The 72,089-nt window shown below is 41.9% G+C and overlaps 1 protein-coding gene across 2 annotated transcripts; it reads left to right on the forward strand.

Annotated features, from left to right (window-relative positions):
- Nucleotides 1-10,800: 10,800 nt before the first annotated feature.
- rspo1 (R-spondin 1) lies at nt 10,801-42,493 on the forward strand. Of its 2 annotated transcripts, none has more exons than XM_052494150.1 (6): nt 10,801-11,284; nt 25,106-25,826; nt 28,152-28,343; nt 33,955-34,098; nt 35,257-35,463; nt 40,685-42,493. In XM_052494150.1, the coding sequence occupies exons 2-6, from the start codon at nt 25,727-25,729 to the stop codon at nt 40,960-40,962; spliced, it is 921 nt and encodes a 306-aa protein (XP_052350110.1). In that variant the 5' UTR covers nt 10,801-11,284; nt 25,106-25,726; the 3' UTR covers nt 40,963-42,493. The 2 variants fall into 2 exon arrangements, with proteins under 2 accessions (XP_052350110.1, XP_052350111.1); XM_052494151.1 differs by having other exon boundaries at nt 25,109-25,826.
- Nucleotides 42,494-72,089: the final 29,596 nt, after the last annotated feature.

Consider the following 72,089-nt stretch of genomic DNA (forward strand, 5'->3'; position numbering starts at 1 on the left):
GAGACATTCTGGAAGATAGCATTTAAGTTAAGACTTTATCCAAAAACACTTTTTTCCGCCACCCAAATAAAAACATCACAATTTCTTCCCAATTATATTGACTTGCATCTAGATTGTTAACTGCTGTATACAATTTCAGCCAACATAAACTTGGGATGTTCTGACTTATTGAGCAGCATCTCATACGAACAGAATATGTAAAACCAACCCCCTCTGTTTTCCGTTTTTTGGGCAAAAAGATCAACTTAACTGCAGCCAGTAGAACATTTATCCATCTAGAGTATCTGTGTTTTATATGACATTCGACAATTATTCCCAGCCAGTCCCATCTATTAGTTTTGAAGTGCTCATGATCAAGCAAGGCTTTGTACATGCCCAAAAGGTTAAAGTACTTATGTTAGCACAGTAGTCTGAGAAAGGCTGTTCTTATATTCTGCATGCTAGGAACTAGGCATGTTTTTGCTATTACGTGGTGAACAACAGGGATTGTGCTTTATTTCATACATTTTTTACAATTTATTTCTTTCCTCTCTTTGGCAACTTAAGTTGATATTATATTCCTTTGTGTGTGATGGATTTGAAGCACATTGATATATTTTATTTTGACATTCATGTCCCGCTGTTCCGAACAGTCCGATTTTGGAGTCATAAACCTATCATTAGGCATCATTAATCCCCAGGCCCCTCGTTAAACTGGCTCTGCTGCACTCTACCCTGGAGGTATTACGACGACCTTAACTACCGTTGGCTGATAGACTTTGACAGAAATTATGACCTTAATAAAGTCTATTTGGTAACATTTGCATGCATAAAAAAATCTCATATCTGACACCAAAAAGACTGTCTGACTCGGTTTTAGGGCTCCCTCAGGACGTCTCTTGGCAGTCGGAGCGAGATGTGGCACTCCAACTTCGAGAGGGATTGCAGTGGATGTGCGTATGACTAAATGGCCATTACGGTCGTTAACAGCGACTTATAAAGTGCTTAGGGATCTCCGGTCAAAGTGGCCCCATCACACATGGTTTGTGCTGCTTGTTATTTTCTCTCTCTTTCTGGTATAATGTGAAAATAACAGTGTTAACTAGAAAGTGGTAATGTTCCTTCTGATGCTCCAACTGAGATCTTAAGTACATGGCTTATAGAGACTGTGTGGTCACCAAATGTAAGGCTCAAGAAAAACACTGTGGTCACATCAAGAATATACAGACAGCCGGGTTGGTGGGTTCAAATGACGGCATTAACTTATTCTAATCTTTGACATGTTACAATCTGACATAGAAGGTGCCAAATTCAATTCAAATGAAAAGTTGGCTTTGAATATGTCGAATAAACGATTAGAAGCCGATTTTTTTTGTTTGTTACTAGGGCCCTGCTATACAGTGTCAATATGTATGCTTTTGTTCATAATAGAATCACCTATTACAATATAGGGTCCAAAAAGACATAGGCCATTTAGGACCAAATGTAAGTAAATTGAAGAATCTTTCCATTTTTCTCCCAAGGCTCCTAATAAGAATTTGCCCCCAACTTGTGCTTTGGAATGTGTACAGAGTTCTCGTTTTCCAAATTTAGACGTTTAACAGAACAACTGTAAAGAAAGTACAACAATAAAGCTGGGCTATGATGCTGTAAAACAGAACATGAGGGTGCCCCATGCTGTCTATATACACTAACTGAGTAGTTACAGGCAACTTAAGTTGAGTACCAAGTGAAAACTATAGCAAAAACAAAATCACACTTAAATCATAAAAAGGGTTATAAAACCCAACAAATTGCCCAGCATGTTGTGAAGACATGCTACTGTAATTATTATATCTAGTCCATCAATCAAACAGACTTGCATCATCTTCAACTAGTGTCTGCATCCAAAACATATAAATCACAAACAAATGTGTGGCAGACAGTACATACAATCAATCTACTACATGGCCGATCATTGGTCGCCACCACAGTGCAGACTGTCCCTACCACATGATAATCCCCCTGGTAACTAAAGCTCAGCTCGTTACGGTTTATATAGTGAGGGAAGGAAGACAAGCCAAATAGAGGTCTGAGGATAAACATGCATAGATGCTCCCTCAAACTCAAACCACATGCCACAAATCACAAATAAGCAAAGCTCACTCTGAATATTAGATTATGCTCACTGTTTTTGATATTTCAAACTGATTACCCCAAATGTATTTGCTCCTGTACTTTCTATATCATTGACATGTTGCAAAACTACCATCTGCCTGTCCATCTACTTTTGTGTTTACCCTCTTGAAATGATGCACAGGACACATTAATAAAGAGATGGCTAGTGGGGAAGATGACTGTATTAAAGTTGTCCTTGGGGAGAATGTTGCTTTTACTGTTTAAAGCTGAAATATGTCACTTTTCTGGCGACCTGACCAAATTCACATAGAAATGTGAATTATAGATCTGTCGTTTTCCTTGGATGCAAGTCTAAGAAGCGATAGATCTGTTCAATGTGCACTGTTTCTAGGCTTCCTGTTCTTAAGTTCCCTTTCATTTCATTTCACATTAGCTTCAAACACCTGAAAATATAATATTTTTGATGATGGAAAAGATATTTCACAGTGGTTTAGATTCTTTACACTATACATTGGTTGTTTTGTCACATTGACTGAAATTAAGTGAACTATTAGCGACCAGGAAATGGCGAAGCGATTTGTGCATAATGCACCTTTAATGTTTTGTGCAAGGCCTCTTTTATTGGTTAAAAAGCTATTATTCTGTTTGGCATCAGTTCAGCTTTTGAACTCCAGTCTTCTCTCAGACAACATGAAGGGTCACTACTATCTTGCAGAAACTGTGAATGCCATTAATATGTAAACTCATGCTGTAGGACAACCATATGTTCCTCAACATAATAATGGCCACTGTTGCTACACTCTTTTTTCAGAATGCATTGGATTAAACACCTGGGGGGTGGATTTCAGCAATCACAGATGATTAATTTACTCATAACTGACTGAAAAGAACAGCCTGGTCCATTGAGGAAAACTAGAGGAGAAAAGGACACTTTCTTCAGGCTTGCTTCTGCAAGAGTCATTACTGTGTGCAGTTCTTATACAAAACGGTATTAAAAGAAAAATCATATTTTTGAACTGAGACCGTTTTTCAAGCACTGTTGTATGAGTTGGAATTGCCTTATAAGAAGTTAAATAACCTCTGTTTGCCTTCTTCAAAGACTGCTCCCCTTGTTGGGATCTCTCCATGCTTATTTTTTTAATACATTTTTAAAAATGTCACCTTTATTTATCCAGGTAGGCTAGTTGAGAACAAGTTGTCAATTACAACTGCGACCTGACCAAGATAAAGCAAAGCAGTTTGACACATACACCAACACAGAGTTACACATGAAATAAACAAACATACAGTCAATGATACAGTAGAAAAAGTGTATATACAGTGTGTGCAAATGAGGTAAGACAAGGGAGGTAAGGCAATAAATAGGCCATGGTAGCGAAGTAATTACAATATAGCAATTAAACACTGGAGTGATAGATGTGCAGAAGATGAATGTGCAAGTAGAGATACTGAGGTGCAAAGGAGCAAGATAAATAAATAAATACAGTATGGGGATGAGGTAGTTGGATGGGATATTTACAGATAGGCTATGTACAGGTGCAGTGATCTGTGAGCTGCTCTGACAGCTGGTGCTTAAAGTTAGTGAGGGAGATATGAGTCTCCAGTTTTAGGGATCTTTGCAGTTCGTTCCAGTCATTGGCAGCAGAGAACTGGAAGGAAAGGCGGCCAAAGGAGGAATTGGCTTTGGGGGTGACAAGTTAAATATACCTGCTGGAGCACGTGCTACGGGTGGGTGCTGCTATAGTGACCATTGAACTGAGATAAGGTGGGGCTTTACCTAGGAAAGACTAGTAGATGACCTGGAGCCAGTGGGTTTGGCCACAGTACAAATTATTACTGAATTGTATATTTTGCATGTAAACTTGTTTGTCTACTACAGATTTGGAGAACTACATAATGAAAATGTATGCCTGTAAAAATGAAATATACTCCAATGTACTACTATGATGATGACTATTATGATTTTACTTAACAGTACATTTTTTAAACATTTGATATTAACAAGATCAGAGTTGTACTGTATGTAACAAATCAAATCAAAGTGTATTGGTTGCATACACAGATTAGCAAATGTTAAAACAGGTGCAGCTAAATGCTTTTCTTTCTTGCTCCTACAGTGCAGTAATACAATATCAATAGAATACAATACCGATACGCAAATAATCGAGAACGTCCGAAACAAGCGAGAAATGCATCCCATATATACAGTAAACATGTTTTACTAAAATTGCATTGGCCAATACAGTACAGTAATACCGTAATATATACAATTTATGGAGCAGAGACATTTATCCAAAGTGACAACAGTCCACACATTTTGGTATGTGACCCCAGTGGGAATCAAACCCGCAACTCTGGTGTTGCTAGTGACATGTTCTTATGAACTGAGCCACATACAGGACCACTGATACATAAGAACAATTCAATACTGTAAATTACAATACACGATTCTACATCCGATTGCTTGCTCTCTGGGGTTTTAAGCTCGGTTTCTGTATAAACACTTGGTGACAACTACTGATGTAAAAAGGGCTTTATAAATACATTTGATTGATTGTATTGATTGATTAAAAATCAGGTGGAAAATGTATGATTACCATCCCCATGAGCAGACCACCCTCCTACAGGCCATCGATGAGGCATGAAATGATTTCAATCCAGACCTATGTTAGGCTTGGATTCACCATGCCAAAAGGTTTTTCCCCAGGTGCATGAACAATGAGGATATTTACCGCAATTTCGATGAGAACCTAATGCCAAATGCTCAATACATTCCCTATGAGCGTACCACCCTCCTCCAGGGTCCATTTTAATGGGTAGTGTAAGTCTATTGCCAAATGTGTAAACAGTGTAATGTACTGTAATTTACAGTACTGTAGCATACAACATTCAAAGGGCAATTTTACAATTTTTGCTATTGGATTAACTGGTTGTTAAAATAACTAGATTGAGAAGATATGATTATGTTGTGTTTTGGCGATTAACCAATGTACTCATTATATTTCACAGTATATTTTGGATCAATGGTCACTTACATTTTGGATCAATGGTTGTGTGGTGAAAGATGTGTACAAACAAAATTAATACACAATGAAAGGTTTTGAATGTAAGACTGGCTGTGTTACAAGTGTTACAAGTTTGGAGTTTTTACTAAGAGTTTTAAAAAAATTCACCACATACTTGTGAATATAGTACCAACGCAATTTATAAACTGTAAGTTGTCTCACATATTGTGGTTTGAGCTAGAGGAGACAGGGAACCTCTAGCCCAAAATTCACAGTTTACAAGGATCACTGCTCTGAAGAATCTCCAGGAATTGCTGTTTATGGCCCCCTGTTGGATTATGGGGAAATGGAAACTGTGTTGAGATTGATGTTAATTTAATTAACATACACTGAGTGTACAAAACATTAAGAATACCTTCTCTTTCCATGACATAGACTGACCAGGTGAATCCAGGCGAAAGCTATGATCCATTATTGATCTTACCTGTCAATATAATTTACTTCAATCACTGTATCAGGTATTGCCAAACTGGGGTACGCACAATATAAATGTGATTCACATTTAAAATATATATATATAAAATAATTTTTCAAACAGTACATTTATATTTTCCAACTGGGCTATTACATTTGGGTGAGTTTTTTTCCCGCCACAGTAGCCTCGTTTCACTGCCCAAAATAAAATATAACCATCTAGTGTTCAGTGAAATAACAACATAATGTCAAATACAGGTAGCCTAGTCAAATAATTAACATCCAATCACAGAAACCATTACTCTCTCGCCTTCACCTTCACTCTTGCGCAGAAATTTAGAAACGAACCATGACAATTTGAAAAATAATCCATGGGAGTTTTTTGAGCAAGAATAAAGATAACTTTCGAGTAGAAGACATGTATAAAAGCAACCGATACCATTAATAAGAAGGGGAAAGAAGCGTCTTATATGGTGAGCTACCGAGTGGCTAGGACAGGCAAGACCCATACTATTGTGGAGGACTTCATTCTTCCTTCTGCTGGGACAATGCTGGGGAAAAGGACAAACAAACTATACAGACAATGCATTCATCAAACAACATTGTTTCACGACACATCAGTGACATGCAGGAGATGTTTTGAAACAATTACAGCTTCGCATACAAGCCAGTGAATTCTATGAGTTACAGCTGGATGAGTCAACAGACGTGGCGGGCCTGGCACAGCTCCTGGTATATGTCTGTTACTTTTATGGGGGGTCAAATAAGGAAGACATCCTCTTTTGCAAACCACTGGAAACCAGGACAACATGAGAGGATATTTTAAAGTACTGGACAGCTTTGTGACATCAAATGGACATTGGTGATCAAGATGTGTTGGTGTCTGTACTGATGGTGCAAAAGCCATGACAGGGAGACATAGTGGAGTGGTAACGCACGTGCAAGCAGTTGCTCCCGACGCCACTTGGATACACTGCAGCATCCACCAAGAGGCTCTTGCTGCCAAGGGAATGGCTGACAGCTTGAAATACGTTTTGACCACGACAGTGAAAATCGTTAACTTTGTTAAAGCAAGGCCCCTAACTCTCGTGTATTTTCTGCATTATACAATGATATGGGCAGCGACCATGTAACATTTTTTACAACATACAGATGTGCACTGGTTATTAAGGGGCAAAGTATTGACCCGTTTTTTTTTTTTTTTAATTGAGAGACGAGCTTAAAGTTTTCTTTACTGACCATCATTTTCACTTGTCTGTCCGCTTGCATGATGACGAGTTTCTCACACGACTGGCCTATCTGGGTGATGTTTTTTCTCGCCTGAATGATCTGAATCTAGGATTACAGGGACTCTTCGCAACTATATTCAATGTGTGGGGCAAAATTTAGGCTATGATTAAGAATTTGGAGATCTTCTCTGTCTGCATTAACAAGGACAACACAAAGGTCTTTCCATCATTGTATGATTTGTTTGTGTGCAAATGAACTCAAGCTTACGGACAATGTCAAATGGGATATAGCGAAGCACCTGAGTGAGCTGGGTGCGCAATTACACAGGTACTTTCACAAAACAGACGACACAAACAACTAGATTCGTTATCCCTTTCATGCCCTGCCTCCAGTCCACTTACTGATATCTGAACAAGAGAGCCTCATCGAAATTGCAAGAAGTGGTTCTGTGAAAATGTAATTTAATCAGAAAACACTGCTAGAATTCTGGATAGGGCTGCACTCAGAGTTTCTTGCCTTGGAAAATCATGCTGTTAAGACACTGATGCCCTTTGCAACTACTTACCTATGTGAGAGTGGAGAGTTATTCACAATTTTTGATGAACAAATAAGGTTTTATATGTAAGATGGCTAAATAAAGAGCAAAAGTCTTGATTATTATTATATTGTTATTTGTGCCCTGGTCCTATAAAAGCTCTTTGTCACTTTCCACGAGCCGGGTTGTGACAAAAACTCACACTCATTCTTATGTTTAATAAATGTATTGTATTGTGTGTGTGTGTGTGGCAGGCTTACAATGATGGCAAAAAACAACATTTGAGAGTGCGCTGACCCTGGTGCTAGTGGGGGTACGCAGGGTCTATAAAACGTTTGGGAACCACTGTTGTAGATGAAGGGGAGGAGACATGGATTGTGTATGTGCAATTCAGAGGGTGAATAGGCAAGACAAAATATTTAAGTGCCTTTGAATGTGGTATAGTAGTACAGTAAGTGCCAGACTCATTGGTTTGTGTCAAGAACTGCTACAACGCTGCTGGGTTTTTCACACTCAACAGTTACCCATGTTTATCAAGAATGGTCCACCACCCAAAGGACATCCAGCCAACTTGACACAACTGTGGGAAGCATTGTAGTCAACATGGGGGTAGGAGGGGGCAACTCAATATTTGGAAGGTGTTCTTAATGTTTTCTACACAGTGTATACTGTCAGTGCCGAAGCTTACTAAGCTTATCATTTCTTCTACGCTTGTCATTTTTCTCTATCTTCTCTCACTCTCATCCTCTTAATCTATTGGGACAAATACTCTGATTGATTTGACATTCTGCAACACTTAAGCAGGAGAAACAAGTGTGCTTATTCATCACTGGGAAAGAGAGAGAGTGAGAGAGATTGATGGAACTATGAGTTTCCTATTACTAAACAACACTTTAAACATGATCATTCCATGTCATGCAAGATTGGTTTATATGAGGCCAGTTCTGGTGTAAATAATACATAATCTCTTTTAGGTTGATTGGTGGGCCAAAACTCATTAGAAAACTTTCCTGCTCCTTATTAGTGAATAGCACGCACTCTCAACCTTGCCCCTCTGTTAAATGGAGAGGTGGTAGGAAGGAAATATGTGGGGAGCGTTAAGAGATACATGACCGAAGTACACCATATTAGTTTAAAAAGGCCCATGGTTTTAGAGGTACATATAATATTTGCAACTTTTCTGTAGAAATTGTGTTTATTTTGTTCTCTGACTGGATAGATTATTGTTCACGGCAATAAGTGCAACATTTTGGGAACTCAATGGCTTATTCAACAACTTGCCATGACTCCAGGACCACTTTCCCTACTAGTCTACACAGCATAGCCTCCATTTAATAATGCCCCTTCTGTCACATTTCTACAATCTTATGCAAAACAGGTGGTTTTAAACAAGTTATTGAACATGAGAAAAGGTAGTACTATTATACCATATTATAGAGGGCAGATAATTTGAATTGTATTTTATTTTACTTATTTATTTAACTAGGCAAGTCAGTTAAGAACAAATTCTTATATACAATGACGGCCTACACCGGCCAAACCTGGACGACGCTGGGCCAATTGTGTGCCGCACTATGGGACTCCTAATCACAGACAGGCTATCAATTGAGACAAATGAACTAACCTTGCTCTTCGAAGTCATACTGTATGTCCGAGTCATGCCCATGTAACAGTTTCTTCCATCCTTCTCATTGCCTTTCTTTTCTACCTAAAGACAAGGACAGTTCTTTTAAAATAATGATTGGCAATCAGTGGTGTAAAGTACTTACGTAAAAATACTTTAAGGTACTACTTAAGTCGTTTTTTGTGGTATCTGTACTTTACTTTACTATTTATATGTTTGACTACTTTTACTTTTACTCCACTACATTCCTAAAGAAAATAATGTACTTTTTTCTCCATAAATTTTCCCTGACACCCAAAAGTACTTGTTACATTTCGAATGCTTAGCAAGACAAGAAATTTGTCAAATTCACACACTTATCAAGAGAAGGTCCCTGGTCATCCCTACTACCTCTGATCTGGCAGACTCCGTAAACACAAACGCTTAGTATATAAATAACGTCTGAGTGTTGGAGTGTGCCCCTGGCTATCCTTAAATGAAATAAAACAAGAATATCGTGCCATCTGGTTTGCTTAATATAAGGAATGCGAAATGATTTATACGTTTACTTTTTATAGTTAAGTATATGTTGGCAATTACATTTACTTTTGATATTTAAGTATATTTAAAACCTAATACTTTTAGACTTTTACACAAGTAGCATTATACTGGGTGACTTTCACTTTTACTAGAGTCATTTTCTATTAAGGTATCTTTACTTTTACTCACGTATGACAATTGGGTACTTTTTCCAACACTGTTGGCAATCAATATTACTTTAGCAAAACTGGACACTTCAAAAGAATCAAACATACTTAGATTAGCTTGGCATTTTTCACCTTGTTCGGACATGGCGCCAAAACGCCCAGGTCTCGTGGCAAGCACCTGTCAAGGACAGTTAAGTGTTATCAGCTACTGCAAATAAAATGACAGATGCACTACTACCATGGACGATATATTTTGGCTACTATCCTAGATAATAAGAGAAAGGTAGCACTTTTGGTAAATTACAACTTTTGTATCCTGTATAGCCTTTGGCTATGAGTAGAAAACATTGCCCCTCAAATTCATCCAGTATGTACTCTAGGATGATAGCATGGTAATGGCATAGCCTAGCTTGTAACCAAACGTTGTTACCTCAAGTCAATACTATTTCATTTAACAATTCAAATTGGCAGTTAATATTAGCCTACCACAAATATGGCCAATTCTAAAAAAGAAACCACAAATATGGCCAAGTCTAAAAAAATAACATAAAAAAAAAAAATAAACGAACACCTAACTCAACATTTGAATGGTGATTTCGATTTGGGCATAGTCTACATTTCTTTTGCATTTTTTTCACCGTTCTTACCCTGCGCCAAAAATGCACCTTGACGCGCTGGCAGAAAACAGACGTCTAGGAGATATATAAATGATCAAATTTATTCAATAGTCTTATTAGTGTAGGTCTAGTTGTCAGTAAAATGACTAGGCCTGTGCACAGCCACTAAAGATTATGTATTTAAAAGTAATGTCAAAATATAATATCTTTTTAGGAATGAAAATATTATCGTTATAAAATTCGTTTGGCCCGTAAAATAAGATTGTATCCGGAATATGCCTAATTTAAATGTCTCACTTTAACCGTAAACCAATCCAGCTGGGAAAGGCTTGATGGCCGAACGTTACGGATATTTTTTCGTGCTTCATTACAACACAGATTAGCACTAATGGGATTTTCCAAGATTTGATGACATTAACAAACAGTACACTCCAACTGAGCTCCACCTCTGGTTTTTCGTCTCGCAGTCTGTGTGAGTTTGAGGGGTGGGGCCAACTCAACTTCATGCATGCGGAGACTCCGATAGATGGGGTTGGACGCAAATAACCCAGGATTATGAGTGACTTGTCTGAGTTGGAAGGTTTCCGACGCTTAAAAGTGGATTTATGTGGAAATTGCATTAAGAGAGTGACTTACTATCAAGAGCTTTCTTATAAATAACTGCGCTGACTGAAAGAAATAGCAAAATACATACAAACATTTTTCAGTGGATTGCATTTGAAAGATTACTTTCTCATTTTATTTGAAATGAGTTGCAGATTTTTGAATTGCCATAAATAATGCACACGGAGAGTCCAAATGTTTGATGGCAACATAAATTGCCAACTGATAAAATACAACAAAGGGAATGATTTGTCTCTCTATAATGATGATGGATCTCTTTCCCATCTCATGTGGAGGTGTCATGTAGGAGGAGTTCTTTGAAACCAAACAAGTTACGAATTTTCCCTTATAAAATAGGAAATTGAGACCCGACACCTCACTGGATCTCACCATAAGAGGTTCGCAATGCACAGGTAGGTGGAATATTCCAATATGTTATTCCGCTGTGTATTCTGTATGACTGGATACTGATAATGCATTTTGGAATAGTTTAGATCTCTGTAATTATGGGAAATATTATGGGATCTCTAAGTAATATGGGAAACAAATTATATCATCATCTAAATTACATATTTATTAGGCTAGCCTATTAGCTTACTATGGCTTAATTAGCTTTTAATTAATGATGAATAATAGGCCTACCTCTAATAAACAACCCTCATTTATATGTCAAAATGAAAGTATTTTTGAAGTGTCATTATTGTTTTTTTTTCATTATGGCAATCATGTTAGTATTCAACTTTTCAAATGTCAGTGACATTGAATTTGATCTTGTTTTATTTTGTCTGCTGTTATTATGTAGAACGAGGTCAGGTGTAAGGAAAAATAGTGTTTGTCTGAACAATATATTTTCTGTTATTAACACTCAAAAATGCATTTTCGAAAGAGGAATCATCTAATTTTCAGTAACCCATGTGCATGAGGAACCCCGTGATGTTTAATAAAATAGATTTCTCACTTTTTCTGGAAAGAAATCTGAAATGCCTCCATTTGTATCCATTAGGGGTGCCCTGATTGTATGGAGGCATGCTTTTGGTTCTGCCGGTCGCTATTCAAGCATATTTAGGGAATAGAGTGCACAGAAATTGAGCATTTATTTTGGTACTCCACATGTGGCAGCAGCAATTTGGCAGTTAATTAAAACAGCACTGGCCTCTTTTATCTCCCTCTCTCCTTCTTGCTCTCCTCGTTCTCCCTCTCTTTCTTTCTCTCCGTTTTTCTGCATCTGTCTGTCTCTGTCTGCTTCTCCACCAGTCTTACATAAATACTGACCCCTTGAGTTCCGCTTCAAAGAGAGAGTGATAGGAAAGGTGGGAGACAGACAATTGGAGACTGAGATTATGGTAGAGAGAGATGCTGGAGTGGACTGGGGCAGGTGGAGATCTCCAATAGATTTTATTTTCTCCTCAGAAGACCATTGTAGGCAGCTGAAAGTCAGCATGGTGTGCTAGCATGTGCAGCATGCAGACACACAGTGCAGCTAACCCTGACTGCTGGCGCCCCATAGACTATGAGTGCGTTTGAAAGGGCAGGGTGGTGCTGGTAACACAGAGGAATTCTCCTCCTTGTAGATCTCAGTGGGAGCTACCAGACAAGGAGTTAGAGGAGGAAGTAAGGAAGGAAGGAGAGAGATCTACTGTACTGTACAGAGCAGGCAGTCCTGTAGTGTTATAGTCAACATCTGTAGCACATTTTACCCAGCTTTCCCTGTACAGGAAGTGATTACCCAAATGGGCTGTGGAGGCTCCTGAAGCATTCCAGTGGCAGAGCCAGGTGTTTTTCGGCACACGTGCACATGCAGATGGCCTGCATGGTGCTACTACTACCTGCTGCTTTAGATTAGAGAGTGTTGATGGTGCTGAGCAGTCTTTCGGGCCTAGAACATGAAGGAGAGTGACTACTGATAACGCTTTCCTACCACCTACAGTTGAAGTCAGAATGTTACATACACTTAGGTTGGAGTCATTAAAACTTGTTTTTCAACCACTCCACACATTTCTTGTTAACAAATTATAGTTTTGGCAAGTCAGTTAAGACATCTACTTTGTGCATGACACAAGTAATTTTTCCAACAATTGTGTACAGACAGATTCTTTCACTTATAATTCACTGTATCACAATTCCAATGGGTTAGAAGTTTACATACACTAAATTGACTGTGCCTTTAAATAGCTTGGAAAATTACCTGTGGATGTATTTCAAGGCCTACCTTCAAACTCAGTTCCTCTTTGCTTGACATCATGGGAAAACCAAAAGAAATCAGCCAAGACCTCCACAAGTCTTGGGGGCAATTTTCAAACACCTGAAGGTACCATGTTCATCTGTACAAACAATAGTACGCAATTATAAACACCATGGGACCACGCAGCCGTCATGCCGCTCAGGAAGGAGACGCGTTCAAATCATTCCCAAAACAACAGCAAAGGACCTTGCGAAGATGCTGGAGGAAACAGCTACAAAAGTATCTATATCCACAGTAAAACGAGTCCTATATTGACATAACCTGAAAGGCCGCTCAGCTAGGAAGAAGCCACTGCTCCAAAACTGCCATAAAAAAAGCCAGACTATGGTTTGCAACTGCACATGGGGACAAAGATCGTATTTTTTGGAGAAATGTCCTCTGATCTGATGAAACAAAAATAGAACTGTTTGGCCATAATGACCATTGTTATGTTTGGAGGAAAAAGGGGGATGCTGGCAAGCCTAAGAACACCATCCCAACTGTGAAGCACGGGGGTGGCAGCATCATGTTGTAGGGGTGCTTTGCTGCAGGAGGGACTGGTGCACTTCACAAAATAGATGGAATCATGAGGTAGGAAAATTATATGGATATATTGAAGCAACATCTCAAGATATCAGTCAGGAAGTTAAAGCTTGGTCACAAATGGGTCTTGCAAATAGACAATGACCCCAAGCATACTTCCAAAGTTGAAGCAAAATGGCTTAAGGACAACAAAGTCAAGGTATTGCAGTGGCCATCACAAAGCCCTGACCTCAATCCTACAGAAAATGTGTGGGCAGAACTGAAAAAGTGTGTGTGAGCAAGGAGGCCTACAAACCTGACTCAGTTACACCAGCTCTGTCAGGAGGAAGTGGCCAAAATTACCCCAATTTATTTTGGGAAGCTTGTGGAAGGCTACCCAAAATGTTTGACGCAAGTTAAACCATTTCAAGGCAATGCTACCAAATACTAATTGAGTGTATGTAAACTTCTTACCCACTGGGATGAAAGAAATAAAAGCTTAAATAAATAATTCTCTCTACTATTATTCTGACATTTAACATTCTTAAAATAAAGTGGTTATCCTAACTGACCTAAGACGGGACATTTTTACTAGGATTAAATGTCAGGAATTGTGAAAAATTGAGTTTAAATGTATTTGGCTAATGTGTACGTAAACTTCCGACTTCAACTGTATATCCTCACTATCATTGCTTCTCTCCCTCTCTTCCTTTCTATCTATTCTCCTCACTCACTCACTCACTCACTCACTCACTCACTCACTCACTCACTCACTCACTCACTCACTCACTCACTCACTCACTCACTCACTCACTCACTCTCTAAATTAATTTCAAAGGGATTTTTGGCATGGGAAACATATGTTTACATTGCCAAAGCAAGTAAACATATAATTTCCACGTTTTGTCACCAAAGCCCCATATACCACCCACCACTGTGACCTGTATGCTCTCGTTGGCTGGCCCTGGCTAGATATTCATCGCCAAACACACTGGCTCCAGGTCATCTATAAGTCTTTGCTAGGTAAAGCTCCGCCTTATCTCAGCTCACTGGTCACCATATCAACACCCACCCGTAGCACACGCTCCAGCAGGTATATCTCACTGGTCATCCCCAAAGCCAACACCTACTTTGGCCGCCTTTCCTTCCAGTTCTCTGCTGCCAATGACTCGAACCAATTGCAAATATCGCTGAAGTTGGAGACTTATATCTCCCTCACTAACTTTAAGCATCAGCTATCTGAGCAGCTTACCGATCGACGCACCTGTACACAGCCCATCTGTAAATAGCCCATCCAACTACCTACTTCATCCTCATATTGTTTTGATTTACTTTTTTTGTTGCTCTTTTGCACACCAGTATTTCTACTTGCACATAATCTGCACATCTATCACTCTAGTGTTAATTTTCTAAATTGTAATTACTTCGCTACTATGGTCTATTTATTGCCTTACCTCCTTACTCCATTTGCACACACTGTATATAGATTTTTATATTGTGTTATTGACTGTACTTTTGTTTATCCCACATGTAACTCTGTGTTGTTATTTTTTGTCGCACTGCTTTGCTTTATCTTGGCCAGGAACTTGTTCTCATCTGGTCTACCTGGTTAAATAAAGGTGAAAAAATAACATTAACATTTTTTTATAAACAAAAGTGAAATAAACAATAAAAAACTAACAGCAAACATTACACTCATAATAGTTTAAAAGAAATAGACACATTTCAAATGTCTTATTATGGCTATGTACAGTATTATAACTATGTGCAAATAGTTAAAGTACAAAAGGGAAATAAATAAACATAAATATGGGTTGTATTTACAATGGTGTTTGTTCTTCACTGGTTGCTCTTTTCTTTTGGCAACAGGTCACAAATCTTGCTCCTGTGATGGCACACTGTGGTATTTCACCCAATAGATATGGGAGTTTATCAAATTGAATTTGTTTTTAAATGATTTGTGGGTCTGTGTAATCTGAGGGAAATACAGCGCCTTCGGAAAGTATTCAGACCTCTTGGCTTTTTCCACAGTTTGTTAGGTTACAGCCTTATTGTAAAATTGATGAAGTTGTTTTTTCCCTCATTAATCGAGACACAATACCCCATAATGACAAAGCAAAAACAGTTTTTTAGACATTTTTTCTAATTTATAAAAAACAAACAACTGAAATATCAAATCTACATAAATATTCAGACCCTTTACTCAGTACTTTGTTGAAGCACCTTTGGCGGCAATTTGTCTTGAGTCTTCTTGGGTATGACTCTACAAGCTTGGCACACCAGTATTTGGGGAGTCTCTACCATTCTTCTCTGCAGATCTTCTCAAGCTCTGTCAGGCTGAATGGGGAGCATTTCTGCACAGCTATTTTCTAGGTCTCTCCAGAGATGTTCGATCAGGTTTAAGGCCAGGCACTGGCTGGGCCACTCAAGGGCATTCAGAGACATGTCCCGAAGCCCCTCCTGCGTTGTCTTGTCTCTGTGCTTTGGGTCGTTGTCCTGTTGGAAGGTGAACCTTCAATCCGGTCAGAGGTCCTGAGCATTCTGGAGCAGGTTTTCATCAAGGATCTTTCTGTAATTTGCTCCGTTCATCTTTGCCTCGATCGTGACTAGTCTCCCAGTCCCTGCTGCTGAAAAACATCCCCACAGCATGATGCTGCCACCACCATGCTTCACCGTGGGGATGGTGTCAGGTTTCCTCCAGGCAGTGTTGTAAAGTACTTAAGTAAAAATACTTTAAAGTACTACCTAAGTATTTTTTTGTTGGTATCTTTACTTTACTCTACTATTTTTATTTTTGACTTTTGCTTTGTACTGGAGTACTTTTTACTCCATACATATTCCCTGACACCCAAAAGTACTTGTTACATTTTGAATGCTTAGCAGGACAGGAAAATAGTCCAATTCACACGCTTATCAGGAGAAGATCCCTGGTCATCCCTACTACCTGATTTGGAGGATTCACTAAACACAAGTACTTTGTTTGTAAATTATGTCTGAGTGTTGAGGTGTGCCCCTGGCTATCCCTAAATAAAATAAAAAAACAAAAATCATGCCGCCGGTTTTATGTAATATAAGGATTTTAACATTATTTATACTTTTACTTTCACTTTTGATACTTAAGTACATTTTATCGATTACATTTACTTTTTATACTTAAGTATATTTAAAACCAAATACTTTTACTCAAGTAGTATTTTACTGGATGATTTTCACTTTTACTTGAGTCATTTTCTATTAAGGTATCTTTACTTTTACTCAAGTATGACAATTGGGTACATTTTCCACCACTACCTCCAGACGTGACGCTTGGCATTCAGCCCAAAGAGTTCAATCTTGGTTTCATCAGACCAGAGATTCTTGTTTCTCATGGTCTGAGAGTCTTTAGGTGCCTTTTGTCAAACTCCTAGCGGGCTGTCACGTGCCTTTTACTGAGGAGTGGCTTCATTCTGGCCACTCTACCATAAAGGCCTGATTGGTGGAGTGTTGCAGAGATGGTTGTCCTTCTGGTAGGTTCTCCCTTCTCCACAGAGTGACCTTGGTCACCTCCCTGACCAATGCCCTTCTCACCCAATTGCTCAGTTTGGCCAGGCGGTGGTTCCAAGCTTCTTCCATTAAAAAATGATGGAGGCCACTGTGTTCTTGGTGACCTTCAATGCTGCAGAAATGTTTTGGTACCCTTCCCAAGATCTGTGCCTGGACACAATTCTGTCTCAGAGCTCTACGGACTATTCCTTCGACCTCGTGGCTTGGTTTTTGCTCTGACATACACTGTCAACTGTGGGACCTTATATAGAGAGGTGTGTGCCTTTCCAAATCATGTCCAATCAATTGAATTTACCACAGGTGGACTCCAAGTTGTATAAACGTCTCAAGGATGATAAATGGAAACAGGATGCACCTGAGCTCAATTTCGAGTCTCATAGCAAAGTGTCTGAATACTTACGTAAGTAACGTATTTCTTTTTTTTGTTTTTAATACATTTGCTAATTCTTCTAAAAACCTGTTTCACTTTGTCATTATGGGGCATTGTGGATAGATTGCTGATGAAATAGTTTTTTTAATCAATTTTAGAATAAGACTGTAATGTAACAAAATGTTGATAAAGTCAAGGTGTCTGAATACTTTCCGAAGGCACTATATGTGTCTCTAATATGGCCATACATTTGACAGGAGGTTAGGAAGTTTCCACCTCATTTTGTGGGCAGTGTGCACATAGCCTGTCTTCTCTTGAATGCCAGGTCTGCCAATGGCAGCCTCTCTCAATAGCGAGGCTATGCTCACCGAGTCTGTACATAGTCAATGCTTTCCTCAATTTTGGGTCAGTCACAGTGGTCAGCTATTCTGCCACTTTGTACTCTCTGTTTAGGTCCAAATAGCATTCCAGTTTGCTTTGCTTTTTGGTCAATTCTTTCCAATGTGTCAAGTAATTATACTTTTTTATTTGTCATGGTTCGGTTGGGTTTAATTGTGTTGCTGTCCTGGGGCTCTGTGGGGTCTGTTTGTGTTTGTGAACAGTACCAGCTTGCTTAGGAGACACTTCTCTAGGCTCATCTCTCTGTAGGTGATGGCTTTGTTATGGAAGGTTTGGGAATCGCATCCTTTTAGGTGGTTGTAGAATGTAACAGCTCTTTTCTGGATTTGGATAATTAGCGAGTATTGGCCTATTTCAAATGTTATGTTAGTTTTGATGATGTGGTGTAGAAGGCCCTTCTTGCCTGGTGTTTCAGATCGTTCACATGTTTGTGGAGGTTACCTGTGGTGCTAATGTTTAGATCAAGGTAAGTATATTTTTTTGTGTGTTCTAGGGCAACGTTGTCTAGATGGAATTTGTATTTGTTGTCCTAGTATGTGGACCTTTTTTGGAACACCATTATTTTTGTCTTACTGAGATTTACTGTCAGGGGCCAGGTCTGACAGAATCTGTGTAGAGGTTCTAGGTGCTGCTGCGGCCCCCCTTGGTTGGGGACAGAAGCACCAGATATTTAGCAAACAGTGGACTCTCTCTCTCTCTCTCTCTCTGTTTATGCTGGACTGTTGTCTCGATGCAGCTGGCCATTGTGTTTGTCTCCCCTACCATCGACCTGTGGGCGGGTTTGGCTAATGCGACTGGAGCTTATAGCTCGGAGGCAGAGATGGGAGTATAATAAAATAAAAGTAAATCAAACATTGATGTACTGTATGCCTGGGTGAAAGTGCACATAACTTCCCTGTTTCTTCGCTGCTTGCAGTTGTTGAACCAAATAATCTGGATCTGAATCCAAAGAAAATAAAAAAGGCTCAGTTAAAAGCCCTTACACTGGAGCTAATCTCTCCATTCGGTGCCTATGTGGCAGGCACCACCTAGCAGTAATTTCATTATATTACAAAAATAGGAGGTGTGTTGGAGTCCATAAGTAGCACCAGAGCAGGCTCTGTAGGCTGCCACAGTTTGTAGGTGTTTCCCTGTGTCTGTGTGGAAGCAGAGGAAGGCAAGGCAGCTTGTGGGGAGGACAGGGCCTGAAATTTTGGGAGTGGAACGAAACGCTTGTGTGTACTCTTACTTTATTCAGTGCTTTAACACAGGTTGTGTTTATCGCCTGTTTACTGCTCGGCTCTTTTTCATTGTCTCACTCACACTTGCTGCTGATTGCAACTGCCAGAGTTATCTTTCCCTCATAAAGTAGTGTCTAGTGTTCTGGGTTTAAAGGTGCACTATGTAGAAATCTCTCTGCCATTTCCTTGTTGCTAAAATTCTAATAGTTCAAATAATTTCAGTTTATGTGACAAAACAAGCAAGTGTAGAGAATCATTGTACCATCTAAACCGCTGTGAAATATATTTTCCGTAACCAAAAATCATATATTTTCAGCTATCTGAAGTAAAAGATGCATAAGCGAAACTTAAGAACAGGAAGCATAGAAATGGCGCACATAGAACAGTTCCACCGCTTCTTAGACTTGCTTTTAATGAGAATGATAGCTAGAACTCATATTTCTATGGGAATTTGGTTGGGTAGCCCAAAGAGTTACATATTGCAGCTTTAATTTGGAAAAATATGATAGAGAGCTAAAGACAGTTTTTAGGGAGTTTTATTTACATAGAAGTTGACAGTGGAGATGTCTGTTTTGGCTTAATGATTCTACAGTATAAGCAGTGCTTGATTTAGGCAGGAGATCACCGGAACTTAGTACCGGCACCTCTGATTTTCTATTGCTTGAGTTCTTGCACCTGTTACAGAATAATATTATTAGCTCAAAAGTATTGCTGAGTCCCTGAACCTAATTCAGTCCAAGTCAAACACTGAGCATAAGTATGTGTCTGATTTTAGGACCCCAAAATGTACAGTGTTCTGGGAGTCACAATCAGAACATAGGTTTTGGCTAACCATAATAATCAGGACTATTTGAATGCACTTTTGGTCTCTTGAATGTCATTGAATTAACTTAATTTACATTATGCAATAGAGTATGGTACAGTGTCACTCCATTACTGCTTTACTGAGCTCACATTGTCTTGTACTGCTCCTACCACATCAGCCAGTGAATTAGGCCTCTGAGATCTAAATTACGTTATCTTGACAGGTTCATCTGTAGGCTAGGTTTCTGACTCTGAGCTCTGTGTAGTGGCACTTTCTCAGTTTCAACAAATTCCCAGAGGGCGGGAGCTCCCTTTCACTGGAGCCTGCCTGATTTAATAATTGATTCATCAAAAGGACTTACAAAGCAGGGCATTTGAATCTCCTGACTATTTGATGAGGGAGTTCAGTTCCATTCAGATGAATGGAGCCGGCTGTGAAGAAGGGGACACAGTGCTTGTGTCTGTTTAATGGATGAGGGAACCGAGACAGAGCACATAGAAAACTGTCAAGAAATGGCACTGTGGCCCCAGAGTAGCTCAGTGAGATGTTCCTCATATCCAGAGGACAGGTCAGCTGTCAATGTGGAAGGATGACTCTCATGTTGTCATGTTGTGTGTTTTGTGTCCATCTTGCTCTTCATCTGTTTTACTGTCTTATCACTCTACGTATTTTCAAACATCTTTCGTCCTCATATCTCTCTCGCTCTCTCAAACGCTGCAATCTCTCTCGTTATCTCTCTCTCTCCTCTCTAGCACCCCTTCTCTCTCTATCTGAGTATCAGTCGTCCGTTGTCACTTCTAGGCTTATCGCCACGCCGTAATATAAAGGTAGGACACGGATGGATGGGACAGAGTGTGCTTCATCGGCAGGTAGTAAAGCGTCGGAGGCGGAGTGCGGTGTGAAACATCTCTTAAATGACTCAGCCCTGGTCTGGACGTGTTGTTCTAGGTTGTTAATTCCCCTGGTCCAGGACATGTCCCCCTTGCTCTCCAAGCATCCCTCTCAATTAACAAACCTTATCGTTTTTGGCTCTTGACGGTAAATATAGGGGTAGGTGTTGAAGAAATGTCTCTAATATTCACCTCAAAAAGCAAATAAACCCGGGCAGCAGCAGAGGAGAAAGCTGGGGTGCAGGTGGCTGTTTTTGGAGATCATTTAAAAAACGTTTTAAATCCTTATGCTGGTTAACTGAGATCTTTGACATGGCTTGGCAAGGCTAGTCTGCCTAAAGGAGTATTTAGGGTGTCAAACTGTTTGTCCGTATGCATGTGGACCACAGTATGCGCAATTGCCTTCATACTGCTGTGGTGTGTTAGTGTGTGTGCCTGTTGTTGTTCTGTTTCAGCTTCTTTGCTGTGTGTGTGTTTGAAGTTTGACGTTTTATTAGTCGTATGTACAGGATACACATGGTATACGCCATCCAACGAAATCCTTACTTGCAGGTTCCTTCTTGACAATGCAACAACAATAAGAACTAATAAAATATGAGAATATGAACATAAAGTAAATGGCTCAGTAGAATATAATACATATTTTAGCATAAGTATAATACAAGAGGGCACAATTTACAGTCCAATATTTACACGTGTTTTGGGGAGCAAGTATTTAAATTGTGCAGTATATAGCAATCATAATAAGGGTCTGGTAGCAGCAGTTGTTTTGTGTGTGTGTGTGTGTGTGTGTGTGTGTGTGTGTGTGTGTGTGTGTGTGTGTGTGTGTGTATAGCATGAATGTGTGTGTTTGTGTGTGTGTGTGTGTGACTTCTTCACATACTAACTCGCCGCAACAGAGGGACCCAGTCAGCGGCCCTTAATCTCAGAGACTCCCCTCGGAGAGACACTCTTATTCATCATGATGGACGAGACCCCTTAATTAAATACTGTCCCTGCTCACATTAATATTGTTTTACAATAGCAAGACATTTTTACACAAATGGGCTCACTGGGGAGGGGCTGTCTGGTCGATCTCAGCCACACTGGCTATCAATCTGGATTCATGTTCTGCCGTGTAGTTCAAATCAAATCCAATGTTATTTGTCACATACACGTGGTTAGCAGATGTTCATGCGAGTGTAGTGAAGTGCTTGTGCTTCTAGATCCGACCGTGCATTAATATCTAACAAGTAATCTAACAATTTCACAACATCTACCTTATACACACAAGTGTAAAGGAATGAATAAAAATATGTACATAAAAATATATGGATGAGCGATGGCCGAACGACATAGGCAAGATGCAGTAGATGGTATAGCGTACAGTATATACACATGAGATGAGTAATGTAGGGTATGTAAACATTATATAAAGTGGCATTGTTTAAAGTGGCTAGTGATACATTTATTACATCCAATTTTTATTATTAAAGTGGCTCGAGATGAGTCAGTATGTTGTCAGCAGCCACTCAATGTTAGTGATGGCTGTTTAGCAGTCTGATGGCATTGAAATAGAAGCTGTTTTTCAGTCTCTCGGTCACAGCTTTGATGCACCTGTACACGATCTCGCCTTCTAGATGATAGTGGGGTGAACAGGCAGTGGCTCGGGTGGTTGTTGTCCTTGATTATCTTTTTCGCGTTCCTGTGACATCGGGTGGTGTAGGTGTCCTGGAGGGCAGGTAGTTTGCCTGCGGTGATGCGTTGTGCAGGCCTCACTACCCTCTGGAAAGCCTTACGGTTGTGGGCGGAGCAGGTGCCGTACCAGGCGGTGATACAGCCCGACAGGATGCTCTCGATTGTGCATCTGTAAAAGGTTGTGAGTGCTTTTGGTGACAAGTCGAATTTCATCAGCCTCCTGAGGTTGAAGAGGCGCTGCTGCGCCTTCTTCACCACACTGTCTGTGTGGGTAGACCATTTCAGTTTGTCCGTGATGTGTACGTCAAGGAACATAAAACTTTCCGCCTTCTCCACTACTGTCCCGTCAATGTGGTTAGGAGGCTCCTTTGTTTTGTTGACATTGAGTGTGAGGTTACTTTCCCGACACCACACTCCGAGGGCCCTCACCTCCTTCCTGTAGGCCGTCTCGTTGTTGGTAATCAAGCCTACCACTGTAGTGTCGTCTGCCCCTGAACAGGCAGTTAACCCACTGTTCCTAGGCCGTCATTGAAAATAAGAATTTGTTCTTAACTGACTTGCCTAGTTAAACAATGGTAAAATACAGAGTTCACTGGATTACACTCTGTGTTTTAATTGATCTGGATTCTTTGCACAGCCACTTGAGATTAGGGTCAGAATTGTAGGCTTAACTGCCTGGCGGGGTTGTGGCAGTAATGTAAGAAAAGCATGGTAAGATCTAGCTGGGATTCTTGCAGGTTTGATTCAAACTTTCTTTAGGGACACTATAGTGCGTGTTAGGGACATTATAGTTTATTGTAGGGATATTATAGGTCATTATAGAATGTTAAAGGATGTCTGCACTTCCTGATTTGGCCTCGTTTTCGATTTGGTTCATTAAGAAATGCTAGCGGCCATGACTGAAGTTGGTTTTGTGGTGTGGATTGATGTGCATGTCTCGTGTTTGTTTGCAGGTGGGAAGAGATAGCTCAATTATTTTGACAATTAGCTTCAGTTGGCTGGTGTGAAACTGTGGCAAAATTGGCTTCACTTTGGATAGCCTATCTCTGAGGCGCTTTTGCGACCGTCAATAAATTACAATAAATTACACAATGTAAACGAGACAATATTTTCATGTTGCACACCTTTTTTGTTTTTTCATTAAATGCTTTCATTATTTGTACATGAATTTTTAAGTCATTGGAATTTGGAGCAATTGGAATTTTTACATTTTGTCCTTTGTACACTTTGTAATTTACCCTATTGTCCCTAACTAGCCCCATAGGGATATCCAAAGTCAACCAGTCAGCTAGCTGCACTCCGAATTGATGATTGTGCTGCCAGCTGACGGCATGTGACTAGGATTGAAACAAATCCAACTTTAATTTCCATTGTGATGCAGTCACAGACACAAGTTTAAAAAACACACAAAAAAAACTGTTTTTATCGAGACTGACTATGACCAAAACGATCCTATTTCCACTTTGTAGTACATTATGACAGTAGAATAAATGGTTGTGACTCATGTCTATGCCACATAGGCTGTTTTCTGAATGAGAAGTTGCTTTTTTTTAGGGGCAGTTTTTTAGGGGCTTTAAGAACTCAGCCAAAATGTCTTTGTAGGCTTACTTCTCTATGATTCACAAGCCACAATAACAGCCAAATATGGCCCTGTTTTGCTGTTTCACCCCTGGGGTAGAAGACCCTGTTTGCACTGTTCCAGACAAGCTATGCCTTATGTTTTCCGTATATGCAAGAGCTGTAAATATAGCTTGACACTATCTGAGAAGATCTCTGCACCACTTGTTCATTCCAAGTGTTTGTAGAAGGACTATTATGTGTTTTTTCATTATTTTACTTTAAGAATGGAGCAAACATATTTTTCAAATCAACTCTCTTCTCCAAAGGCAACTGGATGTGTAGCAAACGACCCAAAACTATTTGTGGTATTTTGTTTCATTGTGCCATAGCTGCTAATACTTTGAATGAATCTGCATCGATTTCAAGGTTTGGAAATGACTGCGGTCCATTTAAACCTGGAATGAAAGTGCATTATCTTATGCTTTGATTTCAGGTCAAAAGACAAATGGACGCTGATTGCCCTAAACAAGTATTTTACTTATCAGATATAATACTGTGTATTTTGGAAATGTTTCAATACATTTTCCCTCAAAGCAGTTTAAAGAACGGAGGAATCAAGTTACTGTTTTTGAATTCCAGTACTTATCATTGGTTCACTGTTGGTTGACATGGTTGGAATTGATATAATTTCCGTTCTTGTTACAAAACCTTGTATCTGTTTCAGTCTTGGCCAAGAGGTGGATTTACTCTTGACATGCTAACTTAATGGCTTGGTGTTTTAGAGCTCATGTCTCATTATTTCTCTCTCCCCATCACACACACCCCTTCCCAACTCCCCTCTGTCTGTCTGTCTGTCTGTCTGTCTGTCTGTCTGTCTGTCTGTCTGTCTGTCTGTCTGTCTGTCTGTCTGTCTGTCTGTCTGTCTGTCTGTCTGTCTGTCTGTCTGTCTGTCTGTCTGTCTGTCTGTCTGTCTCTGTCTCTGTCTCTGTCTCTGTCTCTGTCTCTGTCTCTGTCTCTGTCTCTCTAGCAGGTCCTGGCACAGACAGATGCGTTGTCACATGTAGGAGTCTCCAGCTTTTTTTAGCAGCCCCACTCCTGTCCCTCCCCCCACGCCTCCTCAGAGCATCTTTAATAAGACACATGCTCCTGGGCTCGGGTGCTCATTCACACCAAACGCTCCTTGGCGATCCTCCAACAGGCTGCCTGCTCCCCTGTTAGCCCCGCCGAGTCTTCATGGGTTGAACCAACAGGAGTGCCACACTCTCCTCTCCTCCTTTTTCCACCTCTCCTCTCCTCTCATACTCCACGCATCGCTCCTCCATTACATCGTCAACCGACCCCCCCCACACCACCATTATGGCTTGTGCCCCGGGCATGTTTGGATTTGCAGCCGTAGCAGCATAATCCTCCGCTGAAGGGAGTTGTGGACACAGCAGCCCTTAGAGAGAGAGAGAGACAGTGAGAGACAGAGAGAGAGAGCGAGTGAGAGAGAGAGACCCAGTGGACAGCAGCAGCGGAGGGAGGGAAGCAGCAGGGAGGAGCAGCAACAGCAGCAGAGTGATCCACCTGTCACAGAGTGGAAGGGGCCCCCCGCCTTATCCGTCTGCCTGCAGGGGGGACCCCGCTTGGCCGGTCAGCACCAGGGACTATGCAGCTGGGACTGGTGGCTCTGGCGATGATCTTTCTCGGGTCCATGGGTCACAGCGACAGCGGCCTCAAGCTCTCAAAGGGACAGAGGCAGAGACGGAGTGAGTTACCAAATCCTCAAATCCCTTCCCCTCTTTCACTCTCCCTCTTTCTCTGGTTTCCATGCAGCCACCGAGAGCCACAGTGGTACATTTCTTATAAACATTTAACGGCCGCAGTAAAGATTACATGTTGTTTATTTTTTCTTCCTCCTCATTATTTGTTTTGCCAAGATGGATTATGGTAGCCTCAGCTGTCTTTGAATGACCCTCTTTTCTTCCTCTTTTTTTTATGATTTACGCCTCTCTTGATTTATGTTGAGCTTTTATGGGTATTAAGAATGTTTATAGTCGGGTTTTAGGCGGATTCACCCTGGGTTTTACGGCTAGAGCTTCAGCACCACAGTTCTCTCCATGTCTGCCTCTGAGGCACTGAGAGGAACAACTCTCAGACACTTCAGCTCATGGTTGTTGGACCGTGTTCCATTGTTTGGTTTTCAAGCAGTTTTATAAACACTTTTCTGACCTCATGCACCCACAAATACAGAGCTTACTCTCAGCCTCAGTGTCTGCCCTCAGAGCGGGGTGAATCTCAGTGCAAGGCATTACCACTGGTTTTAATATAAGGCCTTTTCCCTCAGAAAAGCTTTTAGAGGATACCAGCCTTTGCCCCCCTCACCCCCACCTCACAAAAACATCCAAGCAGTCAGGAGAGGTCAGAATTGTATTGAGCTTGGCGTTTGGTAAATAAAGCTTGGCTTCGGCATGGCTATAGATGTTCAGAGGAAAGGCATTATCAGATGTGTCTTGTTAGAATTGCACAATGAATACCTATTTCTAATGAGCAAAGTGTGTTTTACTGTACCGTAAAAGGCAAGATAGCAATGACCTACAAATCATGTGTCAATTATCATTTAAGAGGCTTATCCTTGGTGAACAGTGTTCCCCCTGAATTTTGAAGTGATTTTAAAAAGTGTATTTTCCTGGTTATTTAAAATGTACTAGAACACCCTCTATAGAGACTGAGACACAAAGTGAGATTGACACGGCACGGAACCTTCAGTTGATTTAAGCCACAGACTATGTTACCCACTGCTGTTGGCTGGCAGGTAGATAATCACGTTGTTGATGTGTATGATTTAGTGTTATTCATGTTGTTGGAGTTAGGTATTTTCATCACATCATCTCTGTATGTTCTGTGCCGGTCTTTCCTGGTTCGACAACACCTCATCCAGAGGAGTAATACGGCTCTAGCACATGACCTCTAGCAGCAGGGTCAAAAACTGTCCCAACATACTGGCCGAAAACACCTTACACCCCTCCACCTCTGGTTAACTATTGCACAGTGTGATTATTACTTTTTTTTTTAGCATTATTAAAGTGTTAAGAGTCTGGCTGTGTGACAGCTACTTTGGCTGCATCCCCATGCGAGGTCACCATGACTCAGCCATGGCGTAATTGATTTGCGGGGAGAACATTTTTAAAGCTTTTACCATCCCAACTTATCTCTGGGAGACAGGGATGGCAGATTGATTGCAGTGTGAGTGTGTATATATTTAGATGCTGATACCACATAGGCCTGTAAATCAACCCGGGATGACCGCCATTTTGGCACCAAATGGCCCCTTGAAACAGGATGTGCATATTGACACGCTTTCTGAGCAATCATTTAAATTACTGGCTGCAGCAGAGCAGAGTCTCTGAGTTCTAGCCTTTTCGGAAGATGAGGGAATAGGGATATGAAGATATGAAGCATGATCATGGGATTATATGTGGATGAGAGCCAAATGCAGATGGGGTGCTTTGAGACAGAGTTTTGTGGCTTAGTACAATTCTTAGATTGTTATATTCAGCTTCATGGGCGGATGGTTAAAACACCAAAAGACGTTCGGCTCTTGGGAAGAGACTTAACGCACTTGTGCGCATTTCCCTTTTTGGCCGGCACGCTCATGTAATTGGCGAGATCCCGATGGCTGAGTCACTTTTCGTTGACCCCAGGGGGCCCCTGCTGTGTGATGTCATGGCATGATGTGGAATCGATCATCGCAGGATGTCAGTCCGAAACACTCGGACTTCTCCAACCAAAATCTGTTTAGGATCTCCGGCGAGCAGTTTCAAGTAAACAGTGAGAAAACTGTTCAAACAAAGATGTTTGGCATGGCCCCTGGTTAGATTATCTGCAACATGAACTACTGCCAGGTTTATGGCTATGTGGTGCAAAAATAGACAAGGGCCATGTCCTCACTGATATTGCCAGTGTTGAATGTAGTGTTTGTCTCCAACAGATAAATACTTATTCACTTTGTGGTAACTGGACCTTATATGCTGGTTTTTAATGACTCTTCTCTTTCTCCCTCTCTTTCTCTCTTTCCCCATATATTTCCACAGTTAGCACTGAGGGGCCACCATCTTGCTCAAATGGCTGTGAGCGATGTTCCGAATACAATGGCTGTATAAAATGTAAGCCCAAACTCTTCATTCTCCTGGAGCGCAACGACATCCGCCAGATAGGCGTGTGCCTCGCCTCGTGCCCACAGGGATACTTCGGCATGCGGACTCCCGATACCAACAGATGCATCCGTGAGTTTGGATTCTTGGACTTCATTGTTCGTTTTTTTAAATGCATTGTGTCCTAAATAGGGCGACACGTTTTTCGTGACTATGATGTGAACTGACCAGGAAAGCCCCAGTAAGAAGGTTTCCTATATTTGTATTGACATTTTTCGGTGTTGTACAAAAAAACCCCACATCCAATGATGTTCAAGATATTCCCCAGTACAACATTCATATCATCACAATGTGTCACCATAATGGTAAACACACAATGGGCACTAATGTGGTCCAGTGGTAAGTGAGGTGTAATTTCCACTTTGAACTGCTGTGCCATGTGTGGAAGGAGCTGTCTTCACCACATGACCACAGCCACAGCAATGACATGCAACACAACAACACACTCGTAAAGATCAGCAAATAGCATCTGTCAAGCTGGAGATGGGCCTTGAACTGAGACATGGCAGGAACATTATTGTTCTGTTGCAGTAATATTCAGACAGTTTAAAGCTAGACTCAGCGGTAGGACACAGATACAGAAAGTAAACAGCAAATTGGGTCAATTTCCACGACAACTAAGCGCGTTGAATCGTGATGCTCAACCTCCGGTGTTTTTGTGAACAGCGTGAAAGTGAACCTGTGCATATGGGCAGATACTGTGTGTGACTGTGTGAGAGCGGAGTCCTGCATCTCGCTCGTCTCAATATCTGTGCTGCTGCACGTGGTAACATAATTTTGCCGAGTCTACCTTTAAAACCGAATCAAAACAGGACCTTCTATTGTCAAAATTGACTACAAAGTGGAATCATAAAGTCAGTCTCGTCCAATACAGAGATTTGGAAGATGATTAAGGAAGAAAATGTAAGTCAGGGAATTAAGGTGTAATTCCCATGGTAAATTTGACTTTGGATATCCCTATCAGTAAATTACACAATATACATGGGACAATATTTTAACATTTCAATAGCTCCAAATGTCAATGACTTAAAAACCCGTAAACTGTCTATAAATTGTAGAAATTCATATACAAATATTGAAAGCATTTAATGAGAACTAAAACATGAAAATATTTCCATTTACATTGTGGAATTTATTGATGATCCCTAACTAGCCCTTTCAACGGTGGCACACCTGAAGCTAATTGGCCAAAGAAGTTGACTAGCACTAGCTAGCCTTGCCTAATTCCAGACACAAGACCTGGTTAGACTGTTTCAAGTTATCTAGAAAAGTGAGTGACTGTAACTGTGTACTGTTTTGGCAGAGTAAGTGTAGTAACGCTTCCCACATGCGAATACACACCCACATTATACCACACCCATAAGACAACTCTCATTTGGCTTCAGTCATGGCAGCTGCATTTCTTAATGAGCAAGCAAAAAAAACGAGAACAAATAAGTAGGTCCAGCCCTCCTTTAAGGGGTGTGGGGTGAAGTAGGGTGGAATAGGTTTGGTATACATGTGTAATGTTTACATTACTCCTCCATGTTGGTTCTGGTGGCACAAACACCTTTTTTTCTGAACCAGGGGTGCCAAGGGCCCGGCTCGTGGTCTGTTTTCTCTTACTTGTGGGTGGAAAACAGGAATGGAAGAAACTCAAAACAAAAGCATTTCTGATGCACTGCTGTTTGTCTGTTTTTTTCATGGATGTCTATGTTTTTTATATTTGTCTCGCGAGCCAGGGGTTCATGCCAGTTCACAGTCCATACCCGTTGTGTTTTAACATTTATGTATCAAAACATCCATGTTTTTAAAGTAAATGTATATTTTCTGGACACAACTGAGTTATTCATTTTGCATGTTCCCTTGTGAATCATACAACTAACCTTGCCTCTCCAATGGTAAATTAGATCAACTTCTTATTTTTGAGGAAAGTGCGTATGATGATAGGCAATTAGAGCGCAAGGCAGCTTGTAGTCATTATATTTTGTTACAGGAAGAACACGCAGGCTGTTTGGTGTATGCAAGTTGTTGTTTTGTTAGATAGGTTGTTGCAACATCATTTAATACCAGATGTCTGTAATGTTTAGTTTTTTTTCTATTACAAACAAACTTCCTAAACGCTGAACTCATGACGCAATACAAATATGGAACTGAAATGGTTCAGGGGTGTTTCCCTTTAGTTTTTCGCCCTCAAGTCATAAGGTACATATCTTTGAAAACAGAATCATGTCACATTTGTCACCAAATGGAAGAAATCTGACTGAAAATGGGAGGGAATACCTTGACAAATAAGAAACAGTCCTTTTAGTTTTCTGTTGCAAAACATTTTTTTTTTTTTAAAGAACATTACCAAGATTTACTAGTAGTCTTGAAACAAACAGTAGTGTCTTGTGGTTCTCCAGTCAAAAGTTTGGACACACCGACTCATTCCAGGGTTTTCCTTTATTTTGACTGTTTTCTACATTGTAGAATAATAGTGAAGACATCAAAACTATGAAATAACACACATGCAATCATGTTGTAACCAAAAAAGGGTTAAACAATTCAGAATATATTTTATATTTGAGATTCTTCAAATTAGCCACCCTTTGCCTTGATGACAGCTTTGCGCACTCTTGGCATCCTCTTAACCAGCTTCATGAGGTAGTCACCTGGAATGCATTTCAATTAACAGGTGTGCCTTGTTAAAAGTTAATTTGTGGAATTTCTTTCCTTCTTAATTCATTTGAGCCAATCAGTTGTGTTGTGACAAGGTAGGGGTGGTATACAGAAGATAGCCCTATTTGGTAAAAGACCAAGTCCATATTATGGCAAGAACAGCTCAAGTAAGCAAAGATAAATGATAGTCCATCGTTACTTTAAGTCATGAAGGTCAGTCACTACAGAACATTTCCAGAACTTTTAAAGTTTCTTCAAGTACAGTCGCAAAAACCATCAAGCCCTATGATGAAACTGGCTCTCATGAGGACCGCCACAGGAAAGGAAGACCTAGAGTTACCTCTGCTGCAGAGGTTAAGTTCATTAGAGTTACCAGCCTCAGAAATTGCAGCCCAAATAAATGCTTCATAGAGTTCAAGTAACAGACACATCTGAACATCAACTGTTCAGAGGAGACGGTGGGAATCAGGCCTTCATGGTCAAATTGCTGCAAAGAAACCATTGCTAATGGACACCAATAAGAAGAAGAGACTTGCTTGGCCCAAGAAACACGAGCAATGGATATTAGACTGGTGGAAATCTGTCCTTTGGTCTGATGAGTCCAAATTTGAGATGTTTGGTAACAACCGCCGTGTCTTTGTGAGAAGCAGAGTAGGTGAACGGATGATCTCTGCATGTGTGGTTCCCACCGTGAAGCATGGAGAAGGAGGTGTGATGGTGTGGGGGTGCTTTTCTGGTGACACTGTCTGTGATTTATTTAGAATTCACAGAACACTTAACCAGCATTGCTACCACAGCATTCTGCAGCGATACGCAATCCCATCTGGTTTGCGCTTAGTGGGCCTATCATTTGTGTTTCAACAGGACAATGACCCAACACTTCTCCAGGCTGTGTAGGGGCTATATGACCAAGAAGGAGAGTGATCGAGTGCTGCATCCAATGACCACAATCACCCGACCTCAACCCAATTGAAATGGTTTGGGATGAGTTGGACCACAGAGTGAAGGAAAAGCAGATGACAAGTGCTCAGCATGTGTGGGAAGTCCTTCAAGACTGTTGTAAATGCATTCCAGGTGAAGCTGGTTGAGAGAATGCCAAGAGTGTGCAAAGCTGTCATCAAGACAAAGGATGGCTACTTTGAAGAATCTCTAATATAAAATATATTTTGTTTTGTTTAACACTTTTTTGGTTACCATATGATTCCATATGTGTTATTTCATAGTATTGATGTCTTCACTATTATTCTACAATGTAGAAAATAGTAAAAAAATAAAGAAAAACCCTGGAATGAGTTGGTGTGTCCAAACTTTTGACTGGTACTGTACTTATTGCTTTCTTTTAAACAGTGTTTCCCTACTCTTTAACCCTGGTATTTTATAGCTCTTACATTGAGAGGAAGGTGAGATAGCATACAGATTTACACAGCTTCTCCTGGACGAGTTGTAACTATCCAGATGCCTTCGCAGCAGAGAAGCTTACTGTCAATCAGCAGGTTGGAATAAGTTTGGAATAATACTCCTCATACCAGCAACATGGACCGATATAGGGGCCTGTTCAATTAAACAAAGAGTTATTATCCCACATAGCGTTGTTTACACATGTGGCTACCTGAAATCACATTACAAGATACATAATGAGGATCCACCTGAACATATTGGCCTTTGCTTCAAGATATTTATTTGAAATAGCCTGACAAACTTTGTACATGTACAATATGTGAACATGGGCCATAACCTCAGAGCATGTCTGTCTGCTTGGTACTCAGGAAGACGCTTTTGGAAAATAGTCCAATTTGGATAAAAACAACAAAAGTTCTGGCTCACTCTAATCCCCACATTTTTGTTCATGTTTTACTGTCACTTGAAATTAACTTAACCTCAGTCTTTATTGTTTCAATGTTGTCCACTGCATCCCGAAAGGCCGCTGAGCATGCTGGTTAGTCTCCTCAACCTCCTCCTCAAGCCTCTCCGTGGCTAACCTGCTGTTATTATCCAGTCAGCCGCTTCAATTTCGGACGTATCGAAATCCCCAAGATGTCTTGTTAGCCACATGTATTTTACATTAAGGGCTACATTTGTCAAAGTATTTGCTCCGAACATCAGTAACGTCAAATTTAGCTGTCAAGAGCTTAAAGTAATAATTGAGGTTAGGGCATTAAAATCCCAACGAGGATTCTTCCCTTTGGCTCGTTTCGAACTCCTGGCAAGACTCCAGCCGACTAGACGTTCTTTATTTTTAGTTGTTTATGGGAAAGGTGTCTAGTGTTTTGTGACTGGATACTCACCGATATTCCAACCCAGAGATGTAAGGATTACATCTGTGACCTTCGCTTAGCGTGCCTCTGTCTCCACACTCTGGTTTTGGCAGAGAAAATGTTATTATATCAGAATAAGATAATGATGGTCGTGAAATAAGGGGGCTAGGAGAAGGGTTGGGATGAGAAAGGGGGGCTCTTGGTAGTCCTCTAAGGTGTCTGTTTTTCATTCTCCCGCGCCCATAATTACCCTCAATTTAAAGTAGTTGCTTGTTTGACTGGAGAAGCTGTGTTTTTAATGAGGCAAAGGTGCGTGGAAATCCGCTGACGTGCTCTCTACTCTTGGCCCGCACCCGACCACCCGCTTTCCAAAACATATAGTCGTGGTATGCATATGCTTTTAAGACATGGGTGTTATTCATGCAAAATCCCCCCGAAGAGTCTCTCCCCATTGTTTTATCACTAATAAATCTCTCATAGTAAATAACAAATCAGGCTACATTCTTGTCCTCCCCCGAGGAGAAGAGGATCCCTTAGTGCAGTAGGAAGGCTTCACATTTTTTAAACATGCTTTGCTGTTTTTGTATGGTAATACTGTAACATTCTGTATTAACGCGGAAGCTTGAAGCCAGAACAATGAACAGTGGTGTGTTATGCTGTCAGTTAATGCAAAGTGTACATGTTATACTATGTTAACACAGGGAATATGAACCATACTAAGTGTGATTTGATTTTCCTCATTCTCTCCTCTCTTTGACTCATGTTTTTGTCTCCCCTTTTCCTTTCAGAATGTAAAATAGAGAATTGTGAGGAGTGTTTCAATCGAAATTTTTGCACAAAATGTAAGGAGGGCTTATATTCACACAGAGGGCGATGTTACCCCAGCTGCCCTGAAGGCCTCAGCACCACCAACGGGACCATGGAGTGCGTAGGTGAGTGACCTCTCACCCCTGACCTCTCTTCCCTTCACCCCCTGCCACAGCTTCACTCACAGCTGACACTGAACTGGATTATGAACAATGAATTTAAGGGCATATAGCCTTTTGACACATATTAGCTTTTGAATAAGATAATATTACTGTAAGTCCCACACTACCCATACATTGAGTATTAAGCATATGAAGTTGAGTATGATGAGTTTTTGTGGTGAGAGCCTGTCACAAAGTCTTGAATGTTTCTCAGGTGTGGGCTGCATATTTGATCCCATAACATACCCAGTTCAACCTAACCCATCACACATGGTATACTAAATGCCCTTCAGCTATCAGCAGCCAAGTATGTTCTGCCTGTCGGATGAATATCGCCTACCATATGAGAGTTCAGTTTGAGACTTCGGTGACGTGGAGAAGCTGTGTTCCGTTGAGCTCTCTTCCTCCTCTGTTCCTTTTTTCTTCTTTCTCTTTCTGCTGTTTCTCAATCACCAGCGAGCCAGCTGAACTTCGGAGGGAGGCCGGCAGGATCATTTTATTGATTTCTTTTGAAATTATTTCTGTCACAAGTAAGCAAATATCGCACTAATGGCATTAGTGCTAGCTGGCTGCTCTAGGCCACTTGACTTCTCAGAATGTCAACCCCCAGGTTGACATTCTGGCATTGCCCCTGCTCCCTTACCTTACAGAAAGTGCTCATTCCAGCCGCTCTTGTTATATATTCTCTAATTTCCTTGTTATTGTTTTTGGCAGTATCAAGTTTGCTTGCTTTACCCCCACCCACCCCCCAACCCTTAACAAAAAAGTCAAAATATTTTCCCAGAAAAAGTTTGACATTTCCCCCACAATGGAAACCAGCTCTTGACAGATAGAGTCATGACTTAAGCTCAACATTATGTCACTAGCGGTAAAACAGTGGAGGTCTCTAGATAAACTGGACAGACTTGGTAAGATAGAGGCTTTGCACTTGACAAGGCCAAATGAGTGATGTCTGTTTGGGCTGGATAAGTTCCTCTGCATTACTTTCTCACTGTGAACATGCAAGACCTGTTGCATGTTCACAGTGAGAAAGTAATGCAGAGGGCTTGTTGCATGTGTGTTCTATGTGTGTGCATCTGAAACTGTATTTAACTTCTGTCCTCTTTTATATCCCGTCTGTAGAATGTGAACTGGGCGAATGGAGCCCATGGGGTCCCTGTATGAAGAAGAACAAGACGTGTGGCTTTAAGAAAGGCACACAGACCAGAGTGCAAGAGCTTCTTCAGGCCCCCAGCCCTGACACGGTCTCTGCGTCCTCCCCCCGGCCCTGTGCTCCACAGACTGAGAGACAGAAGTGCACAGTGCAGAAGGCACCATGTGGGAAAGGAGGTGAGTACTAACACATACCTACATTAGGAGAGTGGCAACGAGAGGAAATAGAGTGAAACCGACAATGAATATATGGATGGATAAAAGACAGGAATGAGACAGTAGAGGAAAGATGAAACAAAACAACAGTTCAACACAACTACAGAGTCAATAATATTGTGATCAGCATCTTTTCTGATGAAGTCATAAACTCCCTGTACTAAATACGATTTTTTTCCTCTGCAATATTAGAAAATGTCCAAGGCAATACACAACACCAAACCCCTGTATGACCATGACCTGGTACCTCAAAGGTGTTTGTTCAGTAAGGACACGGAGTCTCCGACTGAGAACCATGTAAACAAACATTCCAAAAGAGCCAAACAGGCAAGACAGATGGGAGGGTGCCATGCAGTGCACTGCAGTGTTGGATGACGATAAGAGCTGGAGTTGGACTGTTCGTTTTGAAGCTCTGCGAGGCGCGAGTTTTACACAGTTCTTATCATTCATCTGCCGTCTTGTTTCAGAGCTGGCTAATGTTGCTAAGCTAGCAATCTGCCCGGTAACACTCAATTTGATAACAGCTTAATCATGCTGTAATTAGTACTACTCCCTTGTTGTTCTTTTATTATAAGATGGAGTTTATTCAAGTAGGTCAGGAAGTGTTTTTATTTGATTATTTTTTGTATTTTACCCCCCTTTTTCTCCCCAATTTTGATCTTGTCTCATCGCTGCAACTACTCAATGGGCTTGGGAGAGCCGAAGTGGTCATGCGTCCTCTGAAACATGACCCGCCTAACCGCGCTCCTAAACACCTACCAGCTTAGCCCAGAAGCGAGCCTCACCAATGTGTCGGAGTAAACACCATTCAACTGGCGTTGGGGGTCAGCCTGCAGGAACCCGGCCCGCCACAAGGAGTCACTAGAGCGTGATGAGACAAGTAAAGCTCCCCTGGCCAAACCCTTCCCCAACCCGGACAGCGCTGGACTAATTGTGTGCCGTCCTGTGGGACTCCCAGCCATGGCCGGTTGTGGCACAGCCAGGGAAGGAACCTGGGTCTGTAGTGACGCCTCTAGTTCTGTAATGCAGTGCCTTAGACGGCTGTGCCACTTGGGAGGCCCGGTCAGTAGGTTTTAATGAACTCTGCCTTGTAAAATAAAACGGACCAGTCAAACCTTTATTGAACAGCATGGCTGGGATACTTAGCTTTGTGATCGACCCAATAAAAAGGTAGAGAAAGGTTTGGAGTGGATTTGTTAATGTTGATTTGAAGTGAAAGGAGTTGTTTTGTATGGCTGACAACGGTGGGCCCATTTGGCCACAGTTTCTATCTCCTAATTTTCCCACTGTAATTCCTGGTTTTAATCCATGTGAATCTTTTATTTGGTAGCTAATTCATGTACATGTTGAATCAAAGTTGGAAGCTTCCATTTCTTTACAGGGACTTAGTGTGCAGTAAACAAGCAATATTCCCAAACTTTATGAGCGGGTGGTACGCTTATTGGATTTCAGGGCTGCTGCTATTTTGAGTAACAGCTTTCAACGAATGTCAGTTTACCCATTGTAAAGAATCAATGAAGAATCATGTCAGTTATGAAATATGTAACAGATGGAGTATGTAAATATGCACACAGAAACAGCATTATACAACATTAGATGAAGAAATCCTTTTGAGGGAGGATATATACGAGCTCTTGCTTGTAATTCTTCAGGGAGGAGTGGGCTTGCTTCACACTGGACAGGACCAGGACAGCACTGTTTGATAAATTAGAGGCAAATTTACACTGCATGACACCTGCATCCTGGTAAGAATTTCCACCACGGATTGAGAAGAATAATTAACGGTGAAATATTATAAACTGACCCATAAATGTGTAGTGCCGAATGCCAAATTTCTAAACTTAGCGAGTGTTGTGAAAGGAGGGAAAATGAGGGAACGGGATGCCGTGTTGGAGCAACAGAGTGTAGTGTGTCAGGACTCAGGAGTCACCCGCATCTTGAAGGAGATTGAGACGTATGATGTGACTCCAGTTGTGAAATGTTGACAGTTTGACTTTGAGAGATGATAGCCATTAGCTTCAACTTATTTTCCTTATTCTGGTGTCAGAATACACCGTTGTGAAAATGAGTAAGGATCTCCTGTCAAGGCACATGACAAATACATTTTCTTCTCGTGTGAATGAACTCATAAGCGATGGTTATCATGACCTTGTCAAAGCCCTTTTTCATGTGCTTAAAAAAACTTGCCATGTGCTAAATTAGCGAGGCCGCGAATCCATCTGCAAGACTTGGCCGACGGGGCCGCTGTAAAAAAAACACAGGGGGCAGTGCTTGTATAACACAAGTGATTTACTGGTCTGCAGATCTCACGCTTTGTGTCGATTTGGCCAAGCTCTCCCTTTTTCTTCCTGTAGCTTTTTACAAATGGGCCCACATGAAAACAGAATTTGCTAAATGCGTGATTGCCTTTGTCAGGCCACAGTTGTTTAGCTTGGATGGAGTGGAGCTGCAATCATGGCTGTCACAAATTGATGGAGTCCCCCTCGATCCATTAGCGGGCTTGTCAGGGGACTAATTAAGTCCTTACACAGTGAGAGAATCAGCCCAGGTCCTGCTGTGCACACTCAACAAATGGCCCTTACTGTAACTCCCCAGGTTCACTGACTAAAGCATATTACTCTAAACAGAAACAAATGTCTTCCAAATTCAAATGGTCTCCATTTTGTTTTCATTAGTGGGAGAAATTAATCCCCCAGAAATTGTTTATTTACTCAAGGCAGGCAACACATGCATACTTTACAAAGCTAGATTTCAAGTCTTGTCAACACTCCCCTAAGAAATGTGACACAGCCCCCAATGTCAGGAGCCAACTGGCCAATAGGCCCCTATAGTGACAGATGCTTTAATGACTTTGGCCCCTCGTGTCTCAAGAAAAGTTACATCAACTACTTCTAGTTAGTGGACTACTGTATTGGGTCTGCCTCTGCTTGTTTTCTACCAAACAAAGGGAAAGATACTGCACACCTGTGCTCCTGCCAGGTCCTCGTTAAATAAATGATAGGAATGCTTATTGAAACTCATTTAGTTTCAGGGGTCTCTTTATTCAAAATATGCGCCATTAAATACGTAAATGTTTGCAGGTTTACTGCCAAATAGGTATTTTCATTGGTTTATACTGAGATACATGTCTATGGAGCAAATTTGAGTAATAACAAGGATTTTTGTCTTTGCGTACTTTCAAATACACTCAAATAACAAAGAAATGATATAGAAAACAAGCTAAAAGGAGCACGTGGTGCAGAATGGAGGAAATAGACGTAGGCCTATTACAACAGTAATATAATTAAGCAATAAGACACAAGGAGGTGTTGTATATGGCCAATATACCACAGCTAAGGGCTGTTCTTAGGCACGACGCATCACTGTGTGCCTGGACACAACCCTTAGCCATGGTATATTGGCCATATATCACAAACCCCCGACGTGCCTTATTGCTATTATAAACTGGTTGCCAGCGTAATTAGAGCAGTAAAAATAACTGTTTTGTCATACCCGTGGTATATGTTCTGATATACCATAGCTGTCAGCCAATCAGCATTCAGGGCTTGACGCATTGCGTTGTGCGTAAGAACAGCCCTTAGCCATGGTACAGTATATTGGCTATATACCACACACCCATGTGCCTTATTGCTTAATTATTAACTGGGTGGTTCAATCCCTAATTGCTGATTGGCTGACAGCCATGGTATATCAGACGGTATACCACAGGTATGACAAAACATGTATTTTGACTGCTATAATTACGTTGATAACCAGTTTATAATAGCAATAAGGGTTTGTGGTATATCACCAATATACCAAGGCTAAGGGCTGTAGACAGGGCACTCTGCGTTGCGTTGTGCATAAGAACTGCCCTTAGCCGTGGTATATTGGCTGTATAACACACCCCTTCCGGGCCTTATTGCTTAAATATTATGTTATATTATTAAAGCAAACGAACAAGAATGCTCCATGAGCCTCCTGTTGTCAAACAGTTAGCCTTAGCGAATGCTCTCCAGCCCCCTTAGTGAGTGTTTTGAGTCTCTGTTTCTAGGGAACATGGAGACTCAACACACAAGTTCATAGCAAACATTCCTCAGCCTAACTTCCTAGTTTCTTCTCATCGTGGGAGCACTCATCAGCCGAGTATATACAACCACTGTCTGACACCTGACACAAACATCCATTCCCGTTTATGTGCGTGAAAGGTTGTTCACACCCGCGCAAACACACGAGCAAGCCACACACACACACACACACACACACACAGACACACACGCACACACGCTGTCATGAGAGCTCCGACGTGTTAACCTCATTGTGGCTTAGTGGTGTAGTGGCATAGCGCAATTTACATCAACAATGTCAAGAGGATGTCAATGAGCGCTCGTATGTTGAACAATCTATAGCTGCATGTACAGGACATGAATGACTCTTGCACCCCACTTCAACAGTGTTGATTTACTTTCATTCCTCTGTTTTATCCTTTCCTCAACGGTGTTTCCATCCCGAGTACCTGGAAAACTACTCTTAATGGATGTTTGTGTTTAGGGAGCAATTATGCACTTAAACTGTGTGACAGGTGTAAGTCCGGACAACAGCCTACAGCGAGAGTGAGAGGAAAAGGAGGGGAAAGACGAGGATGCGGGGGGGGTAGAGTGGAGAGGGAAGGCAGACGTTAAGAAAGGAGCTCACCTCGACCGGTTCCCAACTGTTTACATGAACTATTAAGTTCCATCAGCCGTTGTCTCTGCGAATGTTAAGATGTGTCCGGCTCAGAGTCGCGGCCACACTCCTCACAAAGGCTTGATTACTGTTTTCCGGCCTGTCATTGTGGCACTGCTGTGTGTTTCCTGTCAGCCCAATGCAGAACTGTGTTGCATCGTGGTGGCATTTATGAAAGGCTCTGGATCCTGAGCTGCATGTCTGGGGCTTAGCGGCAATTAGCCAGTATTAAAAGGGCCTGTTAGGAAGCTAGAAACCGGGGTATCCACACATTGCCACTGAGAAACATGTTGTGAATATGGGCTAATGGGCTAATGTCAAGGTCTACCAAGCTAATTCTGACTCTACTGTACTTAAAACACACACCAAAGCTATCAAAGCTCTGTTTATAAAAGCCGAGCCCAACTACCCTGTTATTTTGGTGTCGTAGTCCGTGTAATAATGCATTTCAATCTGTTATTTTCCTCTCTCTATCCAGATGGGAATAAGAATAAGGGCGAGCGACGAGACCCGCAGAGGAAGCAAGACAAAGAAAATGTCAGAGGCCATGGCCACGAGGGCAAAGAGGCTGGCAAAGAGGCTGGCAAAGAGGGTGGCAAGAAGGGGGGCAAAGAGGGAGGAAAAGAAGGAAGCAGAGAGGGTGGCAAAGAGGGCGGGAAAGGAGGCAGAGAGGGTGGCAAGGGAGGCGGCAAGAGGAAAAAGGGCCAAAACCAGGCCACCACCACGCCCAGTCTTACCCCTAGCACTGTAGCCTAGGCTTTAGTCACGCTGGGACTTGGTGGGGACAAGGAGGGACAAAAAACTAGGCAACACCCACCTGCATTGGCCATTAATTAAGAGACAGACAGTGGACTGAGGTGACAATATCAAACTGATGAAGAAAAGGATTAATGCTGCTATGCATTCTAGAAGATGCTGTAAGAGAACTGGAGGATTGCTGCAATACATGAGGAACAGGACTTGGACTTATCAGACTTGGAGGGAAGAGGGGGAATGTGCACTGTGGAGGGTTCCACTGTAAGCCTTGCAGTAGGGTCAACATGTTTCATTTCACCGCTTCCAAGTTTATCTTAGAGTTGGCAGATGGAGATCCCAGTGGCTGAACAGTGGAAGACACTGAATATGAATATGAGCATTTCAAGATGGAGGCTTCACAACGATCAAGGATCTCTTCAGTCCATTAGAATCCCTGATGTGCTTTTCAAAATCTATTTTTCAATGTTGACTTGACTCATGTTTTGTGAACGGTAGCAAGTAGATATTTCTAAGGAGATGTTGTTGTAAGTGATATAAAGAAAATGAACCGTATTAAGATTCTTTATTTTAATTATATTTGTTGATGAAACAAAAGAAAGGCACTGGAACAAATGTGTGGTTTTGAAGGAAAACATATTTTAATTAATTTTTTGGTTTGAAGGGAATCCGCTCCAAAACAAACCAGCAACAATACAGAGAAAGTTTAGACGGCTTTAGTTCAAATCCTGATCTGGTGTTAGACAAAGGTTACCCACTTAATAGCTTAGTTCTTAATTTCAAGTAGAATATTGTTTTAGTATGTTCAGCATAAAAAGTTTAGATTTGAAAACTGGGTACGTTGTGTATGTGTGTTGTGAGTGTATGTCTGCGTGTGTCTGTGTGTGCATTTGTGCCTGTCTGTATGTTTACAAAATTTCAACAAAACGTTTTTGTGAAGTAGTGGCCACACAAGCCTATGTATACTTGTGTGCGTGTGGGTATATTGTATGTGTTTCTGCACGTAAGCTTAATGTGTGTGTGTGTGTACGTATCAATCTGGTAGAATGGGAAATTTGATATAGACGATGAGAGAGACCATTGTAAAGGCACAGTTATATATCAATGCATCAATATTTCCATAATCATATGGCTCTGGTTACATGTAAACCCTCTACAGCTGCTCAGTAATCATGTATGTTTGCAACAGGGTCCGACATATCGGTGTTCTGTACTATATACACCTCGGTCAGTGGAAAGAGTCATTGCATTATACAGCTACTTGTCAGCCTGATACGACAAGAGCGACTAAAGTTTTTGTACCATTTGACACTAATCTTTGAGCAACCGCTGTCACGTTTTGTTTAGCTTTCCCTGGGTCTATTTGCTTTACACCAAAAAAATATATATTAGCTTCGTGAGAAGGTATACGTTAAATATGTGTTCGTATTGTGGATAGTGGTACTGAAAATGTCAACATCAGTGTATCATTGGTATATCGTATTACTTCTGTGAAAGCTTGAATAAAATGCAGATGCAGTAAACATGGCAGACACACTAAGCATGATCATTGTATATTTTACGGTAGTCCGTCTCTTCCTGTGCAATCAAATATTACTGTGGTCTTTCCATATCCATGTTTACATTCCCTGTTTGTTCTCCCGTGGTCTCTCAATGGTTTTCACTTGTCACACGTACAGTAGTTGGCCTGTATATGATCTGTATTTGTGTACTATACCAGTAAGTATACGGTCACCATAATAATTGACACACATATTAAGACGGCCTTTCACATGCTCTTTAAATGTATAATGACAGCACCTGAGGAACTCAACATTCGCGGCATATGTTTGTCATTGCTGTAGGAAGTGCACAAATCTCATGCGATGTCTCCATAAAAACTGAACCACAATGCACAAAGCCCAAATTAAAATGACATAAATCTGACAACATTGCGCAGTCCCCTCAGTCAATCTCTCCAACCGCTCTATGATGTCTCTATTATAATGTTGATCTCATTCAGTGTCACAATAAGAGTAGAGCAACGGCAGGGATGGGCAACGGGCAGCCCACGGCCTGGGGATCGATTTCCCAAAAAGTTTTAGGGGAAATCAAGTCGAATCTCAATTTACTGTTGAGAGTTAGAATAGTAAAATACACAAGGTGCAATTCCAAAATGTGGTTGTGCATCAGCATTTTTTCTCTTGTTATGTCAGTCACTGACAGTCACTCAATTAGTCTACGTCAGCTAAAATGTTTTGGATTTGTAAGTTAGTCCAGACAGCTATCTAAACTTGTAATAATCATGGTGGAATTACCGATTGGGGGCACCCACTGATTTTCTTAGTCACTTTCACTCAGATATATTAAGGATTGCAAACATTTCTCTCCACCGTATGGCAAAATGAGTAGAATTGCATGAGATCGGTTGTAAAATTGCTAAATCTTTCCCACCTTATGGCTACATTTGTAGCATTGCAGCAAACTCGCTTAAAAACTGCAACATTTTCTCTACGGCCCGGGCAAAATGTGTAGAATTGCAGGAAAAAAAGTTCCGCTGTCAAGAGGGAGATCCCTAACAACATTTCACTTCGGGCCCGCAAAAGGCTAGGGGGTCAGCTCTGACTGCATGTGTGGATTTTTTTTGTGGCCCCAAAGTTGCTCAAAACTGATAAAGTATAATCATGCTGGGCTGTGTTGGTGGTACATTCAGCGCTGGACCGTTAACATAGCTGTATAAAATGGCTGTGAATAGCCAAATGGAGACAATACTGTATTTCTTCCATTGAAGCATGGGAAAACTGCTTGAAATGTGGGGCAGGTTGGGGAATTCCGGTTAATCCAGTGATGGCGGTTTGGAGCAACAGTATGGGAAGTCAGCTTCCGCGCTGCATGCCGCTGGGAGTGACGGGAGACCATCTTGGGAGGTGGAACGGGAATGGCCCAGCTGGCGCAAGTGGTACGGCAGTCTCCGAGCGCTGGGCCAAATGCTGGCGCCTGGGCAGGGGCTGTAAAAGCAGGGACAGAAATAAAAACTAATGATGTGTCATAGCCAGGGGGATGGGTCTACTCTGGTCTAATCTCCCAGGCCTTCGCCCCGTGCAACAAAAACAGCCGTTTCTCATTACAAGGGGGGGGGGGCAGGGGAACGGTAGAGTTTAGATTGTAAATTACACTTTCATCCCTCTTCCTGACCATAAATTCTCAACTCCGGCTCCATGGGACTGAGCTCTCCGTCACATTCAAGCTCCAACTCTCTTTTTTCTCTCTCCCTCCCTCCGTCCTTTCCAGGGAGAGAAATTGATGGTAAGTCTCAAGAGTATATAGGTGCCCTCGCTTTTCCAGGATCATAAACACTTGATCTCATTACTTTTGCTTAGCTTTTAGGACACAGTCTCTATGTGTGTGAAACCTCATCGCCACGTCTGTGCTTGCTCACTTTTCCTTGTTTGTACTGTACCTGTCACCCCTATTAGGCCCTGCTCGCCAAACCAACCCCCTGCAAATAATAGAGATGGGAATCCTTCCTGTTGTCATTTTCATCATTCACTGAAAAAATAGGCCCCGGAGCCATGGTTAGTTCCCATAGACTGAAGCAAGCGACCGGGGGCTTTTCTGAGCCACTGCCGCCCCCATCCCCCTATCAGTGGGGGTGACCAGGGGGTTGGGGCCACGTGAGGCCACTGCACTGCTAGTCACAGGCTCAGTCACAGCAGCAACTCCAACAGCGGTGCACTACATTAGGGTTTACACTGTTATTACCAATTACCCGTTGCTGTCCTCCATTCAAAGCCTCTCCCCAAAATCCAGTGGAGCTCGCGGCTTCCATCCAGCTCTCCTAAGATGAACCCACTGAGACTTCCCCCCAGAGACTACACTGATCCATGGTTTCCATCTCTGGAGCACAACAGTCTCTCTCTCTCTCTCATGGCTACAGATCTGAGAGGTAGACCAGTAGGGGCCAGAGGGAACATTCAAAGGGAGGCCTCGATTACTCCAAAAGATACATTTGGAAATGTGTCAAGCCAGAAAGTGACTGACAGGCCACACTTTTGATTTTGAAATGGCCATCCATCGATAGGGAATCCACGCCGCTGAAGCTGAGAAACAGTATCACAGGGAGCATAACGTCTGTGATCATTAAATGCCATCAATGTCAATGCCTTAGCCCTACTCACAGCGAGTACTCTCATTGACTGAAGAAACTGACCGACAACATTACATCGTCCACATATGTATCTGACGACAATTACAATTGAGACTATAAGGCCAGTTGGCCTGTATTGTTGATGAGTCACTTATGCTAAGGAATGAAGACTGAAAACCCCAAAGTCTTGAAAACATCCTCGTTGCTTTACGTACTATACTGCCCCCCTTTGGGGTAAACCAATATTGTATCAATATTGATACAGTAGATCTACACTACAGGTAACTGCCAAAATAAAGGAAACACCAGCATAAAGTGTCTTAATAGGGCCTTGAGCCATCATGGGCCAGAACAGCTTCAATGCGCCTTGGCATAGATTCTACAAGTGTCTGGAACTATTTTGGAGGGATGCGACACCATTCTTCCATGAGAAGTTCCATACTTTGATGTTTTGGTGATGGTGCTGGAAAACGCTGCTTCAGAATCTCCCATAAGTGTTCAATTTGGTTGAGATCTGGCAACTGAGACATAAACACACACACACTTTAAACCCTCGATGCCCCTTTGAGAGCCCCCTTTCAAAGTCATTGAGATCTCTTCTTCTACCCATGGTAGCCAAAAATAATGGCCAACTCTGCATTTGTATACATTGAACTATAGATGGTGGGCCGAAGCCTTAAAACGTGAAGTTGATCGTTCCCCATCGAGGGAGTAGCACATTTTTTGTATATGACAGTAAAACATTCTTACTATAAAATTGGTTGGCACCTTCAATTCTTGCACATCTTTAAAAAAAATGGCATTTCAACACTCTGCTGTCCAGGCAAATTTGCCGAACTACTAAACTTGAAACCAATCAAACTCCAGTACATACCCCTCGTGGGTATGATGAAGGCAGCCTATGGCCTGCTTCTATCTGCGATATAAACACAGCCCCATGAAAACACCCAGCTGCACTCTGACGAAGAGGAGCAGATACAGCTGGCTAGATCCCAGCCTGGAATTAGATAAATATCTGTTTTCGAGTTCACTTTAAATATGCAAACACATTTAAATAAATATCACTTTAAGTCATGCAATACGAATTGTCTTGATCACATGAAGAGGTAACTCCATTGACCATTTACCCAATTTATTGAAAGCTAGCCAATGTCGCAGACTAGGCTAGCCAGCTTCTGTAAATATCAGCTTGTGTTTCGTTAGCTACCTCTGTCAGTTAATTAAAATGTCGACTTATGTTTCGGCATGATTATACGTCTCATTTAAAGCAGCTAGCTGCAGGCTGAAAGAAACATTCAATCATATACTTTTCATAGAAACCCAATAAAAACATGCATATAGAAAGATAATGTGCTCTGCAATAAGACAACTAATCTGGTTTAGAAATCAAACTCTGGGTATCAAATAGCAGCTGCCCAATACCATGGGGGACATGCATAATGTTGGATGCATTGGAAAATAAGGTATGGAGAATGATAGAGCTTGCAGGATTATGGAAACAGCAGTTGGGAAATGAATGTTTGAGCTTCAAATACTAAATGTTCAGTGAATGTGAGTATATTTAGGTGGTTTAAACAATTCCCTTTCCTAGCAAACCTTCTAAAAGTTAGGTACCATAATCCTGCATTCATTATTCTACAAACTATGACGGTGTGAGACATTTTTTCCAGAATGTACGTTTCCTGCATGTACTGTATGTACGAATAAAAAAACACCATCACAAATAGTTTCACCATTTGAGTACAGAGACAAATAGCAAAGGTGTTTCAGGCAATATTTGGCGTATCTACAGTACATTTGTCATTTATCAGACGCTCTTAAGAGCGACTTACAGAAGAAACTAGGGTTGAAGAACTAGCGTTAAGGGCCTTCCTCAATGATACATCAACAGATTTATTTTTAACGAGTCGGCTCCGGATTCAAACAAGCAAACTTTAAGTTACTGGCCCAACGCTCTTCAAAAAAAGAAGAAAAAGACAACAGACAAAAGCATTTGCGGTCTCAATGTCCAAAATAGAACGGCAGGGCTAGTTCAAACTGCAGGACTTAGTGAATAGATCATGGGAGACAAGTGAGAGACAATGCTCAAACAAGCACATGTATCTGTAGTGGGTGTTCTTCAACTATAAAATGCACTAGACTGTAAGACAAAATTCAGAAACGACAACAGGCAAATGCGTACAATATGTGGTCCCAATGTCTAAATGATGATGGCAGGGTCAATTCAAACTGCAGTAGGAAGGTTGTCCTCACGGGTGAGTGAATCAGTCCATGCTTGGTGAATTGAGTATCACAGTATGAGTCATAATACTCATGAAACCTAGCGGTAAAAATCCGGAAATTGTTCCATTCGTTTTCCACCATTCATTTTTCCATAGGTGATTTTCGAACTACTTCATATAAGATCTGTGTTTCGTGTAGGCTTACCCTGGCGTGACATTTTGATAATTCCGCAAATCTCTCTCGGACAAGGTAACTTATCAATATTTGCCTGTAATTATCCACTAAAAATGAAATGCTGATGTGGCTATAATACAGAACTACACAAGCTATATATATATAAAGGCGGGACGAAGCCCAAAGCGCAAAATAATAAAGAACTCAGGAAATTGTAGGAGATTCCTCTCAAGCAACATTTACAATGACCGACAAATGACAGAGGGAGTATATATACAGTGATAGAGTGGGATTGGAACCAGGTGTGTGTAATGATGACGAGATAAATCCGGGGTTGATGAGGGAAGGGTGTTTGCCAGTATCAGGTTCAGCAGCAGGTACATAGAAGGCCGACTACGCCGAACGCCTGGCTGAACAGGAGGGGGAGCAAAAGTGAAGGCTGGTGTGACATTAGCAAGTACAGTCATGGCCAAAAGTTTTGAGAACGACACATTTATTTTCACAGTTTGCTGCCTCAGCTTGTATGATGGCAATTTGCATATACTCCAGAATGTTATAAAGAGTGATCAGATGAACAGCAATTAATTTCAAAGTCCCTCTTTGACATGCAAATTAACTGAATCCCCCCAAAATTTTTCACTGCATTTCATCCCTGCCACAAAAGGACCAGCTGACATCATGTTAGTGATTATCTCGTTAACACAGATGTGAGTGTTGACGAGGACAAGGCTGGAGATCACTCCGTCATGCTGATTGAGTTTGAATAACAGACTGGAAACTTCAAAAGGAGGGTGATGCTTGGAATCATTGTTCTTCCTCTGTCAATCATGGTAAACTGCAAGGAAACATGTGCCGTCATAATTGCTTTGCACAAAAAGGGCTTCACAGGCAAAGATATTGCTGCCAGTAAGATTGCACCTAAATCAACCATTTATCGGATCATCAAGAACTTCAAGGAGAGCGGTTCAATTGTTGTGAAGAAGGCTTCAGGGCGCCCAAGAAAGTCCAGCAAGCACCAGAACCGTCTCCTAAAGTTGATTCAGCTGCGGAATTGGGGCACCACCAGTACAGAGCTTGCTCAGGAATGACAGCAGGCAGGTAAGTGCATCTGCACACACAGTGAGGCGAAGACTTTTGGAGGATGGCCTGGTGTCAAGAAGGGCATCAAAGAAGCCACTTCTTTCCAGGAAAAACATCAGGGACAGGCTTATATTCTGCAAAAGGTACAGGCATTGGACTCCTGAGTACTGGGGTAAAGTCATTTTCTCTGATGAATCCCCTTTCTGATTGTTTGTGGCTTCTGGAAAAACCTTGTCTGGAGAAGACAAGGTGAGCGCTACCATCAGTCCTGTGTCATTGCCAACAGTGAAGCACCTTGAGACCATTCATGTGTGTGGTTGCTTCTCAGCCAAGGGAGTGGGCTCACTCAATTTTGCCTAGAACACAGCCATGAATAAAGAATGGTACCAACGCATCCTCCGAGAGCAACTTCTCCCAACCATCCAGGAACAGTTTGGTGACGAACAATGCCTTTTCCAGCATGATGGACCACCTTGCCATGAGGCAAAAGTGATAACTAAGTGGCTCGGGGAACAAAACATCAATATTTTGGGTCCATGGCAAGGAAACTTCCTAGACCTTAATCCCATTGATAACTTGCCTCAAGAGGCGGATGGACAAACAAAAAAACACTAATTATGTCAAACTCCAAGCATTCACTTTGCAAGAATGGGTTGCCATCAGTCAGGATGTGGCCCAGAAGTTAATTGACAGCATGCCAGGGCCGATTGCAGAGGTCTTGAATAAGAAGGGTCAACACTGCAAATATTGACACTTTGCATCAAATTCATGTATTTGTCAATAAAAGCCTTTGACACTTATGAAATGCTTGTAATTATACTTCAGTATTCCATAGTAACATCTGACAAAAACATCTAAAGACACTGAAGCAGCAAACTTTGTGGAAATTAATATTTGTGTCATTCTCAAACCTTTTGGCCATGACTGTAGATATTATAGCCTTTTGAGTTTCTCGTGTAAATAACAGATTGTGTATTTCTCTGTATTCTTGTTTAGCACTACCATAGCATTTTATTTTAAGCCAGGCTTCCCAAAAATGTTTACCAATCATTTAATCTCTTAAGTGTTTCAAAATGTTCCTTCAATTAGCAAGAGCCTGTTCACCAGTTCACCCATCATTACGCACACCTGCCACCATCGTTACACGCACCTGCACTTAATTATGGGACTTACCTGGACTCCATCATGTCATTTACCTCCCCTATATCTATCACTTCCTCAGTTTAATTTCCGAGTCAGCATTGATGTTATGTTTCTCCTGTCTAGACACTGTTCTTGTTTTGTTTCATGTCTAGTTATTATTAAATCCACACCCTGTACTTGCTTCTCGTCTCCCAGCATATGTTGTTACAGAACCTTTACACTGTGTGTAGGCCATCTATCTGATAATGTCTGGTCCAAACAAGTAAGACATTGTTGCTGCCCGTAGCATTGAAGGCAAGGGAAGCCAATGAACATCTGGCCTCCCTTGACAAGAAAAGTATACCAAATTTGCCAATCAGCGTTGAGCTAAACTAAGCGAGCTCAACTGTGAATGGTCCTGGCGCACCAAAACAAATTGTCAAGGGAAGCAACGACAATTCTGATCCAACCATTAATTCATACATTGTTGTGCCCCTGGCCTGAGAGGATGGAAGTTCAATATGTAGCTAGATGTAGAAGGCTAATGTTAACTAGCTAATGTTGCCCATGAATGGAAGTTAGGCAAGCAAGCATTTTAGCCAGGTAGCTTAGGACAACTAAAAAAGAAAGCGTGTACTGTATGACAGAGTGATAGGCCATTTCGTCAACATGAAAGAGAGGAGGATGACATTGACGTTTCTCTACAAGTAGGGTGAGTCAACAAGTTTTTCTACTTGCACGAATGCACACACACACGTACACACAGAAATCAGAATCATGGACAGCCACAACATATTTAGCTTACGTTGATTGGACTAAATTATTTTGGTTGTCACTGTATTAGACTAAGCAGAGGTGATTTGATGATGTTCAAATGGTGCCGTAATAGTGGAGGCGGCTCCTGTTTTCTTTGCGACTTGTGGTAACTCTCTCTGTGGTTTTAAATCAATAGTTGTTTAATGGTCATGTAACTATGTTACTGTATATGCTTTGTGGACTTCACTGGATAGAGATTGCTGTCCGGTTTTGTGATAAATCCAGTGGCGCAACTTTGGTTTTAGAAGTGGGGGGACAACCTGGCAGGGGGTCCTCCCTCACAATTTTTTGGGGGCATCTAAAGCTAATTTCCTGCATTTCTACTACGGCTGTCCCTGACAAGAAAAAAATATTGGTCTAACAATAGTAGTCTTTTTTTGTTGTATTTTTTCCATACAATTAAATCAACTGTATGTACTGAACATGTCTGATGCTTTAAGCACTGCTTCAGAAATTCTGGAAAACAGTTAATGACCTGGATAGTTAACCATCCTCCTCACAGCTGCCCATGTCCCTTAATGTTGATGATGTGGTTGTTACTGAAGAAGCACAAGGCTGAGCTCTTTAGTCACCACTTCACTAAGTCAGGATTCCTATTTGACTCAGCCATGCTTCCTTGCCCGTCCAACATTTCCTCATCTCCCAACTCTTCTAATGCAACTATCCCCAAAGTACCTCCCTCTTTTTCCCCTGCTCTGCAACAAAATTTCTAACTGCAGGCGGTCACTGAGTCCGAGGTGCTAAAGGAGCTCCTTAAACTTTACCCTAAAAAAACATCTGGGTCAGATGGTTTAGACCCTTTCTTCTTGAGGTTGCTGCCCCTATTATCGCCAAGCCTATTTCTGACATTTTTTTAACCTGTATCTCCCCCTGGGGAGGTTCCCAGTGCTTGGAAGGCAAACAAGGTGCGTCCTTTATTTAAAGGGTGAGATCAAGCTGATCCTAACTGTTATAGGCTCATTTCTATGTTGCCCTGTTTATCAAAAGTGTTGGAAAAACTTGGCAATAATCAACTGACTGGCTTTCTTGGTGTCTATAGTATTCTATGGTATGCAATCTGGTTTACCCTCATGTTATGGATGTGTCACTGCAACCTTAAAGGTCCTAAATATTGCCACCATTGCCCTTGATTCTAAGCAATGTTGTGCTGCTCTTTTTATTGACTTGGCTAAAGCTTTTGTTACGTTAGACCATTTCATTCTTGTGGCCCTGCTAAGTAGTATTGGTGTCTCTGAGGGGACTTTGGCCTGGTTTGCTAACTACCTCTCTCAAAGACTGCAGTGTATAAGTGAGAACATCTGCTGTTTCAGCCACTGCCTGTCACCAAGGGAGTACCCCAAGGCTCGATCCTAGGCCCCACGCGCTTCTCATTTTACATCAACAACAGTAGTAGGAAGCTCTCTCATACTCAGCTGGACCCTCCCGGATTTTGTGTTAAATGCTCTACAACAAAGCATTCTTAGCGTCCAACAAGCTTTCTCTGCCCTTAACCTAGTTCTGAACACCTCCAAAGCAAAGGTCATGTATTTTGGTAAGAAGAATGCCCCTCTCCCCACTGGTATGATTACTACCGCTGAGGGTTTAGAGCTTGAGGTGGTCATGATATCATAAATAGGACTGGTGGAGTTGTCACACATGTAACTAACAAAAATATATGGAAATGTCTGCTCTACTCAAAATTACAACCAACTAATTGCAGCATTACCGCAAAAATGGAACAGGACCGTGAAAGGGGGAGAAAGACTAACATTGGCTAAAGAAAATTAGGATAAAAACGTATACCAGTTTCAAGGACCAAAAGGACCAAAAATGGACACTTGCACATGGATTCAAAATAATTATACAAAATTATTGCAGCCGAATACTTTCGCAAGGCACTGTATGTAACTGGTCGCAGGCTCAGGAATGGCTGAAGAATTGCAACATTTACCTGGAGCTAACTCTGCAAATAGCAGTGCTGGGTGACTTATTAATAATATTCTTATTTTTAATTTACAATATGTAGAATCTATGAGAAATTAAAGGTTCAGAACTTTTGTGAAACATCACAGCACATTTGAAAATATATATGTCAAAAATAAATCAAAACTGGATGGTGTTCAGAGATACATGGGAGGGGTTGAAGGGAGCTGAATGATGAGACTAAAAACAAACAAAAGATAACATTGTAAAATATTCTGTGTCCGTAAAATCTATATGGTATGTTTAAGCTGGAAGTAGAAGCCTAAGAGTCCATTAGTTTACTCCAATCATGGGAGGGATGGCAGGGTTAAGGTAAAATAAAGAAAAACAATATATACTGTATATATGTGTGTGTGTGTGTATATATATATATATATATATATAGTACCAATTAAAGGTTTGGACACACCTACACATTCAAGGGTTTTTCTTTATTTGTACTATTTTCTACATTGTAGAATAATAGTGGGACATCAAAACTATGAAATAACACATATGGAATTATTTTAGTAAACAAAAAAGTGTTAAATCAAAATAAATGTTATTTTAGATTATTCAAAGTTGCCACCCTTTGCCTTGATGACAGCTCTGCACACTCTTGGCATTCTCTCAACCAGCTTCACCTGGAATGCTTTTCCAACAGTCTTGAAGAACTTCCCACAGATGCTGAGCACTTGTTGGCAGCTTTTCTTTCACTCTGCGGTCTAACTCATCCCAAACCATCTCAATTGGGTTGAGGTCAGGTGATTGTGGAGGCCAGGTCATCTGATGCAGCACTCCATCAAATAGCCCTTACACAGCCTGGAGGTGTGTTGGGTCATTGTCCTGTTGAAAAACAAATGATAGTCCCACTAAGCGCAAACCAGATGGGATGGTGTATCACTACAGAATGCTGTGGTAGCCAAGCTGGTTAAGTGTGCCTTGAATTCAAAATAAATCACAGACATTGTCACCAGCAAAGTACAACATACCATAACACCATCTCCTCCATGCTTCACGGTGGTAACCACATATGCGGAGATCATCCGTTCACCTACTCTGCGTCTGACAGAGACATGGCAGTTGTAACCAAAAATCTCACATTTGGTCTCATCAGACCAAAGGACAGATTTCCACTGTTCTAATGTCAATTGCTTGTGTTTCTTAGCCCAAACAAGTTTCTTCTTCTTATTGGTATCCTTTGGTAGAGGTTCCTTTGCAGCAATTCGACCATGAAAGCCTGATTCACACAGTCTCCTCTGAGCAGATGATATTGAGATGTGTCTGTTACTTGAACTCTGTCAAGCCTTTATTTGGGTAGTAATTTCTGAGGCTGGTAACTCTAATGAACGTATCCTCTGCAGCAGAGGTCTTCCTTTCCTGTGGCGGTCCTCATCATAGCGTTTGATGGTTTTTGCGACTACACTTGAAGGAACGTTCAAAGTTCTTGAAATGTGCCGTATTGAATGACCTTCATGTCTTAAAGTAATGATGGACTGTCATTTCTCTTTGCTTACTTGAGCTGTTCTTGCCATTATATGGACCTGGTGTTTTACCAAATAGGGCTATCTTCTGTATACCACTCCTACCTTGTCACAACACAACTAAAACACATGAAGAAGGAAAGAAATTCCACAAATTAACTTTTAACAAGGGACACTTGTTAAGTGAAATGCATTTCAGGGGACTACCTCATGAAGCTGGTTGAGAGAATGCCAAGAGTGTGCAAAGCTGTCATCAAGGCAAAGGGTCGTGTCACATTCTGACCTTAGTTCCTTTGTTTTGTCTTTGTTTTAGTATGGTCAGGGCGTGAGTTGGGGTGGGCAGTCTATGTTCTTTTTTCTATAATTTGGGATTTCTGTGTTTGGCCTGGTATGGTTCTCAATCGGAGGCAGCTGTCAGTCGTTGTCCCTGATTGAGAACCATATATAGGTAGCCTGGTTTCACCTTTGAGTTGTGGGTGATTATTTTTCCGTTTCAGTGTTTGCACCATTCGGGACTGTTTCGGTTTTCATTTTGATTATCTTGTTCTTTTGTATTTTGTATTTGTTTTCCATTAAATCACATTATTGATACATATCACGCTGCATTTTGGTCCTCCAATCCTTCCTACTACTCCTCAGAGGAGGAAGAAGAAACCCGTTACAGGTCGCTAATTTGAAGTATCTCAAATATATTTTGATTTGTTTAACACTTTTGTGGTTACTACATGATTCCATATGTGTTATTTCATAGTTTTGTTGATTTCACTATTATTCTACAATGTAGAAAATTGTAAAAATAAATATTAACCCTGGAATGAGTAGATGTGTCCAAACTTTTGACTGGTATTGTGTGTGTATATACATATATATTTATATGTGTGTGTGTAGATGATGATGTGCACGTTGAAATACTGTTGTGCAAAAGAACAGAAAAGTAAATAAAAACAATATGGGGATGAGGTAGATAGATTGGGTGGGCTATTTACAGATGGGCTGGGCTATTTACAGATGGGCTATGTACAGCTGCAGCGATCGCTAAGCTGCTCAGATAGCTGATGTTTAAAGTTAGTGAGGGAAATATATGTCTCCAGCTTCAGAGATTTTTTAAATTTGTTCCAGTCATTGGCAGCAGAGAACTGGAAGGAAAGGCGGACCAGTGAGATATACCTGCTGGAGCGCGTGCTATGTGTGGGTGTTGATATCGTGACCAGTGAGCTGAGGTAAGGCAGAGCTTTACCTAGCATAGACTTATAGATGACCTGGAGCCAGTGGGTCTGGCAACGAATATGTAGCGAGGGCCAGCCGACTAGAGCATAGAGGTCGCAGTTTGCTTTGGTGACAAATCGAATGGCACTGTGATAGACTGCATCCAGTTTGCTGAGTAGAGTATTGGAAGCTATTTTGTAAATTAAATCTCCGAAGTCGAGGATCGGTAGGATAGTCAGTTTTATGAGGGTATGTTTGGCGGCGTGAGTGAAGGAGGCTTTGGTGCGAAATAGGAAGCCGATTGGAGATGTTTAATATGAGTCTGGAAGGAGAGTTTACAGTCTAGCCAGACACCTAGGTATTTGTAGTTTCCACATATTCTAAGTCAGAACCGTCCAGAGTAGTGATCCTAGTTGAGCGGGCGGGTGCGGGCAGCGAACGGTTGAAAAGCATGCATTTGGTTTTACTAGCATTTAAGAGCAGTTGCAGGCCATAGATGGAGTGTTGTATGGCATTGAAGGTAGTTTGGAGGTTAGTTAACACAGTGTCCAAAGAAGGGCCATATTTATACAGAATGGTTTCATCTGCATAGAGGTGGATCAGGGAATCACCCGGAGCAAGAGCGACATCATTGATGTATACAGAGAAGAGTCGGCCCAAGAATTGAACCCTGTGGCACCCCCATAGAGACTGCCAGATGTCCGGACAACAGGCCCTCTGATTTGACACACTGAACTCTGTCTGAGAAGTAGTTGGTAAACCAGGCGAGGCAGTCATTTGAGAATCCAAGGCTATTGAGTCTGCCGATAAGAATAAGGTGATTGACAGAGTCGGAATCCTTGGCCAGGTTGATGAAGACGGCTGCACAGTACTGTCTTTTATCGATTGCAGTTATGATATCGTTTAGTACCTTGAGCGTTGCTGAGGTGCAACGGTGACCAGCTCGGAAACCGGATTGCACAGCGAAGAATGTACGGCGGGATTCGAAATGGTAAGTGATCTGTTTATTAACTTGGCTTTTGCAGGATGGATATAGGTCTATAACCGTTTGGGTCAAGAGTGTCACCCCCTTTGAAGAGGGGGATGACCGCGGCAGCTTTCCAATCTTTAGGGATCTTGGACCATACGAAAGAGAGGTTGAACAGACTGGTAATAGGGGTTGCAACAATGGTGGCGGATAATTTTAGAAAGAGAGGGTCCAGATTGTCAAGTCCAGCTGATTTGTACGGGTCCAGGTTTTGCAGCTCTTTCAGAACATCAGCTATCTGGATTTGGGTGAAGGAGGAGCTGGGGAGGCTTGGGCAAGTAGCTGCGGGGGGGTTGGCTGGGGTTGGGGTCTATGATTGTTATTCATTGTTCACTTGTTTTTCAACATTGTCAGGTATGGGAAGGGATGACTGGGGCCTTCAGCAAGTAAGACATAGGATGTAATAAATAATTTGATCATTACAGATATACGTTCCCACTGTGCACATGATAAAGTTAACTACATTACTTAGTTGGCTGCTTTGAACAAAACCTGTATGTAATATAACCTATTCGGGGTGCCTAGTGTGTGTGTATGAACTATGCAGAATATTTTTGGACCATTGGCTTCACTGAAAACAGGAACTGACAGGAGGAGCAATAGGAGTCTGTCGGAGGTCATCACACTGGATTGGGATGGTGATGGAAGCTTTGGTGGTCCACACAATGAAGAAGCAGGTGTCCCTCCCAGTGATGTGGAGCTGATCTTGGACCTGATGCCAGTAAGGATGGTCTTCATGGATATAGAAATCCTTTAATTTCACTGCCTCTTCAGTGGTAACGTCACTTGCACCATAGGGACACTTGACCTCCACTGCTGCTATGGTGCCACCAGACCACCCAGGAACACAGACTCCATGACTCAAGGCTCTGACTCCTGCACATGTCACAGTCTTATCTGTTTCTCCATCACCCTGTGCATGGCTCACTTGTTTGTCTCTACCCCCCTCCAAGTGTCACCCATTTTCCCCTTTAGCCCCTGTTGCTAGTTTGACTCGTTCAAGCCTACCAGCAGTTTTTCCGCCCTCCTGTTTCTCGTTAGTTCCTGTTTTCTAGTTCTCCTGGTTTTTGACCATTCTGCCTGCCCTGACCCCGAGCCTGCCTGCCGTCCTGTACCTTTCAGACTCTGCCCCGGATTACCGATCTCTGCCGGCCTTTGACCTGTTGTTTGCCTGTCCCCTGTTATTTTGAACGGTCTGCATCTGCATCTGGGTCTTATCCTGAGGTCTGATAGCACGTCCATCCCTGTTGCCATTTTGAATTCTTTGAGGCCCTCCTCTTCATTATATATGCCCCACGAGATGGAGCAATGCACTTGGCCCTAGTCACTGCTCCAAAATTGCTGGCCGTCAACCTCCCTCTGTGCTCTGTCCAACTGTTGCCTGTCATATAACCACCTGCTGCGCCAGGATGCCTGCAGGCCCCAGGTGCCCTTGTTTTTTTTTAACAATGTCCGGTACATACAGGGATGGAAGCAGTTGTTCTGGCTCAGGTTCAAGGAGACATGCCATTCCACTGAACCTGCTCCGGAGATGGTTCCTTAGCTACTGAAGATCCTTCTCTGTGGGCTCTCGGGACAGAGGGTTGTAGTTGGCTTCCTCTACTTGCATTCCATATCCGTATGGCCAATATTGTGAACCACAGAAGTAGGCTGTATGGGTACACTTATGAGCTCCACGGAGTCATTTGCATGTGGGGGAGAGAATCCCCTGGTCACCTATAGAGACCTGCCAAGAGGAAGGATGTTAAGTGACACATGCCTTTCAATGCATGAAACTTTAAACACCTTGAAATGTATTTGTTGTAAGAAATGTGCTTTAGAAATAATGTTTGATTTGATTGATGAAATTTCAGCTGTATGATATTTAATAAACTGACATTTTCACGCGAGGACAAAGTGCGGTGTTTTCATAAACTTATAATTGATCATTTGGGATTTTATCACTTGACATATTAATCATAGAGTGTGAAGGATCCTATAAATGAAGACTGTGAATGCATGTACAACTCTGAATAAATACTGTTCCTTTGAAGATGTGTTTCTGGTCATGCAACTACAATACAGGATGTCTAAACAAAGTCAATTGATTTTTAGATTCATTGCCATCATTGACAACATCCTAGAACTGAGTTATTGCTCATCCAGTGGCAATTTAGGATGTAAATCTTGGTTCGGCAAACAATTCCTTCCAAAACACTCATTGTTGAATTTGCGATTTCCAACTTGTGTAATGTCTATGTCCAATGAGCACCGATAAGTTTTATCTTCGTTATTTCTCATCATATGACAAGGATCAAAAAGCATTTGCCAGTATATTGCCGACTTGATTCATGAGGATGACTGCTAGCTTGCTGGACAAGATCAGTCCAATCAAAGCTACTATAGATATAATATGATTTGACCTAATTTTATCTGTGGCCAATGACCTTGAGCCTTCTTGGATGGGCTCTTCTGATGTAACTCTATGTCAGCACCCAAGAACCTTGAATTCTCGAGCTCTATGCTTAGATTTGGCGGTGTCGTAGTGCCCCCATGAGTGATAGAACACTGAACCAATCAGGGCGCAACTGGAAAACATTACCCAATCACGGCGCAACTAGAGAACATTACCAAACTCTACGCTCCTTATTTTCCGCTGGCTGCCCCACCACCACCATAGAAAGCACTAAGCTAGGATGAAACACCTGCGTTTTGGAGCTGCCTTAAGAAAGCAAGTTTGTATGCGGCTTTACTAACTCAATTATTATTTATTTTTTACACCGTTTGCAAACTGATATGTGACACGTATTAATTTAAAAAATAATATGCGAAAAAGGGCCTTCCCTGAATGACGAGCCGCCACTGCTCATCTAACTCTGGTATGTGGGGTAATATGCTTAATGATTATATAATTAATTCAGTGTCTCTTTCCTTGTAGAATGTTGACAGCGGTGTAGAACACATTTTATTGCTGAGATGCTCAAGCTTATCTTAGTAGCTACAATTACTGACACGGGATAAACTATCCCTCATGCTGGCTCTGACCAACCTAGTAAATTGCCCCTCACTATAGCTGCATGAACACACTTATAGTGGTCTTCTCCCCTTTCAATGCTCAATGCTCATCCTTGAAAAATGCCATAAGGTCTGAAATAGACACCAACGTCGACATACTGTACAAACAATTATCTAGGCTAAGTAAATACATTTAAAAAATGGGGGGGTGGATCTACTGCTCTGCTAAGTAGCTAGTTAAAGTGTAGTCAGTGGCTAGCTAAGACTGAGAAAGGGGACGAAAGAAGTTTATTCAGTTAATTTCAATACAGCACATGGATTCATCATGGATTGGACACAGGTCTCTGATCGCGCTGGTAGCTGACAGTGTCGGCTAGAGATGAAGTGCCGGAGCTTCCTGCATCAATTTGTAGTCTTGCTGAGGTCTTCTCTGTTGAGATAATTGAGGTCATTTGTCATTTGTACATAGAGTTAAAGAGACTATGCATAGATAACCAAAGAGTAGCAGCAGTGTAAAATAGGGGTTTGGGGGGAGGGGTTGACGGTAGAAGCTGTTAAGAAGCCTTTTGGACCTAGACTTGGCACTCTGGTACCGCTTGCCGTGCGGTAGCTGAGAGAACCGTCTATGACTAGGGTGGCTGCTAAAGCTAACTCTCTCTCCTCTGCTCTCATCCTTCTAGACCTATCGGCTGCCTTCGATACTGTGAACCATCAGATCCTCCTCTCCACCCTCTCCGAGTTGGGCATCTCCGGCGCGGCCCACGCTTGGATTGCGTCCTACCTGACAGGTCGCTCCTACCAGGTGGCGTGGCGAGAATCTGTCTCCTCACCACGCGCTCTCACCACTGGTGTCCCCCAGGGCTCTGTTCTAGGCCCTCTCTTATTCTCGCTATACACCAAGTCACTTGGCTCTGTCATAACCTCACATGGTCTCTCCTATCATTGCTATGCAGACGACACACAATTAATCTTCTCCTTTCCCCCTTCTGATGACCAGGTGGCGAATCGCATCTCTGCATGTCTGGCAGACATATCAGTGTGGATGACGGATCACCACCTCAAGCTGAACCTCAGCAAGACGGAGCTCCTCTTCCTCCCGGGAAGGACTGCCCGTTCCATGATCTCGCCATCACGGTTGACAACTCCATTGTGTCCTCCTCCCAGAGCGCTAAGAACCTTGGCGTGATCCTGGACAACACCCTGACGTTCTCAACTAACATCAAGGCGGTGTCCCGTTCCTGTAGGTTCATGCTCTACAACATCCGCAGAGTACGACCCTGCCTCACACAGGAAGCGGCGCAGGTCCTAATCCAGGCACTTGTCATCTCCCGTCTTGATTACTGCAACTCGCTGTTGGCTGGGCTCCCTGCCTGTGCCATTAAACCCCTACAACTCATCCAGAACGCCGCAGCCCGTCTGGTGTTCAACCTTCCCAAGTTCTCTCACGTCACCCCGCTCCTCCGCTCTCTCCACTGGCTTCCAGTTGAAGCTCGCATCCGCTACAAGACCATGGTGCTCGCCACGGAGCTGTGAGGGGAACGGCACCTCAGTACCTCCAGGCTCTGATCAGGCCCTACACCCAAACAAGGGCACTGCGTTCATCCACCTCTGGCCTGCTCGCCTCCCTACCACTGAGGAAGTACAGTTCCCGCTCAGCCCAGTCAAAACTGTTCGCTGCTCTGGCCCCCAATGGTGGAACAAACTCCCTCACGACGCCAGGACAGCGGAGTCAATCACCACCTTCCGGAGACACCTGAAACCCCACCTCTTCAAGGAATACCTAGGATAGGGTAAGTAAGGGTAGGTAATCCTTCTCCCCCCCAACAAGATTTAGATGCAAGTGGCTGTTCCACTGGTTGTCATAAGGTGTATGCACCAATTTGTAAGTCGCTCTGGATAAGAGCGTCTGCTAAATGACTTAAATGTAAATGTAAATGTTGTACAATTTTTAGGGCCTTCCTCTGACACTGCCTGGTATAGAGGTCCTTGTTGGCAGGAAGCTTGGCCCCAGTGATGTACTGGGCCATACGCACTACCCTCTGTAGTGCCTTGAGGCCGAGCAGTTGCCATACCAGGCAGTGATGCAACCAGTCAGGATGCTCTCAATGGTGCAGCTGTAGAACGTTTTGAGGATTTGAGGACCCATGATAAATCTTTTCAGTCTCCTGAGGGGAAATAGGCTTTGTTGCGCTCTCTTCACGACTGTCTTGGTGTGTTTGGACCATGATAGTTTGTTGGTGATGTGGACACCAAGGAACTTGAAGCTCTCAACCTGCTCCACTACAGCCCCGTTGATGGGAATGGGGGCGTGCTCGGTCTTCCTTTTCCTGTAGTCCACAATCATCTCCTTTGTCTTGATCATGTTGAGGGAGAGGTTGTATATGTTATGTTATCAAGGCAAATATATTGATAAAACTCACCTTGTCTGAGAGAGAATAACATGGTTATCAAAACGTCATGCCAAGGAAAGCCTTGCTATTGACATTGCCAACAAACTGAAATGTGTTCAGAATAAATATACACAAGATGTAAAAACCAGCTGCTCCCGCTACAGAGATTGATTATAAAAAATAAAATTAAAATAAAGCAGCTCCCAAGCGTGATGGAATGTTAATGACTTAATTAACTCAGGAACCACACCTGTGTGGAAGCACCAGCTTTCAATATACTTCGTATCCCTCGTTTACTCATTTTCTTTATTTTGGCAGTTACCTGTATATTGAAGAAGTAACGTTTGCCTCTGAATTAGGCATAGGAAACCCTATTATAGTAACATTATGATAGATACATAATCTGTATCCAGTTTAATTATAGGCAAGCAAGTTATATTCAGAAAAACTGACTAGAAAACATCCCCAATTGTATAACTTTGATGACCTGGCATAAATGATTGAAATTACACAGGCCTATAGCACCCCCTGTTGGTTGTCAACTGAATAATCAATTAATTGCACACAGAAGACTACATCACCGTGGCTTTGTTCATGTTTTGTGCTTTACAGTGGCATTAGCCCTATAGTTTCTCTGTACATTATAATGCATAGGCCTTGGCATAATTGCAATAATTATACAAAACAGAATGTTGGCATGCATTGCCTAGAGTCGCCTACTGTAGGCCTATTATCTGCGTTATAGCCTTCCAGAGAGGAAGAGACGAAGAGAGAGGTTTCACTATTGCCAAAATCGTTCCAAAATAAGCCCAATGCGTTTCTATGGACTTATTTTGGACCTCTGCTTTTTACCTGCTCTTGGGACAACGACTCCCATTGTTAGGGTGGAGACATACGCATCTCATCATTACATACAGATCTCTAAGCCTACCCAATTCCCAGTGGTGTTGGTCTATAGGCTGCTGTACATAGGATCCATACTGCTCCATGTGACTTTGCGTCATCACCCTGCAATATGGGGAAGTGAACGCCAGAGGCCTCTAGTGGCCAAAAGGCCATATTCACAAGGGCATTGCAATTGAGAGCCCTTGGAGTCATGTTGGGGTCGTCAAAAGAGGGACCAGTCAATCGTGAAGAATAAAATAAAAAATGTAGATAATGAAATCTATGAAAAATTGCATTTGTAATTTGGTGCATTAATTATTGCCTAGATTCAAGCACATCAAGTGTTAACTGGCGATAGCCTACACCCGCCTAGCTGATGTTTTGGGGGTGTCTACGTTTGCACTATCAAATCGGTGAGCAGCAGCTCTTGTTCAAAACTCGAGCTCACATATTGTGGAGTATATTATGTACATGAGCACATGACTTAGAAATGAGCCCCTGCCCATCTGAGCAAATTGGTCAAAGGTGTTGGGAATTCAAGGGGAGGCAGGAGAAACAAGTCAGCTCAAGGAGGGTTGCTAATGTTTATCAGATAATAAGAACAACATTTAGTGTTTGCTATTATATGTTAGCTTTGAAAATACTATCTGAAAGATGTGGCGAAAGAAGAAAAATAAGTTGGAAGGCTCAGACTATATGCTCGAGGTTAAAGGCCGGCTGGCTGCAATGGTTGAGAAAAAAAATATTTGTACTTTAAAAAAAGTTTTATAGTGTGAATATTGATAGTGAGGAAGAGAAAGAGGAGTTGAGTTCCGTGGGAGGTGGGAGTGTGAGGGGCGTCAAGTACAAGTGGGGTGAGCAGTACTCCTGTAGCTCTGAAGGTGAATTGGATGATAGTGAGAATTAATTACTTGGGAAGGAAGGTGTGGCTCGGGCTACTGAGTCATGAGGCGGATGGTTCTGGTCCAGTGGGAGGGACATTTTTGGAGAAGGTGGACCCCTTCCTTTTGGCTGATCCATATGTCGTTTCAGGTGCTGTTGAGTGCTGTTGAATCGGTGAAGGTAACCCAAAGTGGATTTGTGATCATTTGCGACGCAGACAAGATGGTGAGCGTAGTGAAACTGAAGAGTCACTGTCTATCCTATTGAGTTTTGATGTTGAGTCTTTACCCGAAAAGGTAATGTTGGGATATATCAGTTATGCCTTACAGGCTTTTGTGCCACCCCAAAGTGCCGCATGCGTGACGGCGCCTAACATCCTTGCTGAACTCCACTGGCTACTAGTCAACTATAGGATTGACTTTAAAATCCCTCAAGTGTTTCATAAGAGTAGATGTCCGTGGCCCTGCAGAAATCAAATTCTATTTCTATTCTATTACAGGTTGCAACTTCCCCCAGATTACTTTATTAACCCCTCGTTCCATGTGTCTCTCCTCAGGCCGGTGGTGGCTGGTCTACTCCAGGAGTCTGAGGTGCGGGAGGTTCCTCCGCCCTCTCTGGGCATCGAGGGGGCCCCGGCGTAAGCTGTTCGAGCCGTCGGGCGAGGAGCCTTCAGTACGGTCCGGAGGAGAGATGCTGGGTGCCGGTGGAGGACGTTTTGGACCCTTCGTTGCTGTGGGAGTTCCCCTGTTTCCATCCGGATCGCCCTGCACCTCGTCCTCCGGGTCGTCCCCGAGGTCGGTGTTGACGCGCTGCTGGAGCCGTGCGTCAAGGGGGGGTACTGTCACGACATCCGCCGAAGTCGTCCCTCTCCTTGTTCGGGCGGCGTTCGGTGGTCAACGTCACTGGCCTTCTAGCCATCGCTGATCCACTTTTCATTTTCCATTTGTTTTCTTTGTTTTACACACCTGTTTTCAATTCCCCAATTACATGTTCATTATTTAACACTCTGTTTTCCCCATGGGTTTTGTGCGTGATTGTTTTATGTATGTTCGGTCCGTTATTGTGGGCTCGGTATTACGACATGTTATTGGAATATTTGAGTAAAGTTAGTTGTGTTACTCATCTCTGCTGTCCTGCGCCTGACTCCTCTGCACCAGCTACACCCAGACCACTATAATTCCACTACATTCCTAAAGAATATGTACTTTGTACTCCCATACATTTTCCCTGATACCAAAAGGCACTCGTTACATTTTGAATGCTCAGACAGGACAGAATTATGGTCCAAATCACACACCTATCAATATAACACGTCATCCCTACTGCCTCTAATCACTAAACACAAATAATATGTTTCTAAATTATGTCTTAGTGTTGGAGTGTGCCCTTGTCTGTCCATAAATAAAATAAAATAATAACATTGTGCTGTCTGGTTTTCTTAATATAAGGAATTTTATGTATAGCATTTACTTTTATTTTCCAACTTTTACTCAAGTATGACAATTGAGTACTTTTCCCAGCCCTGTACTTAAGTACATTCAAAACCAGATACTTTTAGACTTTAACTCAAGTAGTATTTCTCCGGGTGACTTTTTATTTTACTTGAGTCATTTTCTATTCAGGTATCTTTACTTATACACGTGACAATTGACTACTTTTTCCACCACTGCCCATCTATGGAACGGTGAGACTCTACATGAACACGGTGGTGTTCACGGTGGTGTTCACGATGGTGTACTCCAAATGGTGTTCACAATGGTGTTCCCCACAAGCTGGTACATCCGATCTGTCGAGCACGCACACACACTTTTACTATCTGTTTATCCATGTACGAAGTTGCTATTCAATGTTTTTCTATGGGTCAAATTCAATGTTTCGTCAAATAATAGTTTTATTTGGGGGGGGATAGCTTAAGGGGTCCTAAAACTCCAAATCAAATAGCTGAATGATCCTTAGTATGACCATCTTAAAACAATTCCATATGTTAGCTTAGTCGATCCAAACCCCACAACAAAATAGGAAAAACCGCGAAATACAATAGTTGCTGGCCAAATTGTCAGAGAGAGAAAAAAAAATCTATTTCAAAATGGCTTTTTATTCATTGATGGATATACCAGTCGATGGGCTTAAACTTCAAAGGAAAATATACTTCATAAGCTAATAAATCCTTGAAGTGCTTGGAAATTAGTGTCGGTGTGTTTCTATTTTTACTCATGTAAAAGACTTGAGGTCCTCATAAGGGACTTCAGCTAAGTGTACCCCGATTGGGCAAAATTGGCAAAGATTGTTTTGATTATCCCCATATACAGTGTGCCCATCAAGAAGGGATTCCCTCTCCAAAACAAAGTAAAGATGGCCACAAGATCGCTCCTTCTTGAGGACAAAGTAATGAGGTCGATGCACATCGCAAGCTGCTCTAAGGAGTTGGACAGTTTTGACTTCCCAACAGCAGTGGCCCACTTTGAGCAGGCCAAGGTCCACTGCAAACACAAGTAAATTAGAGGCAAATTATTGTGTTTGTCAGGTCTGGTCCTAGCAGTTCTGCTGCCGCCCTAGACAAGAGTAACATATTTTGTCATGTATAGTATGCATCTGTTGATCACATATACCTTTAAAAAAAAGGTAGGGGTGTGGCCCAGAAAACCAGAGTATCTGGTGTGATTACTATTTGCCTCATTCAGTGTGACACATCTCCTTCACATAGAGTTGAACAGACTGTTGATTGTGGCATGTGGAATGTTGTCCAACTCCTATTCAAGTTGCTGGACATTGGCGGGAACAGGAACACACTGTCGTACATGTCGACCCAGAGCATCCAAAAGATGCTCAATGGGTGACATGTCTGGTGAGTATGGAGGCCATGGAAGAACTGAGACATTTTCAGCTTCCAGGAATTGTGTACAGACATGGAGCCTGCATTATCATGCTGAAACATGAGATGGCAGCGGATGAATGGCACGACAATGGGCCTTAAGGATGTCATTATGGTATCTCTGTGCATTCAATTTGCCATCAATAAAATGCAACTGTGTTCATTGTTCGTAGCTTATGTCTGCCTATACCATAACCCCACTGCCACCATGGGACACTCTGTTCACAACGTTGACAGCAGCAAACCACTCGCCCGCAAGACACCATACGCCATTCATCCGTGAAGAGCACACTTCTCCAGCATGCCAGTGGCCATCGAATGTGAGCATTTGTCCACTGATGTTGGTTACGACGCTGAACTGCAAACTGCAGTCAGGTCAAGACCCTGGTAAGGTAGACGAGCATGCAGATGAGCTTCCCTGAAACGGTTTCTGACAGTTTGTGCAGAAATTATTCAGCTGTACATCCCCAGTTTCATCAGCTGTCCGGGTGGCTGGTCTCAGACAATCCCACAGGTGAAGAAACCTGATGTGGAGGTCCTGGGCTTGCGTGGCAACAGATCTGGTGGACATTCCTGCAGTCAGCATGCCAATTGCATGAGATATCTGTAGATATTTGAGACATCTGTAGCATTTGTGTTGTGTGACAAAACCGCACATTTTAGAGTGTCCTTTTATTGTCCTCAGCACAAGGTGCACCTGTGTAATGATCATGCTGTTTAATCCGCTGCTTGATATGCCACACCTGTCAAGTGGATGGGTTATCTTGGCAAATGAGGAAATGCTCACAAACGGGGATATAAACAAATTTGTCCACAAGATTTTAGAAAAATAAGCTTTTGAAACATGGGATCAAGATGTTGCGTTTTTATATTTGTTCAGTATATAAAGATTTGGAATGGATTGATAAACTAGAGTATAGTAATGATGTGTATCATGTGCATTTCAGTTGGGCTAAGTCAGTAGCACTTGGAAACGAAACATCGTTGCCAACTATTAACATTGAAGTTACAATGCTGCCATCACTAGGCAACCAACTGCCTGTAGCAGGAAAGAGAGTTGTTCTCAAAATGAGCAGTGTATATCACACACAACAGAGTCACGAGCCCACAGTAGTTCAAACTACAATAAACATAACATTTATTAACATGATCCAGTAGAATTGTAAAAAGAGTGAGATATAATTTGAGCTTTGGAAACAATTGCTTTCATAAATGCATGGGGCGGGCCTCGTTTCACAGGAGCATTCATGGTGCGAACTACAGGGAAGCCAGGGTGGTTCAGCTCCCCTGAATGAGAAATTAGCTCCCCTACATGCAACAAAAGTCTAACTTTGGGGGGGATCTCTAAATAGTGCTAATTTAACCATTCTCCCAATTGTTTAAAATGCAGTGGTAAATATGTTTTACAGATGTAAATATTTATGTAAAACCATCCAATGAAACACTGCCACCTCTCTAATGGTTTAAACCATTTCTTTCTATGTGCTGCTTCTCATCCAGTAGTGGTGAATTTTGGCCTCAGCCGAGCTCCTTAACGCATAGATTTCCTTTGTACTTCCTCATTTTCACTGTTTGTTTGCCGGTGCGCCCTTGGTAAAACAAAAACAAGCCTTTATTCCAACGCATAAGATTTATCCGTTGATTTAGCATTGTTTTCTGTTGTCAGTCAGCTTTTTTAGAGCGCCCATTGCTTTGTTTTTCAGGTGCACGTGGGTACTGGTGTTCTCTGTGGCTCTCCGATATTTGCAACATTGTTTCAATATTTAAATCCGATCTCCAGGTGTTCCATAGTAATGAACGTGTTGGGAGTAGGGATGAGACAGACAGGCTGGCAGCATTTCTCAGCCAGTCGAAATCATGAATCAGCATAATTTTTCTGGATATACACAAAAACCCATCAATAGAAAACAGTGAGTGGAAACGCCAAGCGGATGCTTCACACCCGGTGAAATATCTGTCTCATTGTTCTCTCTGTGATATTACAGTATGGCTCTGTCAGGGAAGTCCTATTGTCATGGGTGTAAAGTTACAGTTAACCACTAGAGTGTCCCACACCACATGGAATCATTACAGTCACTATGAATTGTTACTCAATGGTTGCTACGATAAATGCTGGTAAACTTGAATTACACAGTATAAAGACATATTTGTGCAGAATATGACATACATTGTTCAGTGTATCATTTCTACAAACAGATCACATGGTCAGTAATGCAGAACTCACCCTGGGTAGGCAGAATATAATAAACATTTTTGTGAACTTTTTTGTTGTTCTGAGATTCATATTGATGACCATGCAACTGATTGACCACCTGATTTTCATTAACTAATGAGCTTTTTTTCATGTCAATATCACCACCTGCTGTGCTTTTTGGTAGTCTGGTTCCTTCACCATTTATACCCCTCACACAAGAAGGTAAACAGAATGGCAGGGGAAGATGAAGTATCAGTGAGATTCATCTTATTCTTTCCATCTGTGGAAGATCTGGTGTTGGCCCCCTGTTTAGCAACATGACAACACTGAGACTTGATCATACTTCAGGGTGACCTCTCTCCAGGTCACCATGTGATGGATTATTCTCTGTGTGTGACGACACCATCGCCCCGCCACACTCACCTCTGTCATCATGAAGTACTTTGAGAGGCTGGTCATGGCCCACATCAAAGATCCACGGAGGATTCCATTTCCATCGCTTCTCACATGGCCCTAACACATCTGGACAAGAGGAACACCTATGTGAGAATGCTATTCATTGACTACAGTTCAGCATTCAACACTATTGTTCCCTCCAAGCTCGTCACCAAGCTCAGAGCAACTGGATCCTGGACTTCCAGACGGGCAGACCCACAGGCTCTGAGGATTGGCAACAACACCTCCTCCACACTGACTCTTAACACAGTGGCCCCCCAGGGGTGAGTCCTAAGCCCTCTGCTGTACTCCCTGTTCACCTACGACAGCTTAGTTTTGCACAACACCAACTCAATCATCAAGTTTGCTGACGACACCACAGCTGTAGGCTGATAACCAACAACGACGAGCCAGCCTATAGGGAGAAGGTAAGTGAACTGGCATTGTGGGGCCAGGATGACAGCCTCTCCCTCAACATCAGCAAAACAAAGGAGTTGATTTTTGACTTCAGGAAGCAGAGGAGGGAACATAGCCCAATCCACATCAACTGGACCACAGTAGAGAGAGTCAGCAGTTTTAAGTTCCTCGGCATTACACAGATGCGGTGCCTGTCTAGCTCTCATTTACCTACATTAGATTCTGCTAACAAGGAGACTTCATAGAATCATCGGACTGAGTAATATTTAATTGAATTTAATCCTCCGTGTGTGACCCCGATGTGTCACCTGGTTAGTGGTCAAATGTACCTACATTCTTATCTCCTTATACAGTATGTCTTAGAAACAAATGTACTACTTCGTTAAAAAGGGCTAAGTCACACTCTTTCATTAATCCCATTTCTGACCCTTGTGGTGATCGGCTAAGTTTTGGAAGGATATTAAATCACTAAAAAGAAGCAGCCACACCTCTTTGCCCAAGGAGATTCTATTTAACTCCAGTACTATAAAAGGCTAAACTGAAATAACTGACGCATTCAACCAACATTTTATTGCAGCAGGCCATTTATTTTAAAAGGGGAAATGGCAGCAATAAGGACAACTCTGAAAAGACTTCATGACAGAAACTCTTATGCACCCCTGTTCAATCACAGACTTGACTGCTACTGTAAAGGGTGACCCACTGTTCTCTCTTCAGCAAGTCACGACTAGGGAAGTTCTGGACACTCTCTTTGTCGTTGATGTTAAAAAGCCCACTGAGGCAGACTTGCTTGACCTGTGTCTTCTACGGCTTACTGCACCTCTGATTGTGGAGCCCTTGACACAACTTTTTTTTATCTGTCCATTCTATTTGAAAGTTTTGAGATTGGGCGATAATTATTAAGATCACAGGGATCACCGCCTTTATGGATCAAAACAAGGGCCGACCTCCACACCTTAGGAATAATACCCACGGTGTGGAGGTCGGCCCTTGTTTTGATCCATAAAGGCAGTGATCCCTGTGATCTTAATAATTATCGCCCAATCTCAAAACTTTCAAGTCAAGCAAAAATATTAGAACTCTTGGTAAATTTTCAGCTGCGGCCTTTTTTTATTTTGAAAAATTATATATATAATATAATATTCTGAACTCTCACCAGTCAGGCCTTTAGGCTCGGACACAGCCCCATCTCAGCTGCTTCTCTAGTCATAAATGACATACGGTAGTTAAAAACACCAGCATTGCGCTGCCCTCATTGATCTGTAGAAAGTATTTGATACGGTTGATCATACACTCTTGCTACATATTTCTAGACCAAGCAGCCTGCGTCTGGTTAAAAAATGACCTGTATGACAGAACTCAATGTATATCTGCTGACGGAGCTCAGTCTAGGCCATTTATTGTTCACTTTTTACATGAATCATTTTGGTTTCCCTGAAAACCTCTAGATGTCTCGTAAAATTGATCCTAAAGACCTGCGTGCATATCTGTGCCTTGAGAGGACACTAAATTGAGCTAGTCCCCTATTAAAAGTATCTAGGTATTTGGACTGACAATAAGCTGTACTTGAAAACACACATCAATAAGCTGACTAAAAAGTTATGAGTAAATATTGGTTTTCAGTATAGAAATACATCCTGTCTCACTTTTGAAAATAGGAGGAAGATTGTTCAAGCAACACTCCTCCCAGTGAATGACTATTGCGACTCAATCTACATGCACACGACAGCCTCTATGTTAAAAACCTATAGATTCAGTCTACTACTCAGTTTTGCTCTTTATCACTGGTGATTTCCATATGCATCATTGTTTCATCTAGTTCTGTTGGCTGGTAGTCTCTGACTACCCAACGTTGGCTATTATTTGTGAGTTCATCAAAGCACTTCTCCAGAAACTCCCATACTACCTCACCTCACTTTTAAATTGAAAACCTAGCAACTATAAGACTCGCTCTCAAGACCGGTTAGTTCTAGAGGGTCTGCAGGTCTCCTCTGATTTAGGGAAAACTGCTTTCAGTTACTATGTTCCTCAGTCCTACAGGTCACTCTAAATCTTGATTCTTTGGTCACAAAAGGTGCATTTAGGGATCTGATTTTCATTGATTGTATATATTTGTTTCTAATACCCCTTTGGAGTGTAACGTGATTTATTGAATATGTTGTAACTGTCATTTTGTAATGATCCTGCTTGAATTGTTGCTTACATTGCTTGAACTGTTGTTCTCAGGGCACCATTGGAAATGACACCCTGGTCTCAATGGGTTCCCCTGGTTAAATAAAGGTTATTAAAAATGTCTTCATTTGTGTCACAGGCACTGGAAGAAACACTGTTACCCTTGGACCTAATGTTCTTTCATGCCTCGAAAATGAGACATAGGTTTATAGCGCCTTCAGAAAGTATTCATAGCCCTTGACTTATTCCAAATTTTGTTGTGTTACAGCCTGAATTCAAAATGGACTAAATAGGTTTTTTCTCTCACCCATCTGCACGCAATACCACATAAGTGTAAACATGTTTATTGAAATTTTAGCAAATGCATTGAAAATGAAATACAGACATATCTAATTTAAATAAGTATTCACAGCCCTGAGTCAATACATGTTAGAATCACCTTTGGCAGTGATTACGGCAGTGAGTCTTTCTGGGCACGTCTCTAAGAGCTTTCCACACCTGGAATGTGCAACATTTGCCCATTATTATTTTCAAAAATCTTCAAGCTCCGTCAAATTGGTTGTTGATTGTTGCCAGACAACAATCTTCCCCCAGGCACATTCAATGTTTTCTTGGTCAGCAACTCCAGTGTATATTTGGTGTTGTGTTTAGGTTATTGTACTGCTGAAAGCTGAATTCATCTCCCAGTGT

This window comes from Oncorhynchus keta, chromosome 34 (genome assembly GCF_023373465.1).
Source record: "Oncorhynchus keta strain PuntledgeMale-10-30-2019 chromosome 34, Oket_V2, whole genome shotgun sequence".
In the NCBI taxonomy this organism is placed as follows: domain Eukaryota; kingdom Metazoa; phylum Chordata; class Actinopteri; order Salmoniformes; family Salmonidae; genus Oncorhynchus; species Oncorhynchus keta.

Excerpts from the sequence above, each read along its gene's own strand:
- rspo1 (XM_052494150.1), top strand. The coding sequence starts at position 25,727 with ATGCAGCTGGGACTGGTGGCTCTGGCGATGATCTTTCTCGGGTCCATG. Across the intron at positions 28,344-33,954 it reads CGATACCAACAGATGCATCC|AATGTAAAATAGAGAATTGT; the intron begins GTGAGTTTGGAT and ends TTTTCCTTTCAG. Across the intron at positions 34,099-35,256 it reads CGGGACCATGGAGTGCGTAG|AATGTGAACTGGGCGAATGG; the intron begins GTGAGTGACCTC and ends TCCCGTCTGTAG.